This window comes from Mustela putorius, unplaced genomic scaffold, assembly GCF_011764305.1.
Source record: "Mustela putorius furo isolate JIRA1106 unplaced genomic scaffold, ASM1176430v1.1 tig00000585_pilon_pilon_pilon, whole genome shotgun sequence".
In the NCBI taxonomy this organism is placed as follows: domain Eukaryota; kingdom Metazoa; phylum Chordata; class Mammalia; order Carnivora; family Mustelidae; genus Mustela; species Mustela putorius.
In genome coordinates, this window is record NW_025421424.1 from 9,811,564 (window position 1) to 9,883,450 (window position 71,887).

Consider the following 71,887-nt stretch of genomic DNA (forward strand, 5'->3'; position numbering starts at 1 on the left):
GTGAATTTTATATTAATCTGGGAAAGGTGAAGAAATCAGGACCTTCCTTCCCACTGCACACCAGGACCTCAGGCACTTAGAAGAACTTTTTTTTTTTCAAGATTTTATTTATTTACTTCAGAGAGAGAGAAAGCAAGAGCACATGAGACAGACAGCATGAGTCAGACAGCATGAGAGAGACAGAATGAGCAGGGCAGAGGAAGACAGAGAGACAGAAGCAGACTGCCTGGAAAGCCCTGGCCCAGATCTTCACAGGGTGGCTCAGTCTTGTCATTCAGACTTCAAGTCTCATTTCCCTAAAGACCTTTCTGGACATTCTTGCCAAAGTGGCGCCATCCATCCCATCACCACCACCTTGTTCACTGTCTTCACGGTGTATCACCGGGTCACCACACTGTGACAGTCCTAGCTCATGGCTACTGTCTCGCCATAATTAGTAAGCTCTCTCTCAGAAGGGTCACTGTCTGACTGCTAAATTATATGGTAACTGTCCTTATTACCACTGATTTTTTTTTTGAGTGTATTTTCTTCTCATCTGTCCAGACTTGGCAGTATAATTTGCAAGGAATGAGAAGCCTTGTGTGATGGGTTTCATACAAAATCTCTCGACCCCTTGGAAGTGCCTGGCACATTGATAACTATTGATTGACTGAACTACTAGGATTTAGAATTCTATAATGCTAGAGATCTGGAAGGTCAGAGGTTGGCTCTTTAAAGATGGGTGGGTGGTTTCTTATTCAGAGGCATGGTTTGGATGGAACCCCTCCTTTGTGCATCCTTTCCTATCGCTGTTTGATGAAATGCTCCAGAAGAGAGGAGACATACCCAGGATAAGAATTGTCCTTTGACTATGTCTCAAATCAGAGGCAACAAGGCATTGAATGGAGCAAAGTTTTATTTGTGTATTTGCTCCTGAGGATTTGCAGCCTAGTACATGCCTGGGTAAAGCATAATGACCCATTTCCATGAAATAAGTCAACAAATAAGTTAGAGGGTGATTTTACACACACACACACACACACACACACACACACACACACATATGTATATATTCTAAGTAGAGGGGCGCCTGGGTGGCTCAGTGGGTTAAGCATCCGCCTTCGACTCAGGTCATGATCTCAGGGTCCTGGGATAGAGCCCTGAATCTCTGTTCATCAGGGAGCCTGCTTCCCCCCAACCCCCTCCACTTGACTCTCTGACTACTTGTGATCTCTGTCAAATAAATAAATAAAATCTTAATTAAAAAGTTCCAGGTAGAAAAAACAGAATCATCCTCTTTGGGCTGTTGGGAAGGGACAATTTTTTCTCTACCATTCAAAGTCTCCCATCTGGACTAAGAATTAAATTTACATGAAACGAATTAACAGGAATAAAATACCCAACGTTTTATTAAGTTGCAGGGAGGCCCCAAAATAAGATGAAGACCTAAAGAAATGATCAAGGCAGGCACTGTTCAGACAATGAGAAAATAAATTTGTGAGGAATTGATTGGGTAAAGAAAAAAGGTGTTCAGAAGCCTGAATTAGGGAGTTCTAAATAGAATTTAGGCTGAGCTAGTAGATTAGAAAACATAACAAGGTTTGTTTTCACAGCTTTCAAGTCTCTATCTTTGGTGATAAGGATTTTTTTTTTAACTTCCTAGTACAGAGAGATCATTTTCATATGGGAGATTGGTTTCTTGCATTTAGGGGGATGGAGGAGAGTCTGAGTGTCCTTGTACCAGCCATTTCTTAAGTAACTTTTATTTAAAATAATCAACATGTCAAAGTGGCACATTCGGGGACAACATGCCCTTTGCCCCCACAGTGTTCCTGTATCAGCTATGGTTTGACTACGCCAGCTATAGAAATAAGCCTATTGTAAGGAGAAAACCAGGATGAGAGTGGAGTTCAGCTATCTCAAGACACATTTGCTGAGGTTGTATAAAGAGACCTACAGGAGATAAAGAACCAAGGGGACTTATTGCACCTACTGCCCCCATAATTCCACCCAGGGATATTTTATAGCCAGTATCCCTGTCTTTGAGCTCAAGTGTCAGAAAATGTCCAACAAGAGATTAGGATCCTATATTGAAGACTTTCAGACCCAAATCCAATCACACAAAATGGGGAAAAGGCAGGAATTTTTTTCTTAAAAGATTTTATTTATTTATTTGACAGAGAGAGATCACAAGTAGGCAGAGCAGCAGGAAGAGAGAGAAAGGGAGAAGCAGGCTCCCTACTGAGCAGGGAGCCCAATGCGGGGCTCTATCCCAGGACCCTGAGACCGTGACCTGAGCCAAAGACAGAAGCTTAACCCAGGCGCATCAGGAATTAGTTTTTAAGTGACAAGATGATAGGATGCATATAAATAAAGCATCAGTACTTAACGTTAGTTTTGTCAGTCCTGAATCCTGCGTTGGTACCATTTTTTTTGAGAATTATTTCCCACTCTCCTGGTAGATAATTCTGAGTGATGATTCTGGGTGGAAGGCACTGTGCTTAGCACAGAGGGTGAGATTTCAGAACCCAGGCTTCTACAAGACTTTAAACCCAGTGAGAGAGAGAAGACAAGTAGTCCACGATTTGTTTCTGTTAGAAACGAGTGGTTGCTCTATGCTTCACAGGCATGGCATCTCGTGCTGAGGAAGCCGACTCAGAGAGCTTATGTACTAATGTCTTGCTGCAGAGAAGACTTGGTAAGTGCAGTAAGAGAGCCTGCAGTGTTAAGGGATTGACAAGAGGTCAGAGAAGCAGATGTGTGCTGGACATGTCCCAGGAATGGTTGGTAGATTGTAGGTGGGTGGACAAGGGGGCAGGACAGAGGCTCAGTGGGCGTAGCTAATGAGCAGGCACCAGTCATCTCCACACAGGAAAGTGAGCTGTGGACTTGATGTTAGGAGCTTTCGTCACTTTCTCATTAGACTTTTGAAGAGTGCCATGAAAGGTTTCTGTTTCTGCTTCTGTGAAGTTAGGAATGTTGCCACCAGGAGGCAGCAGCATGCAGGGTTACATTGTCTAGGCAGGCAGTGGACAAGTAGGAGTGGAAGAACATGTTAGAATCCCTTTCTACAGAAAACTAAGTTGCATGTAAATCTCTGTCATTATCGTTAAAGCTGATATTTTTGTGCACATTGAGGCAGAGAGAACACGAGGACCCCAGGCTTAGAGGAGGAGGCTATGCTGAGATACAGGTTGAGTTGAGGCAAATGGGACTTGAAGTCCCAGATCTGCCTTTGGTTCACTATGTGATCATGGGGAAGTTAAATCAGCTTCTTGGGTTGTTACAATGGTTAAATGAAATATGTGTCTGGTCCAAGGTCGATATGTGGGAGTTGTGGATATAAGCAGATCTTCTGTAGATTTTCTAGTTTCCCTCTAATAATTTCTTTCTATAAAGAAATATTAGAGCATGCATGTGAAATTGGAAACTCTTTGGGTTTGTGCATAGCTCAAAGGCTTCAAGGTAGATTCATGACAAAGTTCCAGTAACTTCTCTCGTGCCCGCTACAACTTTATTATGTAGGGAGTCATTTTGTAAACTGGCTTCTTTCACCACATGCTTCTAGAAGGCTACAATCTAGAAATTAGTAAAGGATATATAAAAAGCATTAAGTGTTTTATTTCCTTGATTAAAACAAATTAATGGCTCCTTATTGCTTAAGGAATAAAGTCCATGTTACTTAACATGGCATACGAGGTCCACCTCACCATCAAGTCATGCCAGTGTAGACACTTAACATTGTGCTCCAAGAGTTTGATCCAGATGCTCCATTGTGTGCTTCATCAGTATGAGGCTTAACAGTAAATAGTTTGATGGAACAGAAGTTAAATACTGTGGATACTGAGCACATGCTGCTTTAATATACTTTTGTAGAATCAAGAGTATTCCTATTTTAGCATTATAGTCCTTTCCTTTGCAACGAAAGCTTGAGTAGAAAATAATTTCCAGAGCTAAGTGGCATGATGAGGACTGTGCAGACCCAGTGCAGGTCCTTTGGATGGGTCTTGGCTTGTGAAGAGCCATGTTGAGAAGTGCTCTTGTGGCCACACTAGTCACAGTGTTCCATGACACCAACTGCACTTCTGGGTGCTATTGCTCAGGCTTTGCTTCTGCCTCCAGTGGCTTTTCCACTTTCCTTACTTTCTCATCTACCAACCAGGAAGATCCTAACTCAAGTACCTCTTCTCTGAAGGCTTTTCCATGCCCCCACAGGAGCTGTCACTTCCTGCCTCTGCTTGCTTTATGAATACTCTTCTTACTATTCTCATTCATTCAACACACATTTGGATGCTAGAGTGATCACATCACCTCATAATCAGATTCTGTGCCAGTCATTAGGCAGGATGCTGACTTTGCATAGGAGGAACATTTCTGAATTTTCTTTGTACTCCCAGAGCTTAGTGCAGTGGTAAGTGCAGAGTAGACAATCCATATATGTTGGCTAATTGTGAACTAAGAAATTAAAAATGAAGATCGGAGTGTCATGTACCATGAGAATCACATTAGAAGACTACAGAGGAGTCTGATGAGAGGAACAGGAAGGAAAAGGAGAAGAACTGGAGAGTCTTCTGCAAATCTCCAAAAGCACATGGACTTTGGAGCCGAAGAACAAATTATTCCATTGTTCTGGCAGAAGGAGCCAGCACCCATTTTCCAGTAGATGTGGGCACCAGGATCCTTTGTCTCCAGTGTATTTCCCATTTGCTATCACATCCTAATCTTTGGATTCCATCAGCAAAGTCACTAATCACTTCTTAAATTGACCACAGAGTGTATATTAACGGCCATAATTCTTGCCAGGAGGAAAAACAAACAGAATCCATAGATGTGTAGGGGCACAGTTTGGTACAAGGCTAAGAAGATCACGTGCCTACAGCTGAAAAGTGCAGGGAGATCAGAGTATAAAAGAGAGACCCAGTCTCACTCTGTGTGTCCTACTCATTGGGTGTGCTGCTGTGTCTTGTTGTGTGGGGGGGGCCACCAAAATCAGCATCATGAAGATCCTGGTCTTGGTCTTGATTTGTCTACACCTCTCAGAGGGTGTGGAAAGGTATGTATGAGGATTCAGCTGCAGATCTTTTGGAAAGGCCATCATATTGTGTCTTGGTACCATTAACTGAATACCCAGGGAACCATGACTTAAAATGTATGTATGTATGTATGTATGTATGTATGTATGATGTATATATGTATGTATGTATGTATGTATAGATGAATGTGGGGTGTGTGTGTGTGTGTGTGTGTGTGTGTGTGTGAGGGTGGATTGGTGTTGTGTTGGCTAAGAAAGAGGGAAACAGGATTCGTGTCCCAAGTTTATAGGAGGGACTATAGATAAACAGAAATTTATTCTGTGGAAACAATATGTAAGTAGAAAAACCCAAATATATGTTGCAGTGGATTTTCAGAGTTCTAAGGAGATTTGAAAACTCCAGACCAGATCACTGAAGGAATTGCTTTAATGGAGAACGTGAAGATCACTCCTTTTGTTTGTCCTAATCTCTGCAGAATCATTCTGAAGAAAGGCAAGTCCATCCGCCAGGTGATGAAAGAGCGGGGTGTACTAGACACATTCCTGAAGAACCACCCAAAGGTCGACCCAGGTGCCAAGTATCTTTACAATAATGATGCTGTGGCTTATGAGCCCTTCACCAATTACCTGGATGTAAGTGAAGGGGAGGTGGTGTCCATAACCCTTGGCCACAAACCATTCTTGGATATTTATTTAGACTTCTCATTAGCTCTGATTTTGGACTTCTTACTAAACCTAAGTCTCACCTTCCTATGTGTCTGGATAAATAATGAGATGGAACCCCTTAACACTACAGTATTCCCTTTCCTTCCTTCTTTCTTCCCATTACTGGCTCACTCTCTAAAGCTCCCTTTATACAATTATGAGATTCACAGTGACCATATTGAAGTCAGTTGAGAGAGCCAAAGGAAGTCCCAGTGATGGGCTGCAGGGGAAAGAAGGAAAGCACATGCAAAGCTGCCAGGCAAATCTCCAGTGGCTCCAGATGCCATATATCTTCCCATTTGGAAACATACACTGGTAGACCTTAGAGCAAGTATTTGAGTGTTCTTCAAGGCTGCAGTGTCTGCTCAAGGCATCTCAACACACTGGTGTCCTATGGACCACCCTTAGTGATGTCACATGAGTGTCAGCTCTAGAAGCCACCCTAGGTATCTCCTATTTTGACTTTCACTTTCTATAGATGGTGTAAGAAGAGGCAGGTAAGTGACATGACTGGCCTGCATTCACTTAGAACTTAAACCGTGTCTCAGTGAAGTTCTTTTCTTGCTTTCCATGCTACCTCTCATTCTAGACTTTCTGGTGCCTTAGCTACTGTGTGACCAGAGTGAGGAGAATGGTGGAGAAATATTTAACACTGGAAGAGAAAGAAGTGTGTGTGTGTGTGTGTGTGTGTGTGAAGTGGGGAGAGGGGATGGACACTGGAAATGGAGAAAAAGTGATTACTTCTCCAACTTTGCATGTTCTAGCATAGAATGGTAAATCCATAGAGATATCACCTGATAAAAAGTCAAAATGCTTTGGAAGATGAGATTGTCTTGCCAGATTCAGCTAGTCACAGGCTTGTAATTAGGGACAAAAATGGGGAATATTGAGAGGAAACTGGCTGCAGATGAGAAGAAGAACTTTTTGAGGGAGAAGGTACTTAACTCCCCAGGGAAATGATTTCGGCAAGATGTGGTTTCTAGTGAGTCAACTTTTTCCCCATCCTTAGGACAAAACTTGGCTGCTTGAAGAGAGTGAAAAACTTTTCTTTGCAGAACTACTACTTTGGAGAGATCAGCATTGGGACACCACCACAAAATTTCCTGATCCTCTTTGACACAGGCTCCTCCAACCTGTGGGTGCCCTCTACCTACTGCCAGAGTCGGGCCTGCTGTGAGTATACCACCATTATCACTCATCCATGGAGAGGAGCAGAGAGCAGGGCAGAGTCAGGACTGGGCACAATCTCATCACCCAATTCCAGAGTTCTTGGTGCATACCCATGATCTCATCCTCCTTAAATTCAGATCATCTAGAAATCTTGACCTTGGTCTACTTTCGCCGGTGCTACAGTTCTGGAGAGAGACAGCAGAAATAGACCGAGGCTTCCATTCTTTTCTACATTGTTCCCTTTCCTCAGTTTTCTCCTGTAGGCCCCAATTCCTGGCACTTTGAGTTGAGCCATCCCTCAGGAAATGGAGGGAAGGGGCAGCATCTTTTTCCTAAGGGGACAGACTTTTCTGGGGCTACAGATTGTCTTCAGCACAAAGGATCTGAGACTGAGGCCCAATCCCAGGCTTGGTCTGATCATCTCAGGCCATCAAGGATACGTGTCCTCCAAGTATGTTGGAGAGCCATGAATTCTGCTAATATTTCCTTCTGTCTATCTGCAGCTAATCATAACAAGTTCAACCCCAGCAGTTCCTCTACCTACAGAAGCACTGAGCAAACCTATACCCTGGCCTATGGTTTTGGCAGCCTGACTGTGCTCCTGGGATATGACACTGTGGCTGTAAGTGCTGTTCTCAATCCTTCTGTGGGTCTGCTCTTTGGATCCCCTTCTTTGGAGCTTAATGCTCTCAGAGAGACCCACGATTACTAAATAGGTACAAATTCCTGGAAACTGATGTTTGGAAAGTATGCTGATGATGATTTAATTAAACATTTCTCCCAAGACAGGAATTGCTTCCCCAGCAGTCCTGACTGCAGGGAGCTCTTTTTATTGTGCCTCCCCTGACTTTGCTCCCTGGTCTTATGCTGCCCTCCGTAGCCACATGGAGCACATCTGCTTCCTTCTCCACATGGTTTTACTGTAGATATTAAAGACCTTCCTTTCACTATTTTCTTTTCTTTATATCAAGCACCCACAGCTTCTATGTCATTTGTGCACATGGATTGTTCAAAATAAAATCAGCCACTGTCCTTTCACTGTCCATGGAAGTAGAAACTCTAACTCCAGAATACAATGGCCTCTGCTTCCCCAACTCCCACACTCTTCTAAGACATGTACGGTTGGATGATGCTGAATCCCTTCATCTTCCAGAACCCACGCATGACTGAGCTAAGCATGAAATAACCCAACTTCCTCTCTCCACAAAAGGGTCTAGATTCAATTCCCTGGGCACATAAGTCTGGGAAAACTTTGTCCACCTGAGTTGTTAATCTTTTCTTTCTGCTTGTCCCAGGTTCAGAACATCGTCATCAACAACCAGCTCTTTGGCTTGAGTGAGAGTGAGCCCAACTACCCCTTCTACTATTCATACTTTGATGGTATCTTGGGAATGGCCTACTCTGACCTGGCTGCAGGCAATAGCCCAACAGTTCTTCAGAACATGATGCAGCAGGGCCAGCTCACCCAGCCCATCTTCAGCTTCTACTTCTCTCGGTGAGCACCCCTGCCATGGGTAGATCTCAGCAAATGAGGCTATGGGGGCTTTCAGCAAGTCAACATAAGACAGGGCCAAGGTCTTAAAATTTCCTGATACAATGAGTTTAACTAGCTAAATGCAATTCCTCCATCTCTGAAAATTTATTATTTCATTTTGGAGAGAATTTTATTTTAAATGCACTGGAAGTATTTTTTTTAAAGATTTTATTTATTTATTTGAGGCAGACAGACAGACAGAGAGACAGAGACAGAGCATGAGCAAGGGAGAGGGGGAGGAAGAAACAGGTCCTCTGGTTGAGTCTGAAGAGCAGATCAAAGCACAAGACCCCTTGTCCTCTGGTTCCTCTATGTCTGAAAAGAGAAGGATGGTGAGAGGGGAGGAAGGAGATGTCTGATCATGTGTACTGTGGGAATTCATGCTCTTCTCCTTTCTTCCATAGCCAACCAACCTATGAGTATGGTGGGGAACTCATCCTGGGAGGTTCAAACTCCCAATTTTATTCTGGTGAGATCATCTGGACTCCCGTCACCCGAGAATTGTACTGGCAGATTGCTATCGATGAGTAAGTACTAGAGGAAAATTCCTATGGATCATGGACACCCCTAGGATGTTCCTCCAATGTGACATTATTTCCTGTTCTTGCATTGGCACACACTTCTGAAAGAATCAGCAAACCCTCAAGCTGATTGTTCCTGGAGCTCAGTATACTCTGGCATCTAGCTCTTGAATGAACTTTCTGACTTGGTCACTGAACCTTGTCATGTCAGCAGGTTGGTCATTCCTAGGATTCTGTGAATCCATGTCTTTGTTCCTGGAAGCTTCATTATCCCAGGTAGCACAATCTTTACCAAGTTCTTCATCAGTGAAAGTAACAGCTGTCTTTGATGTTTTCTATGTGCCAGATGCTGTGCTAAATATTTTATATGTATTATTGTATATATATATTCCGCTAAACACTATAAAGTGCTCAGTAGTATATTTCATTGTGTAGATAAAGGAATCAAGGCTCAGAGGTTCAGTAACTTATCCAAATTTCACACATTTCACAAATTTCAAAATTTGAGCACAAGCATATCTTCTCCCAGAGCTCAGGACCATGAATCAGTTACTTCTATACTCCAGGCCTTCAGGAAGTCTCCATCACTACCAATTCAAGATGCATTTCTTTGACCTTTACTCAAGACCATACAATAGCTGGGCACTATTTGTCAGTATGGCCTTCTTACCACTTCCTGACGCATAGTGAGGACTTCAACATGTCCTTGCACCTTGCCATGACTTTCTTGCTTCTCTTTTAACTATATCACCTGAAGTGCCTCATGTCCTGTGTGCATCCTTTGGGGCCCAGATTAGCTCCTACTTCCTAGCTCCTCCTCTTTGGAGGAGAGGCCTCTCCAAAGGCCTCTCAGGAGCCCAATCTCTCTTCCAGTCCCCTAGTATTACTGGCTTGTGTCCCAATATCTAGCTCCCCATCTTCAGGTAGACACAGGGTAATAAGCCCAATATGCATGAGTAGAGAGAGAGGTAAGCAGTTGAATGTCTGACAAGTAGTTTTTTGTGCCTGCAATAGAGGCGTCTTTTCACTTGGACCGATTGCACTCACCCCTTAAGCATCTCTTCTCAGAATAACTCTTGTCTGACTGACTCACTCTCACTACCAGAGTAGATCAAGTCCTCTCCTCTCTGGCCTATTGCATTTCTTTCATGGCACTCACCAGAGATGCAATTAAACACCATTTATGTGTTTCTGTTATGTATGTGGTGTTTGTCTTGTTTACCATTACGTTCAAGTAGGTTGATTCACCAACTATACCCAAAATACAAAGGGACTTAAGAGGAAGAGTAGAGCTGCAGAAAAAGCTGGATGAGCGATCGGGGACTGAATCACATAGGACTACATTATGGAGATTGGCAGCTATTGGCTTATGGTGTTGTCTCATGTCTATTAGAATGGGCTGTTTAAAAATAGCAAATACAATTTAGTCCTCTTTATATCACCATAATTTTTGTAAGAGTGTAAGAGTGTGTCCTACATGGTAAGTATCGAATGTGTATTTACAATGTGACTACCAGCTCTAGCTGTTTGGCACTATGTGCTGGGCCTCACGTAGGCAGATTAAAGAGGATAAGACATAGTACTTACTCCCCAGAGCTGAGCTGGAGTAGTCACCAGACCAAGACTGAGGATATTACTCCAATAGTAATTACTATTATTGTTAATTTTCATTACATTATTACATGGATTGCAGTGTCAAGGTATGCCCTGGCTTTTTGGGAGATTAGGGTGGATGTGGCACTTATTTATGGCAAATATGTCTGACTCTCTCCTTCTCTCTCTTTAAAGATTTATTTATTTATTTGAAAGAAAGAAAGAGAGGGAGAGAGAGAACAGGGAGAGAGAGAGTCAGAGGGGGAGAGAATCCCAAGCAGACTCCACGCTGAGTATGGAGCCCAATGCAGGGCTTGGTCTCACAACCATGAGATCATGAATCAAACTAAAAGCAAGAGTCAGAAACTCAACTGACTGGGCCACCCAGCTACCCCAAGAAATGCCTGACTCTCTCTGTATTGGTGTTCCCCTCAGGTTTCTCATCGGTAACCAGGCCACCGGCTTGTGCTCCCAGGGCTGCCAGGGGATCGTGGATACAGGAACCTTCCCACTGACTGTTCCCCAGCAGTACTTAGAATCCTTTGTGAAGGCAACAGGAGCCCAGCAAGATCAGAATGGTGCTGTGAGTAACCAGAAGCCAGGGCTCCTCTGCACATCCAGGCAGCCTCAGCACAGGAGCCTGAGTGCAATGAGTTCATGAGAGACAGAAGAAGGGATTGGTGGAGAACTGAGCTCCTAGTGGGACAGAACAGGTGGGGACACATCATGGCCTTTTAGGCATGAACCTTGAATTCAAGGAGGCATAAGGGGAGGGAATAACATCAACTCCAACTGTGAGAATGGGCTGAATGGTTGTCAGGAGGGGTGGCTGTTCCATTGCAGGCCCTAGGAACACATCTCACCTTGGCGTGGCCACTGTCATTTGACTGTACACAACAGACTCAGGCATATTGTACTTCTCCAGTCCTCTTGGGTTTCCTTCTTCCCTAGGAATACTCCATTGGCTTTTACTCTGAGCAGCCTACTGTACCCAAACCTGTTCTCCTTAAATGTGCTTCTGTAGTTTGCTCCTCCTGCATGCAAGAGTCTAGTTTAGTCAGACTAAATCTTGGTCCTCAGGGTGTGTGTGTGTGTGTGTGTGTGTGTGTGTGTGATTTGAGTACATAGATAGGTGCACACTACTGTGGATATGAATTGTGTGAGAGCATGTTTCACACTGAATGTGCCCAGGCTTCTTCTCTGTAAATGGGACTTCCTGGCAATAGAAATCTGTGTTCTGGAATGAGCCTGACTCCTTATGGCCATATCAGTACAACAAAAATCTCAGAGCTGAGCTGTGTCCAAGGAGGCCCAGGAAAGCAAAAGCTTCTGGTTAGTGTTGTCCCTGGGAATCAGGCTTTGCCTTCCACGCTCTCAACCAGCCTCTGCTGGAAGGTCAGGAAGAGAGTCTCACAGGGAATGGGAGATTCGGGCCCTTTGTCTGGGCCCCCAGGCCCCTGGCACTCTACAGCTCTGCTTTTCCTCTCTCTCAGTTTGTGGTCAACTGCAACTCCATACAGAGCTTGCCCACCATCACCTTCGTCATCAGTGGGACCCCATTACCTCTGCCTCCTTCTACTTATGTCCTCAACGTACGTATGCACCCCAGGCTCCAGGGAAATGGGATTGGATGGGTCCAAACAGCTGTTCCATGTCCCAGCTCACATCTGAGCACCTATGGGGATCCACCAGTGGCAGGGCTGAGGGTGAACAAGAAGCCAGGGACCCCACAGGTGTTGTGGAATACAGGGTGGGATGTACCTGTGGGGAAAGACCTCTCCATGCACCTGGTTATATCCTTATGTCCTTTGTCTCTGCAGAACAATGGCTACTGCACCCTTGGGATTGAGGTCACTTACCTGCCCTCCTCCACTGGGCAGCCCCTGTGGATTCTGGGAGATGTCTTCCTTAGGGAATATTATACTGTCTTCGACTTGGCTGTCAACAGGGTGGGTTTTGCCCTTTCTAAGTAGACTAGCAAGAGGCTAGTTTCCTCCCTCCCAGCAAGACTCTGGGATTGCTCTATTGTTTCTCTGGGCTGACAGCAGCATTTTATTAGACTAGTTTGATCCCTCTGTGCACTAGAATCATACTCCCTCAAGTAATAAACAAAGAATCTCTAAACATCCTTACTGATCCTTCTAGATGTCTTCTTTGTATTCTGCTTGTGTTAAATAATCCAGTCAAAAAATGGGCGGAAGACATGAGCTGACACTTCTCCAAAGAAGACATACAAAGGGATAACAGACACCTGAAAAAACTTCAACATCACTAACCACCAGGGAACTACAAATCAAAACCACAATGAGATATCACCTTACACCAGTGAGATAGAATGGCAAAAATTAACAAGACACAACAAATGTTGGTGAGGATGTGGAGAAAGGGGAACCCTTGTACACCGTTGGTGGGAAAGCAAGCTGGTGCAGCCACTCTGGAAAACAGTGTGGAGGTTCCTCAAGACGTTAAAAAATAGAGCTACCCTATGACCCAGCAGTTGAACTACTGGGTATTTACCCCAAAGATACAGATGTAGTAAAAAGAAGGGGCACATGCACCCCAACATTCATACAGCAAATGTCCACTATAGCCAAACTGTGGAAGGAAGCCGAGGTGCCCTTCCACAGATGAATGGATAAAGACAATATGGCTCATATATACAATGGAATATTCCTCAGCCATCAGAAAGGATGAATCCCCACCCCTTGCATCAGTGTGGATGAATCTGGAGGGGATTATACTAAGGGAAATACATCAACCAGAAAAAGACAATTATCATATGGTTTCACTTATATGTGGAATATAATATCATGGAGGATCATAGGGAAAGGGAGGGAAAATTGAAGGGAGAGAAATCAGAGAGGGAGACAAACTACGAGGCTATGCACTGGAGGAAACAGACTGATGGTTTCAGAGGTGAGGGAGAAAGGATGGGGTGGCCGGGGGATGGGCATTAAGGAGGGCACGTATTGTGATGAGCCCTGGGTGTTATATGCAACTAATTAATCATTGAACACTACATAAAAACTAATGATGTGGCTAAATGGACATTAAAAAAAGGTTTATTCTAAACTGAAAGTTAGCAACAATTCTTTGGGGGAATCTGTGAATTGACCAATGGTGAGAATACAGGGCAGAGCTCCCTAAGTGAGGACCCACAGTGCAGAGATTAAGGACACAGTAGCACCTACTTTCTGGTGGAGGTGACCAGCCCTCCCAGAACTCTCCCTTCTAACACATTCTTCTCTCCATTCTTGAAAGTTAGAGAAGAAAGAGAAATCTTAGAGAATATTTCAGACTGGTGGTCTGAGGCCAGCTCAGATGACAAAATGGTGGTTCTTCTTGAGACAGCATCACAGTTTTAATGAATTTTTTTTCATTAAATGGGGTATTTTTATAGACCCTTTTCCTCCCTACTCACTATGGGTGCTCTCAGCCTGCTCACATATGACTTTATCTGCCTGGCCTGAAAGCTTTTGAGTTTTGAAACCCAATCTCACTTTACAGTGGAAGAAAGTGAGGTGTGGATGGGCAATCACACAGTTACTGTTAAAACCAGATCCAGATCAATGTATTTTTTTTAATCGTGTTTCTATATGATAAAGTCTGCTCTGTGAATGGCACAGAGGCACGAAATGACAAATAAGACATGGCGCTGGCTCACTAGGAATTTTCTATCAGCCCATTGCTTGTGAGCATGTTCCTGTCTGAAGCAAGCCCAGGGCCTGAACTTGCAATCCACAGTAGGTTATGAACAATCATCGGCAGTGCAGTAATGCCACCTTTTAGAAGGTAAAAACGGGTACTGCTCTGGGACCCAAAATTCTTGCAAGAAATGTAATTAGAAGGATGTACCTGGGAAGAAAGATGCAAAGAATTCTCCATCTAGATGTGTGGGAGTGATAGTGGTGAATAGAGGTGTACATTTTCCTACATCATTGCATCATTCCCCCGCACCAACACACAATGGAATTGATCTTATGGAGTTGGATAATGTCTGAACTCTGGCCATTCCTTTCTCTTTCTGTTGTGTTTCTCTCATGGGAAGCACAGCCTTTTCTGTCAAAGGGAAGGGAGCTCAGCTCAGCCCCAATTCACCTGCATCCTCATCCCTTCCCCTTCAGCCACCCTTCCTGCCTCGGTATCACCTCTATTCATGCTCTGGTGGTGGTTGGCCTCAATTATATCTCTATCTTGAGATAGAGATATAATTATATCTTGAGATAGAGATATAATTATATCTCTATCTTGAGATAGAGATATAATTGCTAAAAAGTTCTCAGCACCAAGATACACCAAATTCGGGTTATCGTGAGTGACCTAAAATTCATCAGCAGGGACTAAATGCAGCCATGGGAACAACATACGGTATTGGTAAATCCAGAGCTATCAATTCTGTCTGCTCCTGGATTCTAGAAAATAACACCCAACAGAAGCTGTCCACAGCTTATGGTCTGTTCTGCCTTGTCTATCATTGTAGGACAGGGACAAGATTTATTAATATGGGAGTGTTCCCCACCTTGCAATATGTTACTCTGTCCCCACCACACTAGTAAATATCTTGCCTGTCTGATTCTTGTATATTATGTGGTAGAAACTGAAGGTCTGTGGACAGAAAAACATACAGAGAAAGAGAAAGAGAGAGAGAGAGGACAATGATGCTAGTGGGTCAAAAAATGTAAATGGAACGAGGAGCAAACTAAATTTTAAAAAGTTGGAAGGTAACGGGGAAGAACTATGGATGGGAGAGGTGAAAATAGAGATTTGGAATTTGGAGTTTCTTGGGGGAAATGTTCCACAGCAACGTCTTGGAGGGGAACGTAGGATGAAGATTTTGAGAAATGTTGCCTATGCTTACAAGTCAGAGATTTTTTAATGTTCTGTAAGAGATATAAAGATTGGAATTTCTCTTTGTTTTGGGCAGCTGTAACATGGTTTTTAAACATGAATTCATGCAGAAAGTGGTCACATGGAACCCAGACTATATTTGGGTTCTACTTGTAAAACACATTCTGAGTTTTCTTTCCATTTACTACTTGTGCCATTATCACTGATGAAATATTATTAATTTACTCATAAAGTATTTATTGAAATCTCTTTGTGTAACTAAAATCTTCCCTGATCCCTGAATCTTTCTGTGTGTTCTCTGCCTACCCTCCCACCCACTATCAGAGGTCATTACTCCTCCTTCCCTCCCCCCACAGCACCTTCTACGTCTGACGTTTCACTACACATCACACTGTATTGTACCCATGGCATGTCTCTCTTCCCAACTCATTATGAGCAAGAGGAAGAGATTGTTCATTTTTCTCTTTAAGTCCCCAGATCTGACATGTCTTGTGATAACAAGTCCTTAGCAATGTCTGCTATACAACCAAATTCACAGTAATACAAGTGACAGTGACTGTTACAGGGAAAGGTGCCTGAGAGCAGCAGGCAAGAGGAAGGTATCACAAAGGAAACCCTGTTAGATTTCACCCTGAAGCATGTGTAGGAACTCACTGGGTAGAGAGAGTTAGAAAAGGGATCTCGTGCAGAAACTGGCCTAAGGACAAGCAGAGAGGGTGGAGAGAGTTTGTGTAATTGTAGAGCAGCAGGAAATGCCAGCAGGTGGACACAAGGTACCTGGAGGGGATAGCAGGAGAGGAAGCAACCAAGGTGGGCTGCGGTCAGATGGACAGGACCTTGTGAAATGTCCGGACTTGATTCTTCTGTCAAGGGGACGCATATTGGTTGTTGTGGAGGAGAGACCGATGATCAGATATTTGAGGAAGAGGGCTCTGCTGGCAGGCTCCTCTGCTGTTCCCTAGCCTTCAACTGGGGTCCCCCACATTCTAGCTTCCTTGGAGACTCAATTTCCTTTGTTTCTGGAGGCATATCCTTTGTTCCTGGTAGAGCTTCTGCTCTAGAACTCTGTCCATTCTCCTGGGCTCATAGTCATGGCTGAAAGACCTAAACAGAATGAAAGACCCCTTTGTATCTCAGCCCTAAATCCAGAATTTAGAGCCAACCAGTAGTGGTGAGGTCTTGGCTTCCCCTTTTCTTAGTTCCACTTTGACCCAGCTCTTACTATGCAAATGTCACCAGAAATCTCAAAATCTGCTTTTTGGCCATGATGGTAGGAGTTTTGATTGAGGCCTGCTTCCATGTGTCATTCGCCATCAAAGCCATGTGCAGAAGAATACTATCTTGTTGAGAAGATTTGATGTGTCATGAGTTCTCTGAAGTTGGCCACAGCAAGTGGGGGCTCTGCCAAGAAAATAGGCTGGGAGGTCAGTGGGGGGTGGCGCTCAGGAATGGACAAAGGTAGACCCGGAAGCAGGCTTTAGGCTGGATTTCTGGTACTCTGCCTTCTGCAGCTCTTCCCCTTTCACAGAGACACTGAGGCCCCTCTAGGCTCAGACCTTATGCAGAGGGCCTGGGGCCCCAGGCTTTGTGCTGGACGGCAGCCGAGATGGGATGGTGCTGCTTTGAGCTGCTAAGTCACACAGACCCTAGCTGTTCTGTCTCTCCAGCAAGGAGCAGGGAGCAGAGATCCAGCCCCCAGCTTTAATGGGCCAAGGCTCAGTTTGGATTTTTCCATGCCATTTCTCTCTTGTCCTGGCTTGTCCCCCGACACCTCCCCTCCCCCACACAGGCCTTTAGACCTCTGGTTTTTCACACTGTTGCTTTCTCTCCCTTTTCCATGTGCTCAAGGTCCAGAATATAAAACTGAGGCTCCCTGTGGGTTGCTTGAAAGTGCTAAAGGAACCACATAGAGCATTTCCAGGGCCTAGAGGGTGTGTTCCAGCAAGTCAGACAGTCCCGGAATATGTCTACAGCAGGACATTGCTTCTGTGGCTTTCAGACCGGGAGATGAGGTTATTTTAATTCCTGCTATATTCCCAGTCCTTGCCACTCTTCCTGACAGATGGTAGGAACTCAATTAACATGATGACTGACAAATGACATAGATGAGGTAATGGGAAGTGGGGAGTTTCTGATCCAGTGAGTCTGGGAAAGGGAACAAATTCTTGACCTTCCCATTGTATGCCAGAAACTCAGAAACTCAGAAATCTGGACAGTTTTCTTAAAAATAAAGTTTTCTTAAAAATAAATGTTTACCCTGCCTGTCAGTACCCTCTGAGTGTAGCAAGCCCATGAATAAGTCCAAGGTGGCCATCCAATCCAATCCAAATTGACCATCCAGTCAATGGTGAGGCCAACAGTCCCTGTCCCCAGGTCTCATGGTAGAACACATAAGACTGGGAATTAGAGCGTGAGGACAGAGACCCATGAGTATTTCAGTAAAATGGAGCCACCGCACTGAACATTGGGCAGGACCCCCAGGCCCATCTACATATGTACAAGACAAACCAGCACATGGACACAGAACACTCTGATGTAGTCTCTCTGTTCTTACATAGGAGTTAGGAGCCCCTTCCCTCCCTCGGTCCCATGCTGGCAGACAAGCGAGCACAGCAGTGCAGAGGGGAAGAGCAGCCCTGTCCTCAGTCCTAGATCTGTGGTCAGGAGGGGCACATGAAGGTAGTCACAGCACCTCAATTGTAAAACAGGCTTAGGTAGGCCACACGGTTCCGGTGCTTTCTGAAGTCCTTGTCAGTGGACAACTGCAATGAAGGAATATTGTTTGGGTCAATATTCTGATGCGAACCCTCTGCCTCTGGTCTTCCTGACTTGCAAAATAGAAGTGCACATCACAGCTGAAGCCCACCCCATAGGAACCAAGTCTTAGGATTCTGTCAATGTACAGCTGCTCTCTGTCATCTCCCTGTCTCCAAGAATTCCTGGTAAGCTTCTCAAAAACAAAGATTATGCATTTGATTCCTGAATGTTACTCAGAGGTCTAGCGTGATGATGTTGATACATTAGGCATTTAACAAATAGTTGTGGAATTAACTCAAATTTCCTCTTAAAAAACATCACCTCTGGAATTATGATGGCTCATGTGGGTTGAACATTTATTATATTATAAGTACTATGTTAAATGCTTTTCTACATTAGCTTGATCTTTAAAACCTTATCAAATTGATTCTATTATAATATTCATTTTTTTATTTTTTATTTTCAGCATAACAGTATTCATTTTGCACCACACCCAGTGCTCCATGCAATCCGTGCCCTCTATAATACCCACCACCTGGTACCCCGACCTCCCACCCCCTGCCCCTTCAAAACCCTCAGATTGTTTTTCAGAGTCCATATTTTCTCATGGTTCACCTCCCCTTCTAATTCCCCCAACTCCCTTCTCCTCTCTAACTCCCCATGTCCTCCATGCTATTTGTTATGCTCCACAAATAAGTGAAACCATATGATAATTGACTCTCTCTGCTTTTAAAGAAGAAAAACTGTGGCTTAGAAAACTTGCCTGAGATCACCCAGCCAGCAATATGGGAGCTAGTATTTGAACCCAGGCAATCTGTCCCCTGAATCCATCTTCTTACCAGAATGCTCTATAGCCCCCTCATGATCTGATACTCTAGTGGTATATGGAAAGAGCACTGGCTTAGGAGTCACAAGATCTAGATTCAAGTTGTCAGCTTGCACAGGTCACTTAATCTATAAGAGTCTGATCTCCCTCCTCTGTCACCAAGATAGAATTGTCCTGTTCCTGTACCAGAACATTATTTGAGGATTAAAGAAAATGCGACTTTCATCAGTCATAGCCACCTATAAAAATCTAACGAAACTGGGCAACTCTCCAAAAGGGTTCTCATATGCATATCTGCACAAAACCGCACAAACTACTGTCAGGGGAGCAAGGACTTCCTGCAGCTCTTTCTGGATAAGAATTCCTGATACATATGAAAGTACCAGAGAGAGGGCTCTACATAAATTCAAGTCTTCTTACCTCAGCTTTTAGGGTTCTTTTCTGTAGACATGGAACCTGAGCCCAGTCTGGAGATCCAAATTTCATTGGCCAAGTGATTTTGGGGGGTGGCTTCATCTCCGGGTTGTATGTGCCAGGGCTAGAAATAAAAATTTAAGCATCATGTGTAATGACTTAGTGACCATATACGAACTCCATCAGTACCACAGCTATCCCTGAACTTGGCCTAATTCTTTGAGAAAAGTCAACAGGCCAATTAGCTTTCTAATGTGGGGCAACTGTGGGGTTTCCTTGCCTCTTAATGTATTTCTGATTAGCTGTGAGTATTACAGATAGTCTTGGGACGCCTGGGTGGCTCAGTCACTTAAGCTCTGCCTTTGGCTCACGTCATGATCCCAGGGTCCTGGGACCGAGCTCCACACTGGGTTCCTTGCTCAGAGAGGAACCTGCTTCTCCTTCCCCCTCTCCCATTCTCCCTCTCCTAATTCCCTCCCCTTATTTATCTCTCTCAAATAAATAAAATTAAAAAAATATATATTTAGTCTTGACATCCCAGTTAAGATTAAAATCGATTCTGGTTTGAAAAATATTTCTGCAACCCAGTATCCTTGGCTGAGATCCCAGGAGGGGTAGGTGAGAAAAGAGTCCACCACCATCATAAGTAAGTACTGCCCATGATTTGAAACTGGGAGTAAGAGAGTGATGATTATTCAATCAGCAATCTCAGGATAAGGAGGAAGAACCAGTTAAAGTTTGAGGTGGCATTATATTATAATTGCCATTGTTCATAACACTTGGTCTTTGGTGTAGACTTTTTGCTGTGTTAGAAATAGTACTTAGGGGCACCTAGGTGGCTCAGTTGGTTAAGCGACTGCCTTCAGCTCAGGTCATGATCCCAGGGTCCTGGGATCCAGCCCCGCATCGGGTTCCCTGCTCAGTGGGGAGCCTGCTTCTCCCTCTCCCTCTGCTGCTCTGCCTGCTTGTGTCTCTTGCTCTCTCTCTCTCTGTCAAATAAATAAATAAATAAATCTCTAAAAAAAAGAAAGAAAGAAATTGTACTTAGAATCAACACGGGGGCCAAGATTCAACACTTCCACTTCCTTAATGCAGCCTGGTGAAAGTTACACTCATTCACTGATCCCTGCATTTCTCATGAACCAAAAAAGACCTTGACTCTTTGCCCCGAAGTTCCACCCATGCTGAGTGGCTTCCTGAAACACTGGGTCTACAAGGGCCACGTGCTCAGCCCCCACCCTCCTGCTCTGTCTTCAGTTCCTCTCTGCTCACCACACTCTAGCCACACCAGCCTCCCCCTTACTCCTCCCACCCATTCCTCCCCAGCTTACAGCCTTTGCACTTGTAGCTCCTCCTTCCTAGGAAGCCCTGGCCCAGATCTTCACAGGCTGGCTCAGTGTCGTCATTCAGACTTCAGGTCAAGTGTCATTTCCCCTAAAGACCTTTCTGGACATCCTTGCCAAAGTGGCGCCATCCATCCCATCACCACCACCTTGTTCACTGTCTTCACAGTGCATCACTGGGTCACCACACTGCCCAGTATGCCTGTGACAGTCCTAGCTCATGGCTAATGTCTTGCCATAATTAGTAACCACACTTTCAGAAGGGTCACTGTCTGACTGCTAAATTATTAATAACTAAATTATTAATAACTGTCCTTATTACCACTGATTTTTTTTTAAGTGTACTTGCTTCTCATCTGTCCAGATTTGGCAGTGTAATTTGCAAGGAATGAGGAGCCTTGTGCGATGGGTTTAATACAAAACCTCTGGATCCCTTGGAAGTGCCTGGCACATTGGTAACTATTGATTGACTGAACCACTAGGATTTAGAATTCTATGATGCCGGAGATCTGGAAGGTCAGAGGTTGGCTCTTTAAAGATGGGTGGGTGGTTTCTTATTCAGAGGCATGGTTTGGATGGAACCCCTCCTTTGTGCATCCTTTCCTATCGCTGTTTGATGAAATGCTCCAGAAGAGAGAAGACATACCCAGGATAAGAATTGTCCTTTGAGTATGTCTTAAATCGAGGCAACAAGGCATTGAATGGAGCAAAATTTTGTTTGTGTATTTGCTCCTGAGGATTTGCAGCCTGGTACATGCCTGGGTAAAGCATCGTGTCCTGTTTGTCAGAAAAAGATAAACATGTTAGAGGGTGAGATATATACTTATAGACTCTAATTAAAGAAAACCGACTCATCCTTTTTCTGTTCATGTATCAGCTATAGTTTTACCACCCCAGCTATAGATATAAGGCTACAGTAGGGAGAAAACCAAGATAAACATGGGATTCAGCTATTGAAACACACATACGCTGAGGCTGTAGAAAGAGATCAGCAGGAGGTAAAGGACTAAAGTGACTTGTTGCACCTGCTGCCCCCACCATCCCACTGGGAGACTCTTTAGAGCCAGTACCCCTCTCTTGGAGCTCCAGTGTCAGAAAAATATCCAACAACTGATTAGGATCCTGTACTGAAGACTTTTAGACTTGAGAACCAAAAGGTTCAAAAGTAGCAATTTGTTTTTTAGGTGGCAAGATAAAAGGATATATAGAAACAAAGCTTTGGTACTTAAACTTAAGCTGTGTCAGCCCCAAAGAAATGGTCTTGGTACCATTTCTTTCAAGAATGTAAAATAATGAGGGGCGCCTGGGTGGCTCAGTGGGTTGGGCTGCTGCCTTTGGCTCAGGTCATGATCTCAGAGTCCTGGGATCGAGTCCCATATCGGGCTCTCTGCTCAGCAGAGAGCCTGCTTTCCTCTCTCTCTCTGCCTGCCTCTCTGCCTACTTGTGATCTCTCTCTGTCAAATAAATAAATAAAATCTTTAAAAAAAAAAAGAATGTAAAATAATGAATAAACCTGAACACCAAGGAGATTGTTTGCCCAGAGTTTCAAAGCACATTGTCTACAAATGGAAATTGAAATAATTTATAAAAATATTGACATTACTATGTTTTTTAAAAAGTTCTTTATTTTTTCACTAAAAGGAGGAAACTATTAGTTTTATTGTTAGGTAGATATTAAAATTCCTCTTAGATGACCAGTGATTCCAATTGTCCCAGCTTGAAATAAGTACCCTGTGAGTATGAGATTAATTAGTGACAATCACAACAAGTTTTAGTAACAGATGTTCAAGAGGAAGTTGCTATTGTTGCATTGATTTTAATATTTGTACATAAACACTGATTTTTTTGAGCATTATTTTGTATTTGTTGTACTTTAATACCTGGTGTACAGTTCCAGAAATAAAAATCTGGAAATCTTTAAAAAAAAAAAAAAAGAACTGTTTTTTTTCCATGCGCCCAGGACTCTCATACACGTTTGAGATGCTAACCCCTAAACGTTCCAGATAGATTTCTTCATAGCGTTCGTCTAAATATTTTTCTGGAATTTCAGGGCACATTTTTTGGTAACTTCCCACTCTCCCCGCTTTGCTTCCCAATGCAAATACATGTAGCAACATGGATCACACGAAAATCTAAGCACATTCAAGCCATTTCTAACCTTGTTGATCACCTTAAACCTCTCAGCTGTTCTGGCACCAAAAGTATATCCTTTTTTACTGGTCGGGATCTTAGAGAGGTTGTATGCCAATCCATATACCTTCAGGTAGTATATTAAAAAGAAGAGAGAAAGAAAGAAAGGAAACACACAGAGAATATTACAGTCATCAAAACAGAATGAACTCCAAATGTTCTTATCTAACTCTTTTGCAGAAGTTGCTCTTTCTTTTTTGACTCCTCTGAGTGAAGACCATAGCAACAATTCTATGAGGAAGACCGGTATACCAGTCTGCAAAGAAATGTGGCTGCCTAGGCAGAGTAAATGACATTCCTGTGCATGCCAGTGAATCCCGTCCTGTAAGCCCCACAGAGCTGAATTTGCCATAATCCCACCCTCAGTCTGATGGCCTTTCACAAACTGATCTAGCAGCACAGCAACATTCCCAGTTTGGACTAATGCGAGGCATTGGTTCGGAGGCTTCAGAAGGTGAGGATGGAATGGGGACTATATAGAGGACTATATGAAGAAAGGCTAGAAAGGCTTGCGTTTGGAGGGTGTTGGAAGTGAGGAGCAAGGGTCTTTTAATTTCCTACATTGGCCCTGACAGCTGGCTGCAGAGGACCAGGGCACCTTCTCATGTTGCCAGCCCAAAGATCACAAATCCCATCGAAATTTTCTTCCACGGAACCTGGGTATTCGCAGACAGGACGCTGAGACCCACCCAAGGGAAGGTGTATACTCACATCTTCTGCTATGTAACACCCAGGCCCTCTGTGGGGCGCTCCTCGAAGAGGGAGAAACTTGTTCCCCAACAAGTTTTGGGGGTGGTAGTGAGGAAAGAGCTTCCTCTGTTGACGTGTACCAAAGGGGTAGCTAACCAGCGTCTCTGAGGATCAAAAAGAGCAGAAACTCCACGTGAGGAAGGCCCCTTCGTCTAAGTGAATGCCCTGGGGGCACGTAGGTTGTGGGGAGGCCGAGACAGGACTGGGCCCGATCGAGAACAAAAACCGGACCGAACCCGGTGGAAGGTACGACTGCGTGCCCCCGCCCTCCAGCCTCCCCACTCTTCCTCCTGCCCTCTACCCTTGATTCCTCCACCCCAGACCCGCGCACCCGCTTTGCCGAAACACATTGCGCGCGTGGCCGGGCTAGCAATTGTGTACCGCGTTGCTAAGGGAACGCAGGGGAACCTAAGGGGAGGGGCTCCGCGCGCGCCTGCGCAGTGGGAGGGGTCTCCGACGCCGCTGAGTGCGCGGCGGAGAGCACTGTGCCCTGTGGCTGGGCGCAGGTGGAGGGTTTGCTGGACCTCAGAGATTGAGCAGAAGGGCTTTGGAAGCTGGGCCACCGGGAATCCGCTGCTGAAGCGGGACACTGGGTTCAGAATGCCCCGAAATCTGGATGCCAGGATCAGGGACCTAGGAAAACTGAGCCCCTGCAGTGGTGGCGGGTGGGGTGGGCTCCCAGGACAACGCCTGCAGCAGGGGAAATGGGGACTAAGTGGAGCTTAGCCCAGACAATTCCCCTATAAGGCCCCTCTTAGACCAATTTTTCCGCAGGTTGCCCCCTTCTACTTCTAAACGTGGCACGCACGAGGCTTTTATTTATTTATTTTTAATATTATACTGACGCGGAGGGCAAAAGTGGGGAGAGCAGCAGGGAGAGGGAGAAGCAGGCTCATCGAGGAGCCCGATGGGGGGCTCAATCCCAGGACTCTGAGATCATGACCTGAGCCAACACCTAATGACTTAGCCACCCAGGCGCCCCAGGCTTATTTAAAAGAGTTGGAAGCCTTGAGTAGAGCAGGGACTGCAGAAGTGCTTAATAGTTGTAAAAATCTTGGGTCGTCACTTAAATGTTTAAGTCCCAGTTTCCTTATCTCCAAATTGGGAATAATTCCTCTTTATTGGGTAAGAGCAGGATTGAGAGAACATGATGAGAGCAATCAGGAAGGTGACAATTCCAACTTTGTGTGTGAGTGTGTGTGTGTCTACATAGTTTTTTATTGGTCTATATTTAAAAAATTTTTATTAACATATAATGTATTATTAGCCCCAGGAGGCAAGTAGTTATTATTAAGATGGTACTCAGCCTCCTCAGGAGCACTCCCATCCTAACCCAAGAAGAAAGGTCATGGTGTATGTTGACTTCTTTACCTTCTTTACATTTACCTGTCCTGGATATTAACACCAATCTGTTCTCTCTTGAGTTTTGGATGGCTTTAGGAGTTATCAGAGGTGGGAGACAGCAGGCCTACAGTGTGACTGGTCCATGTTACCCTTTGGGCTCTAAAGATGACCTTGGGATCCACACACACCCTGGCTTAGAACTGTCCACAGGGATGATTTCATACATTTAATGTAGGGTTTCCAAAAAAGGTGATACTGAGTCCTACAGGATATTTTGGAAACTTGAGGAAGCCTTTTGCTTGTTGGAAATTACTAAGTGGGGGATGCCTGGGTGGTTCAGTGGGTTAAGCCTCTCTGCCTTCGGCTTAGGTCATGATCTTGGGGTCCTGGGATTGAGCCCCACATCCGGCTCTCTGCTCAGCAGGAAGCCTGCCCTCCCCAGCCTACTTGTGATCTCCGTCTGTCAAATAAATACATAAAATCTTTTTAAAAACTACCAAGGGAATGCTCCTGGTGACTGCGCCAGGGAGGCCAGACACCTGCAGCTCATTGTCCCATCACACAGTGCACTGTCACGTGTCCTACATAACATTCAGATGTCCTGCTGGACTTTACAAAAATAATTCGTTGTACCTGACTTATAGGTAATGACACCGAGAAAAATTTTTTTACAAGAAATAATGCATAAAGCCTAGTAACATAGGAGAAGATTGTGTGAGAAACAAAGCTTATAAATAGAATAAGGATACGGTCTCAAAAGTATTGTATAATTTGCTCTAAGCATTCTGTCTACTCAAAATACTCAAAATATAATTGCAGTAAAACTGATGATAAAGAAAATATTAAAATACTGATATTGATTTGACAATTTCCTCTTTCATTAATATTTCAGGTAATAGTAATATTTCTAGATACCCACTGTGCATTTTGAAATTACTGTTTACATTATCAGTGACATGAAACACATCTTGCAAAATACTTTGATATCATGGCACCTAATTTCCTCCATTGATGGGCTAGATTGCTTCAGACTAATCCTCCAGCTGAGAAGAGCTAGAAAAGCTGGACAAAATAAAATACGTATGTTTGGAGACATCAGAGATTTACCACGGAAGAAAGAATAGACAGGGCCAAGAATGCAGAGAGAGGGGAAGCCCAAAATTGTGAGCCACAGTGGGTGCTCCTGTTCTCTTTGAACATCTAATCAAAGAGTGGCTGAGAAGTAGAGAATTTGCGTGGAACTTTGGACATGTGTGTCGCTGAAATCTGGGGACCAAAAATTAAGTTGGCCATGGAGGATGGGAGATTGGAAAACACCCTGGGTTTTTAATTGGGGCCCAAAAGGGATAAACTCTAGGAATAAGAGTAAATAAGAAATAAACTGACTCTCAAAAAAGAAAAAAAAATCCTGAAATCTACCTTTGTATCTACATAGTCTCCAACTGTATTAAGGTGATCTGCTTCTACCCTTACTATACACCAGAAAAAAAAAAAAGTAAATAGTCTCTGAATATAACATCATCTAAAGCTTCAACTAATTTTTACAGTTTTTCATGAAAAATGTTTGGCATTTAATATAAAACAGATAAAACAGCACTCACACCAAAAAAAAAAAAAAAAAAGAATGGAAATAAACCCAAAGGAAAATCTAGATATTAGAGTTATTAAACATGAACTTTAAAGTAACTGTACTTGGCTCCGATTTTGGAGGAAGCTTCCAGACTGCAGGGTAAACATGGGAAGCAAGAGAAAGCAAGGAATTTGTGGCCATCAAGCAAATACTTGGCTTCTGAGGTAAGAGGCTAAAAGAAAAGGTAATCACACCCTAAAGACAAAGTCAATAAAGGTCCCAGTGTATTAAAGAAAGAGAAAATTTCCCCATCAATCTTCCTGTTCATGTTACTAATATAACACACCTCTGGGTCCACCAACATCCCAATTGATGCAAATTATAAACTTCTCATTAAAGCCAATCCAAACATACTACAAAGATGGACTGTCCATATGCTACATGTATCTCTTGTATAAGCATTGTGTAATGGTGAAATTGAAGAGTTAAGGCAGAACCTTAGGCAGCTCTAAGGATTATCAAGGATTCAATGTCTGAATGATGCTCACACACAAAGGAAACTATGCAGGTGATGGTCTAGTACCAGAGAATGTTTAGACCAAGTTTTATATTGGGGCCACTATTGATGAAGACTTGAAGAATTTTGCAGTTCCTATCATGTACATTTCTAACCATAGTTGTAACATCAGAAGGATGCCTGATATTTATGGAGATTGTTTTAGTTTTATGAGACAGTTTATCAGCTCTCCTCATTTGACTACATATGGGCCCATTATAAGAATTATTCTTCTGGGGTCCCCTGGGTGGATCAGTTGGTTAAGTGTCTGTCTTTGGCTCAGGTCGAGATCCCAGGGTCTGGCTCCCTGTTCAGTGGGGAGTCTGCTTCTCCCTCTCCCTCTGTACAAACCCCCTCCCACCTGTCTTGTGCTCTCTTCCTCATGCTCCCTCTCCAATAAATAAATAAAATCTTATAAAAAATAAAAAGAATTATTCTGGAAAACCACCCTCTCTGTTGTAGCGGTCTAATGGAATGGGATAAACAGATTTTATTTTTGACATCAAGTTTTATATAGATTTTTGTCTCATTTAAAAATTTATTGAATTAAGTAATAAATCATTTCAGCAAAGGGGACAATGCTGGTAAGTCAAGAAATTAAATTATAAGTTGGAAAACTTTAGAAACAATAAAAAGGAACCAAATAAAAATTGTGCAAATAAAAAGTGCCATCTCTGAAAGTAAGAACACAAGGTATGAGTTTGCCAGCAGATTGTAAAATCTGAAAAAAAGAGAAGGAATTGGGAATCGAATCAGAAGAAAATATTCAGACTTGAATCTTGGAGATGCAAAAAGAGAATACAGGGTAAAAAGCATGAGAGACAGATGAAAAACAATGAAAAGTTCCAATTACGTGCAGATTTTTTTATAGTACAGCATTGTAAATATTTTCTCTTATGATTTTCTTAATAACATTTTATTTTCTCTAGCTTACCTTATGGTAAGAATACATTGTATAATACATATAACATACAAAATACATGTTAATCAGCACTTTCGGTTATTTGCAGGGCTTCTTATCAATAGTAGACTATTAAGCTTTGGGGGAATCAAAAGTTATAGGTAGATTTTTAACCACACAGGGAGTAATCACTCTTCAGTGTTCAAAGTTCAGCTGGATGTGTGTGTGTGTGTATGTGTGTGGAGAGAGGACAGAGAGAGAAGTAACATCTAACAAAGAATTAGGGTAAATAGGTAAGAGAATTCTTTGTACTGTCTTTACAACTTTTCTTTAGGTTTGAAAATATTTCAAAGTAATAATTATAAAAATAGATACCATTAGAAAAGTGAGAAAGTAAGCCAAGATGTTGAGGAAGACATAAGCACAAAAGCATCAAGACTTGCAGTGTCCATCCAATGCATAAGTCACTACCCATATTAACTCTTGGGCACTTGAAATGTGGTTAATCTATTATTTATTTATTTATTTATTTATTTATTTGACAGAGAGGGAGAGATCACAAGCAAGGGCAGCAGTAGTCAGAGGGAAAAGCAGGCTCCCCAGTGAGCAGGGAGCCTGATGTTGGACTCCCTCCCAGGGGCCTGGGATCATTCCCTGAATTGAAGGCAGACGCTTAATCTACTGAGCCACACAGGGACCCAGAAATGTGGTTAATTTAAATTGAGATTTGTATGAATGTAAAGTACACATCAGAATTTAAAGACTTAGAATGAAAAAAAAGAGTACAAAATATTGCATTAATTAATTTTATATTGGTTTCATGTTGAAATGATAATATTTTGGATATATCAGGTTAAATAAAACAGTAGTATAATTAACTTTGCATGTTTCTTTTTACCTTTTTAATGTGGTTATTAGAAATTTAAAATTAAACACATTGCTCACATTATATTGCTATTGGATAGTGTTGATCAAGGCTATATAAAGCAACAATTACAGATCAATAAGAAAAAACAACTTAATAAAAAAAATGGTAAAATACTTGAAAGGGAAACTCAAAAAGAAGAATATACAAATAACCAGTAAGTGTATAACAAGTGATGAACTTCAGTAGTTATAAAAGAGTTAGAAATTTAAACCACAATGAGCTACCCACAAGATGGTTAAAATAATAAAGACAGTTAACACTTGGGGCTGCTAGATGGAAACTGATGGATTCACCTCAGAAAACTGTTTTGCAGTATTTACCAAAGCTGAAGTAGACATCCCTAGGATCTAATAATTCCAGCTCCTTGGTATTTAGTCAGCAGGAACGCATACAACTGTGCACAAAAAGGCATATATAAGAACATTAAATACAATGTGATCCATAACTGTCCCAAACTGGAACAACTAGATGCCCATTAATGGTAGAATGGAAAAACAAGTTGTGGAATACTCATATGAAGGAATATTATATAGCAATGAATAGGAAAAAATCCTGCACATGTAACAATTTAGCTCAATCTCACAGTGTTGAATGAAATAATTTAGACATTTACATACTGCATGAGTACATTTACATATATCCAAAAATGGGCAAAACTAATTTATGTATTAGAAGTTGAATGGGGATACTTTTTAAGGAGGGTGGAAACAGTAAAAGGGAAGGGACAGGAGAAGAACTTTTGGAGAGATAGTAGTGTTCCATTTCTTGGACTGGGTATACTGCTTACCCTGAGGAGTTCGCTTTGCATATTTCCTTAATCTGTTCAGTTATGATTTGGGCCTTTTTTGGTATGCATGATAGACCAATAAAATATTTTAAAAAATCTGACAATCCTAGAGGAAGAACATTAACATTTGAAAAATAACATAGGCATACAACTTTTCCTTTTTTTTTTTTTTTCCTACTTCACTGGTTTATAATTAGTTGTGTATTATCCCTACTTTACCTAAAACTATTCACCTCTTTTTGTTATCAGGAAACAGTAAGTCTGGAGTGTTATTAATTTTCTGAAACTGGTCTTTGTTCTGATGTCCACTTATAAGTCTGCTTTTTTTATTTTCCTAAACCACTTGTATGAGATGACATTTAGCCTTCTTAATGCTAGGTTTATTCATTGTTTATTATATGGTGCAAAAGCCTGACTATTTCATTGTCTTATAAAGTAGTCATATCTGGGTATTTATATGTTGAAATGCATGTTTTTTTATTAGAAATTTCTTTTATCCTTTACAATTATGGCATTATTTATGAAATTATGCATGACAGGGTATGTTATCCATGAATTTAATTAGGATAATAAAAGGGACATTACCAAATAATGTGTTACTCAAAGTAGGACTTGGGTTTGGATTATTTTAGGATTCAGAATCTCTGATCTAGAGAATAGGGGTTCTGCTGGAGAATGGGTGTGTCTTCAGAAGGTGGACGAAGGAGAGGAACATAGACTTTCTAAATCCCACTTTCCAGACTTAAGTACCAGCCTCTCTCATCTGGTCGTAGAGGAATGAACACAGCCTTTGAAGGCCCTCAGGACGGGTTTCCAACAGGTACTGGTGTGTCATTTACTAGCTACATGACTTTGTGGAAGCTACTTAGCCTTGATTCATCTATAGAAAGGCACTAATTATTTCCTGCCTCCTTAGGGCTGCCATGGGAATTGAAAGAGGTAACACCAGACAAATCTTACACAGCAAATGACGAGCCTATATTGGCATTTAACAAAAGTTAATGCACTTCTGGTCTACCACCTCCTTGCCCAGAGCCACGGGTAAATCCCAGAGCACCTCTGTGGAAAAAAAAAAAAATTGCCCTTTCATCTGTATGGGTGCTGTGCCACATCTTATCAAGGCTCAGGATTTGGTAAGAAGAGCACTTCCCCCTGCCCTGCCTGGATCAGGGCTTTTATGAAATCCTGAGCATACCCCCTCTCTTTCCAGTTAGACTCCCATGTCGAAGGAATGCGTTTTCATAGATGTACTAGAGTTTAAGAACATGATTACCTTCAACAAGCTTCCAAAGATCTGGATGGGTGATCCATGGCAGGATTTTGTCATTCATGTACTCAAATGGATCAGATGGCTTGGACTTTGAAGATCTCCAAGAAGCTTTGTACCCAATGTCCCCATTGGAGGGCCTTTGAACCAAGCTGTTTCCCTCATTTAACAATGGCTCCATGAGTCACCACTCTCATAAGATGAAGTGAGTAACCAAGAAGATGAAGGGTGTAACTCGGACTGGCTGCTAAGCAAGTAGCCCCACCCTTAAAGTCCTCCAGGTCATTGTGACATTGCTCTCTGAAGGGCAGCATTAGGGTGAGAAGGAAGCCAGAAAGCTCCCTCTTTGAAAATCAGTTCTAATTATCGACTGCATAATTTAGGGCAACGTTTTCTCAAAAGATCTCAATTCCCTCACCTGTAATGTGGGGACCGTAGTCACCACACAAGAGATACCTATATAAAATACCTAGTTTCATGCTTGGAATTCTCTCCTTGTTAGTTCCTGTCTCCCTTCCTGAGCTCACTGATTTATTTATTCAACAAGTACGTATGAAACTCTTGGAATACGCCGGGCACAAATCTAGGCAAAGGGAACATAGCAGTAAACGGAAATCCTTATCCTCACAGAGGTTAATTCTACTGAAGGAAGCAGACAATAAAAATGGCAAATATGTAAATTGCATAATATGGCAGGTACCAAGAGAAAAGAAGCACAGGAAGGGCAGAAAGAATAAGGTTTCAATTTTAGGCTGTGCAGCCAGGAAGTTAGCTTTGAGGAAGGACCTGAAGAAAGTGAGGTCAAAAGTCAAATGGAAATCTGAGGAGAGTGTTTGTTGTAGCTTGTACAAAGGCCCTGAGGCAGTAACATGCCTGGACTATTTGAAAAACAGAAAAGAGGCTAACATAGTTGAAGTGGAGGGAGTGAGAAGCGTCAAAGGAGGTGACACGAGAGCCTTCATGGATCTAGAGCTGGGTGGTGCCTGTTCACTTCTTGCATGTAGTAGATGTGTAGTAAACATTCATTTGATTGGCTCATTAATATGGAAAAGTGGCTGGAAAAATGAGGGATACCATTTTTTTAGGCTACAATAATTTCTGTATTCTAGAAATGGTGACAGAATCAATTTTTATGAGAAAATAATGATAACAGAAGAAGGTGTTAGTCTGGGAAACCACTTTGATTCAGAAGCTGGCCACTGTGTTGTTCAAAGATGCTTTTCCTCAGAGTCAATGGCCTCTTTGATGGCCTTCACCAAGTCCAGTTCCCCGCATCCTCATGTCCCCTCCTCAGTGTTATTTGCCATAGTAGTGACCTAAACAGAAACTTCTTCCAAAGAGTAAGCCCAAATTTCTATGCTCTTCTTACTCTACGCTTTCTTGTTCTTTGGTTAGAAATGTAATTATATTAATAATAATACTGAATTTTAAAGACTTTTGCTTTTACCTGCTTATTGAGGACACTCCCATATCTGTTTCTGATCTCCAAGGTATGTCATGTGAGCTCTCAAAAGTCAGTACATCAGCTACAATCATGTGTGCAATTTTCCCATGTTCTGTAACTCTGTTCCAGCCCTGTCTTCTCCATGGTGAATGTCACCACCTCTCCATCCCTGCTATAAACTTCTAATGGCTCCATAGCTCAGTTGCAATAAAATACAAACTTGTAACCATGTTTCAACACCTTGCATCATCTGACCCCTGCCTATTTCTTTCCTGTGTCCACTACCTCAGTGCAGCCCTGTTCTTCTATGTTCTAATCTGCCATATTCATTTCCAGCTCAAGGACTCTGTAGTTGCTGCACCTGTGCCCGAAATGCCCTCTTCCCAAATCTCAAAATGACTGGTTCTTCTCGAATGTCAAGGCTCATCTCATTTGGGACCTCCCCACAGAGGATTTCCTTTTTTTAAAAAAATTATTTATTTGCGGGGGTGGGGTGGCCGAGGAGGGGCAGGGGGAGAGGTTGAGAGGATCTCAAGTAGACTCCAAGCCTGAAACAGGGCTTGATCTCACGACCTGAGCCAGAACCTAGAGTCAGACACTCGTCCAACTGCACAGAGGCCTTCCTGGGCTGCCCAAGCTAAAGTACATTCATGTCCTTGTCACTTGCTATTGCTGTTATTCATTTTTTTATTTCTTTGTTCGCCTAACACTCTCACCATCAAAATATAACCACCAGAAGGGTGGAGTCTTTATCTTATCTACCACTATGCCTTTAGTACCAAGAATATTATCTGGCACATAATAATCACTAAGTGCTGTGAATTCATGAATATGTCACCATTACCCAGAAAGCAGCCTGTGTCTTATCATTATCCCCAAGTGGCCATCTGCTGTGTGAACACGGACGTCTGTATCAAGGGAGGTGACGAAACATTGTAGTTAGGACTGTGAACTCTGGAGCCAGCCTACCTGGCTTGGGATCTGGCTCTGCCACTTATTAGCTGAGTGATCTTGGGCAGGTGACCTAATTCCTCTGTGCCTCAGTTTCCTGGAATCAATGTTATCTTCCTTACAAGGTTGCCGGGAGAATTAAATAATAAAATACATGTAAAACACCTAGAACAGAGTTTTACATACACGAAGCCTGCCAGTTTTTAGGAGCCATTATATTAGTTAGGATTCTGCTAGTTGCAATAAAAGCAAATTTAAGCCAGCTGAAGCAGCAAAGAGGAATGTATTGTATAGGTATAGGTGTGTTTCACAGAGCCCAAATGCATAAATGCATCTGGGTCTCAGGAAGGAGCTGGAATCTAAAGGTGGACAGCTGTCAGTAAGTGTCCTCCGTCTCTTGTGGTAGCTTTTCTCTGTAGCTCCCCTTTGGTCTTCTTGCTCTGGATCCAGAGCAACTGCCCTTCTCCACAGTCTCACTACAGCTCTTGAGTTTAAATATCCCAGGGCAAGCCACTCTGGGGCATGACAGCCACTCCGTGTTGTCTGTTGCAGATTTCATGGCTTGATGATCTGATTAGCGCTCTTGTGTCTGACGTTCATCCTAGTCAGTCAGCCAAGCTAGGGGAGGAGAAGATGCAGTAAAGCACGGCAGCCAGGGACCACAGCCTTGGATTCAAAGAAGAGAGCAATCTCCTGATAGAGGAACACTGCTGGTCCACAGGCTGGGCAGACATCCCCAAAAGGGGTCCATGGCACAGATCTTCACAGCACCTGGTCTAGGAGGCGCCGGACCAGCTTTGGGATCTCAGCAGATAGGGACAGAATGCCCTGGGCTGTTTCTTTTTGAGGAAGCCACACAGGCCTGTAGCCACGCGTGCCACGGAATCACTCTGGCTCTTTCCTGAGGACAGTCACCAGGCTACAGACCTATCTTCTTCATGTCTTCACCCCATCCCAGCACCAAACATTCAGGCATCTCCTCCTGACAGCCTCCATCCCTCATGCAGAAGGCAAATGGATGCAACCTAGGCAAACAGAAGATGGCAGGCTTGCTGGCTCCCCCACTTCCTCACACACTCCCTTTGGCCACCCTCTGCCCCTGAGCAACTTGTATTTTCACATCTAGAAAGCTTCCCCCCCAACCCCTGCAATCACTTACAACCAAAAAGACTCATGTTTAGACTGACTGCTTTTATTGTAGAACTGTAGGTAGGAGCAAGATGTACTAAGTGAGGAGACCCGGGAATGGAGACAGGTCAGGTTCACCCCCAGTTGCAGCAATCACAGCTGGTGTCAAAGATGAGCCCGGCCTCGAAATTCTGCTGGTACGTGACTCCATTCAGGCAGTGCCGGAAGACATTTTTGTTATTCGCCATAGGGTAGAGGCTGTTGGCCTTTCCTGCACAGAATCCCCTGCCCCCAGAACTGCCCCTAGAGCTGCTGCTCCTGCTCCCACTTTCGCTCCTGGGAGGAGTTATGGGCTCCACGGGCTGAGCAGGAGCAGTGCAACCTGAAATAGCACAGAACAGCAGAACAGACTCGTGGACCTGGAAGAGGTTCCCACCGTCGCCTAGAGGCGAGGAGACTAGTGGTCCTGAGGAGAACGTCTGGAGGTGAGGTGTTGTTAGCACTGGTCCCTACAAGTGAGGGGATACAAGATTACTTCATATTCAGGAAAAGTTACAATTTTAAGCCATTCTAGTTTTAAATCTGAAAAGTTCTTTCTTCCCTTAAGATGTTAGCATCATTAGAAAAAAATTACTGAGCACTGGTATGTGCATAATACTTGCCGAGGATCTGGGTATAAGTGGCAAGCCAATAAGCTTAGAGATTATTCCAGAGAAAAGTCTGGAAAAAAATTAGGGATGTGGTATTTCCCCTAAATTACAGATTGGAAACATGTGAGCAGTTCTGAGGGTTTCTTGTTCAGTCTCCAGGTGGCCAGAAAAGACTTTTAATGAGGGAGGAGTCCATAGAAAAGTAAATGCTTATATATTGAAGGTCAACTGAATTTCTTGGGGCTTTTCCACAGACTTTGAGACATAGCTCACATGGAAAACTCATCCAGGTAGGCATGGTTTCTCATAAACTCACAACAAGCCTGACCTGGAAGTTCAAGGGTAGAGGAAGAATGGAGCCCATGTGTCTCCGCTGGGCAAGAGCAGGGAGGTGAAATGGGAAGTGACTCCCTGGCCAGTGGGGGTGAACAGATATTAGATCTGCCTTTTAAGCTGGAGAAGCAACAATTGTATACCCCTGGCATCCTCTTTCACTTACCTGCACTCTGCAGCCCAAGTGCTTTCTTCAGGGTGTTGACAAGGGGGAGCTTGCCCTAGTTACAAAATGTGTCTGTGAAGTCATCCAGGTCAATGGCACAGACCATGGCACCTCCAAAATTGTTCTCCTGAAGCCACTGAGCCTATTCAAAGATAGAGGATACCAGAGGTCATTTTACTTCCCCAGACTCACGGCTGGGCCTGCAGCAGGTCAGAGGGGCTGACCTTACCTTGACACTGAGGCTCTTGATGTCATCATAGCCAACCCACTCATTGCCCTGATAGGCCTAGGGCACAGCCTGAGGGGCATCCCATACCTCAGTAGTTCCATTGTTCAAGAAGGTACAGATCTTTAAAAAGTCAAGAGATACAAATCTTGTAAATAAGATTCCCATGAAAGGAGAAACAAACACTTGCCTCTTTTTTTTTTTTTTTTCTTTTATGTCTCCAATTGGGATTTTCCTGTTTTCTAATTATGGGTTGTTATTTGAAGTAAATAATACGAAGTTGCTTTTGAAATATTCCTGTTATCCTTATCCTTAATGCTCGATTTTGGGAGACTACATTAATTTGAGAAATATCATTCTCTTATTTCCTTACATGCTCATATAAATCACCTTAAATATGTAGTCTGTTGCTTGAAGGGATATGACACATTATAGGTGGCCTTCCTACTGGATTAGGTAAATGAATAGGTTACTTCAACTCTTGAAACATTTAGAACGATAGCTGTATTTTAAATAGATGATTAGTGGACAGGATGAGCATTCATTCTGTTCAGCACAAGACATGAAATTCACAGATTTGTCCAGCCTCATCTCCCTACCTCATAGTAGGCCCAGAACCCAGCCTGCCTTGCGTAGGGCCCAGCAGGACCAGCGCCAGAGGTGGGGACACTGATGCCAGTGTTGGAGGAGTCATTCAGGATGAAGGTGTGGCCATAGGTGGGGAAGCCAGCGATGAGCTTCTCAGCTGGGGCCCCATTGTCCTTCCAGTAGTTCATGACATAATCCTGCAATGGCTGCCTGTTAGCTAGGGGCTCCACCTCGCTGATGACCCCGTGCTTAGTTGTGTTAGTCCACTGTTCTAACAGACACAATTGTATGATGTTAATGACAGATAGAAAGTAGTTTTTCAAAGCATTTTGGCGAAATTATAGTTAATGAGATAGGCCCAGCCGCTAGAAAGGGTAGTTATCCACATGAGACATTTGCAAAATTTTCATTCATTTTGTCCGTGAATTTCCATGTGATGTATAGCCTTATCTCTGCTCTGCATCTGCATGTGTCCAGGGACTCACCACATTGAGGTCGGCATTGCTGCCCATTTCAGTTGGGTATTTGTACAGGGGGATGTTCTTTCTAGGGTAGCCTTCCCAGGAGCCGTGAAGGTCATAGGTCATGACATGGATGTTGTCCAGGTACCTGAGCTGGGGTAAGGGATTTAAAAAGATTTGTGATAGTCATTTCCCACACCTATGTAGGTGAAAGGTACCACTTCCAAAGCCTCCTAAAGGTGGTCCCTGAATAGCAAGACAGACTGAGGACAAGTCTACCTTGCAAAAGCGATAACTACAGGAGTTTGAGGATAGGGTGAATCACTCACTGGGCCAGCTGGGGGATCTCATAGCTGGACTGGATGTTGGAGATGCCAGCCACTACCATAGCAGTGATCATCAGCCTGGGTTTGTTGATCTTCTCGGTCTCCTGCTCAAAAGCTTCACGCATTTCCTATAGAATAATCAAGTACTGTAGGGCATCTGTGCCTCTGATTTCAGCTCCTTAAATAAGTAGGTTTGTATTATCCTTTTCTTTTTCAAAATGCTTTCATATATTTCATCTTCAGTCTCTCAATATCACTATAAAGTAGATAGGACTGATGGTATCAGTCAATGTTATAGCTATCTAATATGAACAGAAGCTAGACAATTTCACCAAAGTCCCACAGCAAATTAGTAGCCAGGTCATGCCCAGAATGCAGGTCCCAGATGACCTGTCAGAGCTCCAGTTATATCCCTATACTCTGAACTTAGAGTTGCTGTAGTAATCTATACTCCGGTTTTGACAATATATATGTTGCTTCCCTTCATCCAGTAAGTGAATTACTTTACAGGACTGACATCTCATCAAATGAAATGCTGATTTGGTCAAAAAGGGAAGTGGTTACAGCCGGGGGATGGGTTCCCATTCAGCACGGGCACCTTTATTCTGGGTGACTCTAATCCCATTTGGAGGACTGGGTTCAGGGTTCAGGGTGGGCGGGGGTGTGTTCCAGTGAAGGGTCTGAAAACTGTCACGGGACATTGGCCAAACTAACTAGGGTGTTTAAACTGGAAGAAGAGGAATTATAGGCAGGATGTTATAACAGTCTGCAAATATTGAATGATAGATTACAAAAGGTGTTTTGTCCTTTGTTATTTTGGTGAGCAGAGCTAGCCCCCATGACCAGAAGTTATAATTATGACTGGAGGTATGTTTCAGCTAAGGACAGAGATGTTCTTTCTTTTTTTTTTTTTTAACTTTTATTTATTTTTAATTTCTTTTCAGTGTTCCAGAATTCATTGTTTATGCACCACACCCAGTGCTCTATGCAATACAAGATGTTCTTTCTGATCTCCAGAGCTGTTCAATAAGTAGATTGACTTTCAACTGATTAGTTATTTAATATTGAAACCATTCGGAGGCTGGCTGATGATCTGGTATATGGGATGGTGGAGAAAGAGTCTCTGTCTTGGGAGAGGGTAAATCTAAAAACCATTCTTGGCTTTTCTTACTCTATTCACTTTTTCTTGGTAATCTCTTAATTATCAGCCTTTCCTGATAACTTCAATATGTCTTGAACTCTAGATTGGTACTCATTCAGGGACTACTGGCCATTCCTATAGGAGGTCCTACAGATTCCTCTCACTCTTGATGTTCAAAGGCACATAAATGAGCCCTTCTTATTTCAAATCTACTCTTCTCCTTGTATATATATTTTAGTTATAGGACCACTACCAAACCAGTTCTCAAAGTCAGAAAACTGGAAGTCCTGTAGTTTTCACTTCCATTTGGTGTCCAAATCCTATTGATTGTATCCCCCTATTGTCCCTTGCTTACTTGCCCTTTCTGTCCTCCCTGTTAGGACATTTGTTTGGGCTATCAGCTCTTTATCCCTGCCTTCCTACCTCCTTGTAATTTATCCTTTATGGTTAAGCCAGAGTTATCTTTCTAATGCGCAAGTTTTGTCATATCTCTCCACTACTTTCAAAGCTACCCATAACCTTGAGAGAAAAAATCCAAATTCCTTAACATCATCTACAAGTCCCACATGATCTGATTTTTGCCACGTATGTAGACTCACAGTCATCCACATGGCTTCATTTGTGTGGTTCCTATCTTCATTGCTAACACCAGTTGCTTTGAAGACTGAGCTCAAGTGTCACTTTCTCTAGAAAACTCTTCTAGATCCTTCCCCAGAGTAGAATTAGTTACCCTCTGTACCCACTACAGCATGCTCAAAGCATATTTTAAATGTCAGTTATTTTTCAACCTGCCACCTCATATTGTATTCCCTAGAGCCAAGGATTATCTTATTCTTATCTTCAACCTGACACCTAACCCAGTGACTGGGACAGAGTAAGTGTTCAGTAATAATAGGCCTTGTGTAATGGTTAGAAGCAGTGGGCTCTTTAGCCAGACTGCATGGGTAGTTCTGACATCTACTAGTTGTGTAACATTAAGCAAGATACTTAAACCTTACTTTCTTCTATAAAATAAAGATTATGATTTGTATAGTACCTAGATCATAGAATAGGTGTACAGGTGAAATGAGTTACAGTTTTAAAATACAGTAGTAGAATAAGGTAGAATAGTGCATGGCACATAGAGCACATGTGTTCTTGTTGTTCTGTTATGAAATGCTGTTGACTGAAGGCATGAATCTTTGTGATGGGAAGATTCCATAATTCTAAATTCCATTTTAGTTGGGCTTGGGAAACACCAGATTCTCCTTGGAAAGAATAGGCTTTGGATTTTCTTGGGTTAGAGATTGCCACATCCTCCCTCACCTGGAGTAGGACAGTGAAGAGATGCTTGTCCTGAGGAGGGCTCCCATAAGAGCCAGTGTACTCCCACTCAAAGTCCAGCCCATCAAACTCATACTGGTGCAGGAATTTGATGACCGAGGCAATGAAAGTCTGGTGGTTTTCAAGAGTGGAAACCATGGCAGTGAAGCTAAAGGAGACCCAAAGAAGGCAATGTGAGGGAACACCTTGGTGGTCCCAACACCCTGTGGTAAAATCAAACTTTTATATTTCTGCCTCAGAGCTCTTCATGGGGACCCACAACCCAGAAATAAGTATGGTTCCGGTTTTCTCTAGTCCTTACTTTGTAATCAGTACGTACTCAGCCAGCCATGGGATTTCAGTGTTCCCTTTATTTGTTATTCACCCAGCTCTGATTTTTTTTCCCCCTAGGTTGCACTTGTTGCTTTGAATACTACCCCACCTCACAGTTCTCTCTCCAAATAGCCCCCAAAGTTCATATGCCCTTAAAGAAGTCTTCTTGTTTATTTGCATGACTTTGTCTTCTCTTCCCCCAGAAGGTATAAAGAAGTGCTATGTAGCACTCTCACAGGGACTGTGCTTGTGAAATACTTTAAGAAGAGGTTGTTTTGCAATCTCAGTAACTAAACCTCTGTGAATGGAATCCCAGAATATCCATCTAAATGCAAACATGTAAAATAAATTGTGTTCTGCTTTAATATTGAGGTCTTGATCGAGTAATTTATTCCAGTTCTCTATTTTTTAATGTGCATCCTTCACAACCTGTCTTAGATTGTGAAGTGTAAAGGAACATAACTTGTTTTTAGTTGCAAATGAACACCAGGCTCTCCCACAGAGGATTTATGGGACAGTTCCAAATTTCCAGCCTCCAATGGCCAGGAGAATTTTAAGCTGGCTGTTCCTATAAAGCAAAGAATAGAAAAGAGAAACTTCAAAATCCATGAGTCCTTTTATTAAAAATAACATTGCTGTGGTATTGAGCCTGGTCATATACTTTGATGTTGCCTTGATAAGACATTCTGTAGGATAATTTTCCTTCACTACCGAAGACTTTCTTTTTTTTTAAAGATTTTATTTATTTGACAGAGAGAGACACAGTGAGAGAAGGAACACAAGCAGGGGGAGTGGGAGATGGAGAAGCAGGCTTCCAGCTGAGCAGGGAGCCCAATGCAGAGCTTGATCCCCTGGGATCATGACTGAGTCGAAGGCAGACACCTAATGACTGAGCCACCCAGGTTCCTTTGAAGACTATCTTTATAAAAATTGTGTTGTTAGCCAATACGTAGTATAATACTAAGTAAAATAAGTCAGTCCGAGAAAGACAAATGCCATATGACTTCAATCAGATGTGGAATTTAATAAACAAACAAAGAAAAAAGATAAACAAAAAACAAGACTCTTAAATATAGAGAACAAACTGATAGTTGTCAAAGAGGAGGTAGGTGGGGGGATGAGGTGATTTATTGAGATGAAGGAGATTAACAGTACACTTACCATGATGAACACTGAGTAATGTACAGAATTGTTGAATCATTATATTGTACACCTGAAACTAATATAATGTTTTATGTTAATTATACTTCAACAACAACAAAAAATTGTGTTGTTATCATAAAGGCACTCAAAGTTCTTTGAGGAAATCCAAATTATGGGACCAGATTTTGTAAAAATAGCTGTATATTGGCAATAAGATATATAAAACTTAAAAACATAATTAAATCATATTCTGTTATAATCAGATGAAATAATAAATGTTGCTTGAGAATAATTACTTTCTCAGGCTCCAAGATAAATGAATAGAGATCAATTGCTTAAAATTATGCACATTTTTCTTAAATAGTGGTTCTCAAGAATGGAGTGCAACAGAGTGGCAAAACATTAAAATTCTGGGTTTATAGCCCCTTTCTCAGAAATTCTGGTTGGGCTGTGGGAAGGATTGACATTTTTATCAGGTGCCTCCATGTGGTTTTGACTCATAGTCAGTGGGTCACACTTCAAGAAATACCACTCTGCAAGCGTTTACTTCCTCTATGTATCATAACTTAAATTCTGACAGCTACATTCAGGATAGTACCCCTACTGATGGTAGCAATGGTCTGTAGCCTTATTTCTCCTAGAAATAGCTTGACTGAGTAAATCAGAAATTAAAAGATACCAAGGTTGTTGTTTCTTTGTTATGCTTCATTGTTACTCTTAAAATACAGCAGACATTTCTGATTTGGGGGGCTCAGTGCTGTCTAATCTTCATTATCTTCCACCTCCTGCTCTCTGATGTTAGCGGCTAAAGTGGCTTGCAGTTTCTTGGGTCATTAAAAAAAAGAAATTGATAGGGAAAAGGAGAAATAGAACTGATATATTTTGAATACTTGCTAGAGCAGACAGTGTGCTATGTTGTCCATATCATTGCTACTTGAAGTATAGCTTCCTGGACCAGAAGCATCAACATCAGAGGGGAGATTTTTGGAAATGTAGAATCTTCATCCTCACCTCAGACTCACTGAACCTGAACTCATTTTAAGAAGATCCCAGGTGATCTGTTTGCACATTAACATTTGGAGAGCACCACCCTAGGAGATACCAAATGAGATATCTCCACCATCTTACTTGTTTTTCAGGCCATTGAAAGCTTGGTAGAAAGCCACATCATCCCATTCAATGGTGGTGATCTCATTGTTCCTCATCCCAGCAAAGGCATAGATCAGGTGAGTACATAGGCAGGGGTCAATGTCATTAGTCATGAAGTGCCCCAGGCCTGGCCAGTACTGGGCCCAGTTAGTGAAGTAGCATGTCAGCTGGTAAGCGGAACCTGAGAGCAGTAAGAAGTGAGAATAATGACTTGATTAAGGTGCCACCGAAATGTGCTGTGGGTTTTGGCTCTGTCTCTGTTTCCCTCTCTTTGCCTCAATGCCTGATCTCTGTGTGGGGATGTTTAATATAAATATTCTTGCAGATAAGTTCAAAGATCTAACTTGGGAACTAGTCACTGACTTGGAGTTAGTTATTTTTGGCTCCAGCAGACTCATCTGTGATGTTAAGCCTAAGAACCGCTTAAGAAAAGATCTCCAGTAGTCCTGTAAAGCCCAGTGAATACCAATTTATAAATCCCAGTGGTCATGCTAAAGAAGTTAGTAGTGACAGCCAATCCAAAATAATAGGTTCTCTTAATATCAAACCTGTCTGTGAAGTAGACAGTAGCTCTTTCCCTCAGATGGCTTATCTCTTGCTATATTTTTTTAAAAATACACTAATCAGACAATTGCATGATGAATAATTTATAGAGATTAGTGGTTTATGGTAGGAAAAGATTGCATCAAAGATAAAAGACAGAGTTCATGACTTACCTAGATGAGCATTCAGCAGAAGGGCCAGACCTAGAGGGAAAGAAAACACATGTATCCTGAATTAATTGTCTATACCCTGTGCAATTTGATTCTGAGGCCTTGAGCACCATCCTATTTGTCATATGTCGTTCCAGCCCAGTGGCATGTAGGGATTATGCCCAAGAGTAGGCTTGCCAATGAAGGCCCCAAGAGATCTACACTTTTCTCCTCTTATTAAAAAATGGCCATGGCACTCTCTTCTTCCACTTTCATGTCAGTAATAAATGTTACTGAATGCAGAGTTCACAGGTTACTATTTTGGAAGATCTACTGCATTTCTACTGAAATTACCCAGAATGGACTCTACTTAATGAGTACACATCCATCAGTGCTTCACCTCCCTGAACCGGGATGTGTAGAGCCTTCCACAGACAAGGCATCCTCCAAAAACAGTGAATTCAATATTTCCTGGAGCCTGAGAATTTTCTTGGAGCCACTGTTTTGGAGCTCTTACAGTAGAAGAGAAGTACCAGGAGCTGTGAGGCAAGACTTCAGATGTCTCTCCCTTGTTCTACCAGAGCACATCTGACTTGAGTATTTTATAAATTGAGCTAGAGGTTTCATTTAGAAAATGTTCTGAAACTATAAAAACTTTGTAAACAACAGCTCTAGAACAACTAATAAACTGAGAATATAGCTTGGTTATAAATAATTTACTGGCTTAACCCCTTTAAATTATTAATTTCTAGCTGAGATCTTTATGATACATCAGCAACTCTGTAGGATAGAAGGAGATAAAAAAAGGAGTAATGCTGAAAACAGTAGAACCAAGATAACTCACATCATTCTCTCTCAGTTCCTACTGATTTTCATCCCTGGAAAAGCTAGACCAAGGATTCAAGCATGTAAATAAAAATGATACCGATTAAAATAAGGTGGTGCAGGAAGATGAATGCAGAACAAGAAACAATTGTTAAGGGATTGGAGAATAAGACAAGCATTGGAAGAAAATAAGTCCTTTCTTTTAGCACCATGCCCATGGGATCAATGAAGGTAGAAATGTTATTAGAGTGAGGCTGAGAGTATAGGAATAAGAGACAGACTGATCATATACGTCAAGATTCTCTTGGAAATTTGATATGATGGAAGAAAAGTGGAAGAGCCGGGAGGTATAATATGAAGACTGCTTCATGGCTCTCAGATCCAGAGAGAAAAAGGAGTCAGGTGAGAGTAAGGCTCTGTCTCTGTCTGCAGACTCACCTGCAAGGAGAGTAAGCTCTTCCATGGCTGTCATTGGTACTGGTCTAGCAGAGCCTGGATTTGCTTTTTTTTTTTTTAAAGATTTTATTTATTTATTGGACAGACAGAGATCACAAGTAGGCAGAGAGGCAGGCAGGGGGTTGTTGGGGAGGGGGAAGCAGGCTCCCTGCTGAGCAGAGAGCCCAATGCGGGGCTCCATCCTAGGACCCCGAGATCATGACCTGAGCCAAAGGCAGAGGCTTAACCCACTGAGCCACCCAGGCACCCCTGGATTTGCTTTTTATACCATCTGAATCCCAGGTTATTGTAAGGGCTTCCAAGTGGAGAACAATGAATTCAGATGTGCATGTAGCTAATCAATAAATCAATAGATCTGCTCCCCTACAAACACCTCACCTTAGACCTGCAACCTATAGAACAAAGCAATGCTATGACCCCTAACAAGGTGGTAGAGACTATCACAATGGAAATCACTAGCTTAATAGCTTTTATGGCAGTTCCCATGGTTGATAAGCATCTGTTTAAACATTCTGGTTAGGTTTTTATGTTGTGGACATTTTGTCCCTGACATCAAAGCATATCTTTATTGGAAAGCAAATAATAAAAACCCTTAGAAGTTATTAGCTGTTTTTTTTTTTTTAATGGATGGCTGTTGGTTAAGCATCCAACTCTTTTATTTATTTATTTATTTATTTAGATTTTTTTTTTTTAATTTACTTTATTTGACAGGCAGAGATTACAAGTAGGCAGAGAGGCAGGCAGAGAGAGAGAGAGAGGAAGAAGCAGGCTCCCTCCTGAGCAGAGAGCCCGATGTGGAGCTCGATCCCAGGACTCCGGGTCATGACCTAAGCTGAAGGCAGTGGCTTTAACCCACTGAGCCACCCAGGCGTCCCTTATCTGCTGTTTTTAAACCCTTTTTCTTTATGGAATTCTTCATGTTTAATTTGTACAATCAGTACAAACTTTCCATCTTTAGGTGCTACTTTCTGAACATTTTACCCACACCTGCTCTTTGGAATGACCGTAAGTCATGGTTATATGATAATTTTTTCTAAGAAAGTATGGTTTCAAAAATGTCCTCTCTGAAGGTCAGCAAGAACTCTCTAGTGTCCCATAGTTCCAAATTACATTCAGTTGATACTTTTGTGTTGCTGCTGGGTAGAGATGATGGTGATGATACTGAAAGGAGTCTCTTTTAATAGAAATATTTGCAACTTGACTGTGTCTAGATTTTTATATTTAAAATTAATTCCAATCTACCTTTCTAAACATTATCTACTACCATTATCCTATAATAAATTTCTGCTTTGGCCAAATGGTCCATTTGTTGTCCCCAAACATGTACTTCATGCCTTTGCTTACACTATCTTTCCACCCTTTGCCTGTAACATCTTCTTCTCCTCAGTCCTTACTTGCTTTCTCCTCACTGCCAATGTTACAGTTCTTCAAAGCACAGCTTAGACCCTCTCTATGAAGCTTGCTGATCTCTTCTTCCTCTGAAATACCTTATATACTCTAGTACCTATTGTCCGTATTGCTTATCTGTTACTCCTGTACAATACCTAAAAGGTAGTTGGTGGGTAGATGCGCACCCCTTGTGGGACATCAGCACCTTTTCCAACTTCTATAGATGCAGACTGACTTCTGTATTACATTTAGAAACTAAATTATATCCATTCACCCCCTGATAATTAGGTCCTGAGTGTTTAGTTCTCACTTGCAGGACCAGAGAGTCTGGTAGAAGTGCTGTCAGGGAGGATTTCAGTTGTGAAAGCAGTAATATCAACAAACACTATGTGCCAGAGATTGTTCTTGGTGTTTTATATCACTAAGAACTTATTTTTGCAAGTGACTAATACCAACTATAACAAGCACAGATTGGTATTTTGGAAAAATATGAGGACGTTCACAGAATCAAAGATAAGATAGTACTGTCTGTGATAAGACAGAAATCAAGCATTTTAGGAGGTAGTGCAGTGGGATGAGGTCTTAGAATAAACCTTAATTTTGTTTTTTTAACCATGCTTCATTCCACATAAGAATCAAAACCCCAGGAGAAATAATCTGAGATTTCATCAGACACTTGATTAGTGACAAAAACAGAGCACTTGGATTCAAATTTCCATCAGGACTGATCACAAAATGAAATTCCAGGAGAGTGGAGGGCGAATACTGAGTGACTGAAAAACAATGAATGTTCATCTGAGGGTCTATTAATTATTTCATTTAACCTATGAAAATTATTATTACTCTTACCCCAATTTTGCAGATGAGAAACTTGATCAAACAAATCTTAAGCACCAGATCCAGGATTCAGTGCCAGGACAGCTGCCTCCAGAATGGAATTCTCTTAATCTTTACACAGCACTGCCTCTTCATGTTTAGTTGGTGGTCCAGGTTGAACTGGGAAAAGCATTTTCCTGAGGCACACAGGAGAATATGGTTGGGACAAAAAGCCAGAATTGTGTCAAATCAAGGTTAAGTCAAGGATTTGCAAAAATAGCAAAGTCTCAGGGTTATCCTCTTTGGCACTATTAGGTCTAGTTGCTGTTTAGATTTAGTAAGATATTTTCTCTTGAATTTGGTGCCTCTTACCCTATATGAATGACCTGCGGGTAAACTATCCTTTCTTAATGGTTCCTTAAGGGCTCCGGGTGTGTCCCTATCAAGCCTGCCTTCCATCTGAGCACCTAAGTATTGAAAAGAATTATCAGCATAAGCTTTATAGAATAATAAAGATTTAAAAGTGTGGCATTGTGTATCCTTTGATATTGCTAGATTTTTTTCAATAAGCCCTCATTATTTTTGAATTCTCAAATTTATGGTACAATGTACTACACACATGAGTTTAGATATGCATTTAAAGAAAAATTTTAAAATGAAAACCCATGTTCTACCACCCAGCTTAAACATGATAATACTTTCTTTGAGTATTTTTCTGTGTGTCTCTACCCAGCTTGATGTTTCTCACTCCCCTGGAATAAGCAGCTACATGAATTTTGTGGTAATCATTTCTTTGCTTTATTTATAATTTTAATCACATATGCCTGTATCCCTAAATAATATATTCATTAGTTTTATAATTGTTTATTATAATAAGAATATCTTTATCACTTTTATTATGTTCCTTAATTTTAACTTTAAGTGAAATAATGTCAAATGTATTCTTCTTTCTTCATTTTTTAGCTCAGCATTAAGTCTTTGGATTCACTCTGGATTCATCCAAATTGTTACAGGTAGCAACTGTTCACCTATTTTCTTTTTTTAAAAAAATATTTTATTTATTTATTTGAGAGAGAGAAAACAAGAGTTAGGTGGGACGGGCAGAGGGAGAGGGAGAAGCAAACTCCCCACTGAGCAGGTAGCTCAGGACCCTGGAATCATTACCTGAGCTGAAGGCAGACACCTAAATGACTAAGCCACCCACGTGCTCCTGTTCACTCATTTTCATATATGTATGGTATTCTATTATATGAGTATGCTACAATTTACTTATCCTTTCTACATAGAGCAACAAGTGGGTTGTTTCCAGCTTTTTCCCTTATATGCTGTTATAAGCATTTCTTAACATATCTCCAAAGGCAAGGGAAATAAAAGCAAAAATCAACATTTGGGACTTCACCAAAATAAAATGCTTCTGCACAGCAAAGGAAACAGTCAACAAAACAAAGAGACAACTCACAGAATGGGAGAAGATATTTGACACTACAGATAAAGGGCTGTTAATCTAAGATCTATAAAGAATTTCTCAAACTCAACACATGAAAAACAAATAATCAAGTCAAAAAATGGTCAGAAGACATGAACAGACACTTCTCCAAAGAAGATATACAAATAGCTAACAGACACATGAAAAAATGTTCAACTTTATGAGTCATCAGAGAAATTCAAATTAAAACCACAATGAGATACCAACTTACATCAGTTAGAATGGCAAAAATTGACAAGGCAAGAAACAAGAATTGGAGAGGTTGTAGAAAAAGGGGAACCCTCTTACACTGTTGGTGAGAATGCAAGTTGGTACAGTCACTTCAGAAAACCGTGTGGAGGTTTCTCAAAAAGTTAAAAATAGAGCTACCCTATGACCCAGCAATTGCAACTACTGGGTATTTACCCCAAAGATTTAGATGTAGTAAAAAGAAGGGGTACATGCACCCCAACGTTCATAGCAGAAATATCCACAAAAGCCAAACTGTGGAAGGAGCGAAGATGTCCTTCAAGAGATGATGGATAAAGAAGATGTGGTCCATATACACAATGGAATATTATTCAGCCATCAGAAAGGATGAAAACCCAACATTTGCATCAACATGGATGTAACTGGAGGAGATTATGCTAAGTGAAATAAGTCAAACAGAGAAAGATAACTATTATATGGTTTGATTTATTTGTGGAACATAAGGAATAGCATTAATTAACTAATAACATTAGGAGAAGGAAGGGCAAAATGAAAGGGGGCAATCAGAGGGGGAGAAGAACCATGAGAGGCTGTGGACTCCAGGAATCAAAATGAGGGTTTTGAGGGTAGGGAGATGGATGATCCCAGTGATGGTTATTAAGGAGGGCACATATTGCATGGAGCGCTGGGTGTTATATGCAATCATGGAACACTACATCAAAAACTGATGATGTACTATATGGTGACTAACATAATAAAAGATTATATATAAAAATAGACTCTTCTAACCCATTTGATTCTTACTTGTCCCCAAAGAGGGAGGCAAGCTAGACTTTATCGTTCATATATACAGATGAGGAAAATGGAGAACAAGAATTTCATGAAATTACACAGCCAGATGTATAGCCTGAACTGAAACACAGAGCTGCTAACTCCTAGTCCAGTGTTTATCTTTCTTTTTGATGAATTCTATATTTCCACTAATGAAGCCTAAGATTGCCTTATCTCTTACAACAACTTTATGATGTTGTTGCTTCATATGGAGTTTCTTACATGAAATAGACTCAACTCTCACACATCACATGTGCTTGAGAAATTGATTTTTTATAACCTTATGCATATTTTCATTATATACACCATTGTGTTTTGTGTCACTTGTTTACAGCCCATGTCTCCTACTAATAAGTTAGCTCTTTGGAGGCAGGTACTATTTTTTATGCATCTTCAAATCTCTAGTGAATTGGATAGTTCTTGGCATTTCAAAGATGAGACTACAATGAAGTTGAGGAGTGCTATGACTCCTACTCCACAGCAAGATGACTTCTTTGTATCCAGAATAAATGATGGGCACATAGTCCTGGAAGGGAATACCAGAAAGCTAAAAATGGTGGGATGAACCTGCAGGGTGCAGATCTTATTTGCTTGAGGCTGACCAAGGGAGATGCTCATTCATAAAGGAGAAGACCCCCTCTTGGGCACAGTATACAGACCAGAAAGTATCATGTATAACCAGGGTCAACCAGTCATTGATTGTTCTCCTTACTGATGAACATAAGCATTCTGTGGAGTTGAACAAGGCCCTTATTGGGAGATGCAATACAAAGGTCAAGATGTAACTGAGTAATGACTACAACATTGGTCCCAAGTCAGTTCAAATGGCTATGAAGCCAGTAACATCCCAGAGGGAAGGAAATCTCTCCTGCATGGACTACTAGGCCTAGGACCCATAATCTTTCATTGACAGTGAGTTATACTGGGAGATACTGGGTGGTATAACTCAATAGAATATTCTAAAAGGGCAATGACATTATAAGATACCAAAATGACCTCTTGTCTCTCCCTAGCTGCACCTAGTTCTGGATATAGATTTAATCAGAAAGACAAATACCATATGATTTCACTCAAATGTGAATTTTAAAAATCAAATGAACATGGGGTGGGAAGGAAGAGGCAAATCAAGAAGCAGACTCTTGACCATAGAGAACAAATTGATGGTTACCAGAGGGAAGGTGGGTGAGGGGATGAGTGAAATAGGTGATGGGTATTAAGGAGGGCACTTGTTGCGATGAGCACAAGGTGTTATATGTAAGGGTTGAGTCACTAAATTCTACACTTGAAACTAATATTATACTGTATGCTAACTGGGATTTAAATAAAAACTTGGGGGAAGAAATGGAATCACTAGCATGAAGATTAACAGAAGAGTCCACTACCTGTGAGAGTTGCATCAAAGAACTTGGGACAACCTGATTGAGAGTTCTCCTAGGAGGATCAAATGCAGGGCAGTCAGAATGCATCATTATCCCATATCTTGTGATTTCAGAGGTTTCCTTCCTACCTAGCAAGGGACTTCTTCTACTTCCATAAATATCCATGGCATTTTGCCCATACCTGGGACCATCACCTTAGTGGGAATCCTGCACCAATGTTTTCCCATTCTTGTGGTCATGCAGTAGTTGGACCACTTTATTTGCAACAGCACCAGAATAAGAATGGCTTCTCAGTGCCCACATGGCAGAGTATTGGGACCATAGCAGGTGTTCAGTCAAAGGTAACAGGCAAAGCTGCAATTGGGGAAACCATCAACAACCAGGTAGAGACAGCAGTGACCCATAGTGTTCTCCACCCGTCCCTCAGTGCAGCAGTCCTGATTTCACAGTTGCTCAGACAAGGTTGGGGGAATAAAAAGAAAAAGGTGTGGGAAGGGATATCTGGATTGGGTTCCCAAATCACAGTTGTTCAGCACCAGAAAACTTCCTGTCCTCAGAATCCTGGGTTTGTAACAGATGGCTAAGAACAGATGGACTGTTGCTGGGAATGGCTCTGTTTGGGATATTTATAGCATTGGGCAAGCAATCCAGTTAGCATACCAGTTTGGGTGCATTGTCTTTGTGTATTCTCCTGCTTTCATCCTCTGTGGGTAATAAGAGAAATAGCCATCAGATTAGGTTTGGACATTGTCTTAGCTTGCTCTGGCTGCCATAACAAAATGCCATAGACTGGGTGACTTAAACAACAGATATTTATTTTCTTATAGTTCTGAAGGTTGGAAAGTCCAAGATCAAGGTTCTGACAAGATTCAGCCTCTGGTGAGAGCTCTCTTCCTGGCTTGCAGACAGTCAGCTTCTGTCTATATTCTCACATAGAAGAGAGATAGAGACAGAGACAGAGAAAGATCTAGTGTCTCTTTTTTATAAGGGTGCAGTTTCATTGGATCAGGGCTCCATACTTGCAACCTCATTTAACTTTAATTACCTCCTCAAAGGCATAATATCTCTAGTACATGTGAATGATCCTTTCATGACCATCTTATTCTCAGGAAGTCTACAACAATCTAGCAGACAGTGAATCTAGGTCTGAGAGAGAGAGATCCTGGACCTTAGATGTTGGGGTCTTTAAATTTCTTAATTATTAAAGAACCAAACCTTTCCTAGTGAAATTAGGACATAAGCTCTAACAGCAGAACCCTGGCTTTCAGTTCTACCTACTATCTCAGCATTCATCAACTGGGAGAACTCTTGGCTTTCCCCAGGTGTGGTCTTAACCCTTGTGATTACAGCACTACTACTAGATGGGAACTTGGCTGAGGTCCTGATCCACATGTCAGCTCTCTGCCAGATGGATTGCATTAAACCCTAGGTGGCTAACACTGGTGTCCAGAGGCAGTGAGCTGACTTCCTCTCTAGGAGGCCAGCCTACAAGGCATCAGTTAAGTTAATCATCACCTCTAGCTCTCTTCCATGAAAAATTGATAAAGAACTATCAAAGCCAAGACATAGCTTAGTTAAGTTATTGAGTTCTTCAGGCACCAGGAAAAAAAATATGAAATAACTTGAAATGTATAGATTGATGAAGGGATAGTGGGTACCCAATGGCCTCAAATATCCCCACAACAATATTCAGTGGCAGAGCAAAATGAAGCATCTACTATCTAAGGTTAGTAGTTCTATCCTGGAAGTAGTTCATGTGAAAGTATTTCATTTGGGAGTAGAATCTGGGAAGCAGATTGTTTTTCAGAGTCCATAGTCTCTCATGGTTCACCTCCCCTTCCAATTTCCCCCAACTCCCTTCAACAATCTGAGGGGTTTGAAGTGGCAGGAGGTGGGAGGTTGGGGGAACCAGGTTGTGGGTATTAGAGAGGGCATGGATTGCATGGAGCACTGGGTGTGGTGCAAAAATAATGAATACTGTTATGCTGAAAATAAATAAAAGAAAGAAAAACATATTTCTAACAAGTGCTGAATGTAAATGGAGATAAAGCACAGATATTCAGAGAGTTCAAACATTTGGCAGCTTGATGTTACAATGGTGAGAGGGGTTCATTTTTTCCACATTATGTTCAGTTAGCCAACATACAGTACATCATAAGTTTTTGTTGTAGTGTTCAGCAATTCATTAGTTGCATGTAACACCCAGTACTCATCCCAACACATGCCCTCCTTACTACCCATCACCCAGTCACTCGATCTATCCACCCCCTCCATTCTGTAAGTAAACACATTCAGGGGAAAATTAAAAATAAAAAAGAATCTGGAAAGCAGGAATAAAAGATAAAAAAATGACATGGGAAAAAGGGAAGACCAATACAAAAATATATTATTAAGTTGGTTTTTGTTAGAGGCAACTGGATGCCCAGTCCCTTGGGACTATCTTAGAAGTCTTATGAAAAGTGTTTCTAGACCATCCAGAGAAGAAAAGTGGAAAGAACATGGTCTCTTGACCTCCCAGGGATGACATTAACTCCTCTACGTGAGTAGGTTGTCCATGCTTTAGTGGAAGCCTCTATCTAAGGAGCCTCACATGAGAAGCCAGAAGTGTAGGACACATGTCTGAACAAAGGACAACAACTCCATGAAGGTGGCTCAAACTTATGCAGAGCTGGTTGCTGCAGTTGTGGCTGAAGTTAAAAGTTAAGGCCAACATGACCTTCAACGGACAAATGGATAAGGAAGATGTGGTCCATATACACTATGGAATACTATGCCTCCATCAGAAAGGATGAATACCCAACTTTTGTATCAACATGACATGGATGGGACTGGAAGAGATTATGCTGAGTGAAATAAGTCAAGCAGAGAAAGTAAATTATCATATGGTTTCACTTATTTGTGGAGCATAACAAATAACATGGAAGACATGGGGAGTTGGAGAGGAGAAGGAAGTTGGGGGAAATTGGAAGGGGAGACAAACCATGAGAGACTATGGACTCTGAAAAACAATCTGAGGGGCGGAGGGTGGGAGGTTGGGCGAGCATGGTGGTGGTATTATGGAGGGCACATATTGCATGGAGCACTGGGTGTGGTGCATAAACAATGAATTCTGGTACACTGAAAAGAAATTTAAAAAATTAAAAATTAAAAAAAAAGTTAAGGCAGTGAGAATTTGAAATAGTGCTAAGAGGTTTTGTCTACACCTATAGAGTTCTAATGAAAACAATATATTAGCCTGTTATATAATACTCCACCAAGGAATTTTGCAAGTATCAAAGGAACAGGCAGACATTCTCACTTGTGAAAGGACTCAAGGTCTGCAGCAGCCACAGCACTACTTTAAAAAACTGTTCAGCTGCAAAATCAGCCAACGACAGCAATAACAAAAAGTAAATGAAAAGCCACAGCAACAGAAGTAGCTCAATACACAATGCCAGAAAAAAAGGACTAATATGATATTTTGAGAAAAAGAAAGAGCCAAGAATTTTATGTTTAACAAGCTATTAATCAAGTATAAAGGCAACAGTCAGGCATTTTCATGACTGTGAGAACATGGAAGAGCACAGCTTCAGGCCCTTCCTGTCAAACAAAAACAGAACAAAGGAGGAAATGACCTGGAGAATCCAGTATTAGAGACGCTGTAGTAAGAGCACTGGTTATGAACATTGCATTAATTTAAATATAAGAGTTTAGTTCTATTATAAAATGAAGTGATATTAAAATTTTTGAGTAGATGAAAATTTTAATAACATAAAATCTGGAGGTGGCAAGTACTGGAAGAGTGTTAAATGTTTTTCATACCTCTAGCATTGAAGCACAAGTTTAAACATACAAAGCCAGCTCCTAGTTTCCATCATTTTTTTTCTTAACCTATTTCTTTGCTTTCCTTTGAGGCACATCAGATAGGTTTGTGTATTCTGTCCTCAATTCTTTTCCTTCCATTCTTTCTTAAACCCTGTCCACTCGGGCTTTTGTCATGAAGTGGAGTTCCACCTCTGCCCTTGGTGATGACCCACATGTTGTTGAACCTAATGGTCAGCTCATAGACCACACCTTACTTGACTTATTGGACACAGTATCAGACACAGTTGATCACTTTCTCTTCTTTTCATACTCTTGACTCTCTTGGTGTTCTCCCTTGATGCATCCTTCCTTCTTTGGTCTTCATTACCCATTGCTAGTACTCTCTGGACTACTCATTGCAGCTTCTGGATATTGGAATGGCCAGGGTTTAGTCCTTGGACTCCTTTCTCTTTCCGTATTCATTCCCTTAAAGATTTCACCAAATCTATTGACTTTAAGTACCAACTACATTCCAACCTCCAAAACTTTCATGTCCAACTGCCTTCTCAACATTTCCCACTAGAAATCCAATAGGAATCTTAATTCAACAAGTCCCAAACTGAATTCATGACCTTCTTCCAGAGCTCTCTCTAACTTCAGCCTTTCTCATTCCCGTCAATGGCAGCTCCATATTTGCAGTTTCTCAGGTCAAAATGCAGGGATCATCCTTGAAACCTTTCCTCCCCCAGCCATACTCTACATATAATCCATAAAGAAATCTGTTTAGGGGCACCTGGGTGGCTAAGTGGGTTAAAGTCTCTGGCTTTGGCTCAGATCAAGATCCCAGGGTCTTGGGATTGAGCCCCGATTGGGCTCCCTGCTCAGCAGGGAGCCTATTTCCTCTTCTCTCTCTGCTTGCCTCTCTGCCTACTTGTGACCTCTGTCTGTCAAATAAAAAAGAAAAATCTTAAAAAAAAAACCTGTTTAAAAAAATAGCTTTAAAAAACAGCCTAAATTCAATCACTTCTGACCACCCTCTACTGCTGCTACCCTGTTCTGAGCCATTATCTCTCTCCTGGATCACTGCAGTAGCCTCCAAACTACATTCTCAGCAAAGCAGCCAAATTATTTAAAAATAGAAGTCAAATGATTTGTCCATTTAAAAGCCTTCAAAGATCCTCTTTGTTTCAGAGTAAAGGCAGAAGACTTTATAATGCTCTATAAAGACTTAAATGGGTCTGAAAGCAATTGTCTAAGGGCCACATATGACCTATTGCTTATTTCTGTACAGTAGCCTGGGCACTAAGAATGGTTTTTACAATTTTAAATGGGTGAAAAAAAAACCCAAAAGGACATTTAGTGACACATGAAAATTATACAAAATTCAAATTTCAGCATCCATAAATAACATTTTATTGGAATACAGCCATGCATATTCATTTATGCATTATCTCTGGCTGCTTTCACCACTACTACAACAGCAGGGTTGAGTGGTTGCAGTGAGACCATATGGCCGACAAAGCCTAAAATATTTACTAACTGGCCCTTTACAGAAAAAGTTTGCCAACTGCTGCTTCAAACAATCTGCTCTCTCCTGACCACATCTCTTACAACTTCCCCCACAACTCTCTGTCTTTGCTCCCTTTTCTCCATTTAATATGTCTCCTTCATTTAATATGTCAGGAATTTTTCTTTAGGGACTTTGTACCGATCTTTCCCTCCACAACACTGTCCCCAAGTTAGCCACAAGACTAACATCTTCATTCCTTTACATACCTGTTCAGGTGATTTGTGAGCCCCATATAATTAGAAACAGAAGACACCATGTTAAAAAATGATTAAGAATCCAACATGTTAACAACAGAGCATTAAAGCAAGCACATAGTTCATATGCCTAAGAAACTGGCTTAACACCCCATTTCAAACAGCCACCCTGGAAGCCTCCAGCTCCTCTTCTCTCCATTTTTTATAACATGCTTTAGCATCCAACATACTCTACAGTTTATGTATTTATTATATTTATTATTTAATATCTGTCTTCCTGGCTAAAACACAAGCTATATGCAGACAGGGATCTTTCTCCCTTTCCTTCATTTACGTATTCAATGCATAGAATTGTGACAGGACTATAGTAGGTACTCAGTAAGTAAGCATAATAAATTTTATTGAAAAAATTGTATGAAATTCAGCAATTATCCTGTTCTTATTTTATTCTTATTTTAAACTCAAATAAAATAAAATACACTATTTTATTAAAAAGAACATTTCTGCCTATGATTTACAAAATTATTCCTGTCTGGCCATCTCTTCTCTCACATGTGCAAATAATGACTACTAGGTACATAATATAATATATATAATATTATATTATTAATATATTATAATATATATATTATTAATTTATATTATATTATATATATAATATATAATATAATATAAATTAATAATATATATAATATAATATATTATTTATAATAATATAAATAGATACTAAGAAATATAGTGGATAGAATTAACCTTCTAGGGAACTGCTATTTTTATTATGTAATAGTGTGGTATTTTTGACTGATTCATGTACGTGTATTATTATTATTATTATTTTTTATAAACATATATTTTTATCCCCAGGGGTACAGGTCTGTGAATCACCACGTTTACACACTTCACAGCACTCACCAAAGCACATACCCTCCCCAATGTCCATAACCCCACCCCCTTCTCCCAAACCCCCTCCCCCCAGCAACCCTCAGTTTGTTTTGTGAGATTAAGAGTCACTTATGGTTTGTCTCCCTCCCAATTCCATCTTGTTTCATTGATTCTTCTTCTACCCACTTAAGCCCCCATGTTGCATCACCACTTCCTCATATCAGGGAGATCATATGATAGTTGTCTTTCTCTGCTTGACTTATTTCGCTAAGCATGATACGCTCTAGTTCCATCCATGTTGTCGCAAATGGCAAGATTTCATTTCTTTTGATGGCTGCATAGTATTCCATTGTGTATATATACCACATCTTCTTGATCCATTCATCTGTTGATGGACATCTAGGTTCTTTCCATAGTTTGGCTATTGTGGACATTGCTGCTATAAACATTCGGGTGCACGTGCCCCTTTGGATCACTACGTTTGTATCTTTAGGGTAAATACCCAGTAGTGCAATTGCTGGGTCATAGGGCAGTTCTATTTTCAACATTTTGAGGAACCTCCATGCTGTTTTCCAGAGTGGTTGCACCAGCTTGCATTCCCACCAACAGTGTAGGAGGGTTCCCCTTTCTCCGCATCCTCGCCAGCATCTGTCATTTCCTGACTTGTTAATTTTAGCCATTCTGACTGGTGTGAGGTGATATCTCATTGTGGTTTTGATTTGTATTTCCCTGATGCCAAGTGATATGGAGCACTTTTTCATGTGTCTGTTGGCCATCTGGATGTCTTCTTTGAAGAAATGTTCATGTCTTCTGCCCATTTCTTGATTGGATTATTTGTTCTTTGGGTGTTGAGTTTGCTAAGTTCTTTATAGATTCTGGACACTAGTCCTTTATCTGATATGTCGTTTGCAAATATCTTCTCCCATTCTGTCAGTTGTCTTTTGATTTTGTTAACTGTTTCCTTTGCTGTGCAAAAGCTTTTGATCTTGATGAAATCCCAATAGTTCATTTTTGCCCTTGCTTCCCTTGCCTTTGGCGTTGTTCCTAGGAAGATGTTGCTGTGGCTGAGGTTGAAGAGGTTGCTGCCTGTGTTCTCCTCAAGGATTTTGATGGATTCCTTTCTCACATTGAGGTCCTTCATCCATTTTGAGTCTATTTTTGTGTGTGGTGTAAGGAAATGGTTCAATTTCATTTTTCTGCATGTGGCTGTCCAATTTTCCCAGCACCATTTATTGAAGAGGCTGTCTTTTTTCCATTGGACATTCTTTCCTGCTTTGTCGAAGATCAGTTGACCATAGAGTTGAGGGTCTATTTCTGGGCTCTCTATTCTGTTCCATTGATCTATGTGTCTGTTTTTGTGCCAGTACCATGCTGTCTTGATGATGACAGCTTTGTAATAGAGCTTGAAGTCCGGAATTGTGATGCCACCAACTTTGGCTTTCTTTTTCAATATCCCTTTGGCTATTCGAGGTCTTTTCTGGTTCCATATAAATTTTAGAATTATTTGTTCCATTTCTTTGAAAAAGATGGATGGTACTTTGATAGGAATTGCATTAAATGTGTAGATTGCTTTAGGTAGCATAGACATTTTCACAATATTTATTCTTCCAATCCAGGAGCATGGAACATTTTTCCATTTCTTTGTGTCTTCTTCAATTTCTTTCATGAGTACTTTATAGTTTTCTGAGTATAGATTCTGTGCCTCTTTGGTTAGGTTTATTCCTAGGTATCTTATGGTTTTGGGTGCAATTGTTACATGTATTATTTTGACAAAAACAAAAAGTTAGATTAAAAACAGATAAAATATGATAATTGAAAAAAGTAATGTGTCCTCATATTGAAAGTTAGCATTCAGGGAGGAGAAAGATGGTGGAGGAGTAGGAGACCTAAATTTCATCAGGTCTCAGGCATTCATCTAGATATTTATCAAGCCATTCTGAACACCTACAAACCCAACAGGAGATCCAAGAGAAGAAAAGCAACAATTCTAGGAACAGAAAAGCAACCACTTTCTGGAAGGTAGGATGTGTGGAGAAGTAAATCCAAGGCGGGAGGATAGACTTCAGTGGGGGAGGGGCTGGCTCCCAGCAAGCAGTGGAGCAGCAGAGCACAAAATCCGAACTTATGGAAGTCTGCTCCACTGAGGGAGGTCACTCCAGAGGCTAATTAGGGGATGGAGCCCTTGTGGGGACAGTGTAGTCTCAGGACCCACAGGGTCATAAAAAGACCAGGGGTGTCTGAGGGTGGTAGAGCTCCCAGGTACTGGAGCAGGGAAGCGGGCTCCAGAGATGGGGCCAAGGAGTTGGTTCTCAGCTCGAGCTTACCTTAAACCATGATCCCAGACACAGTCAGGCCACTGTTCTTCAAGCAGGGTCCCCACAAGTGGCGAATCCAGGGAGACCCCCTCCTTCCTCTTCCAGGAGGAGTGGCACAGAAGAGTGTGGCAGGAGTCTGCTGGATTTGGAGACTCCAGGCAGGGCTGTGTGCCAGAGATAGAGATGCTTGGTCACAGACTGGGTGAGCTCAGAGTGTGGCCAGAGACCAGGGAGATGGGAGGGATTGACTGCTTTTCTCTGAGAGCACACTGAAGAGTGGGGCCCCAAGCTCTTGGATCCTATGGGGCCAGAGATTGGGAGGCCACCATTTTCATTCCTATCCTCTAAAGCTGTATGGAAAGAGTTCAGGGAACAAAAGCTCCCGACATCAAAAACCATGCAGATTACTTAGCCTGGCCCCCAGCAAAGGTGGTGCAATTCTGCCTCAGGCAAAGACATTTGAGAATCACAGCAAAATGTCCCTTCCCCAGAAGATCAGCAAAAACATCTGGCTAAGACCAAGTTCACCAATCAATGAGAACTGTGGAACTCCAGAACTAGGGGAATGCAACACATGGAATTCCAGGCTTTTTCTCCATGATTCCTTAGTTGTTCCAAGTTAAATTTTTTAAATGTTATTTTTTTCTTACTCTACTTTTTAAATTTTTCCTCTTTCTTATTTTAACCCTTTTAAACAATTTTATCTTATCAATACCTTTAAAAAAATCTTTAAAAATTTTCATTGTTATAGTCATGTTGTATCCCTTCATTGTATTTAATTTTATTTTTTGTATACATATAGATTTTACTTTCTTTAAAATTTTGGGATACAGATTCCTCTAACAGATCAAAATATACCCTAAATCTAATGTGTGGCTTGTTCTAGTCTCCAGCCTGATCACATTCTTTACTCTTTTTTTTTTCTTTTTTCAACCACCTTCTTTTTTTTTTTTTTAAAGATTTTTATTTATTTATTTGACAGAGATGACAAGTAGGCAGAGAGGCAGGCAGAGAGAGAGGAGGAAGCAGGCTGCCTCCAAGCAGAGAGCCTGATGCAGGGCTTGATCCCAGGACCCTGGGACCATGAATTGAGCCGAAGGCAGAGGCTTTAACTAACTGAGCCACCAGGTGCCCCTCAACCAACTTATTATCTTACAAATTCCTTTTTAAGAATCTTTTTAAAAATTTTTATCTTTATAGCCATGGCCCATCCCTTCATCATGTTTACTCTTATTTTGTATATATACAATTTTTCTTTCTTTTAAAATTTTGATATATATACTATATATAGTATATATAGTATTTTATTTATATAGTTCTCTCTCTCTCTCTCTCTCTATATATATATATATATATATATATAGTTTTTTCCCTCTCTTTTCTTCTTTTCCCAGTTTCAGGGCTCTTCTGGTTTGGTTAGTGTTTATTTTTCTGGGATCGTTGCTACCATTTTGGTGTTTTGTTCTCTCATCTGGATAAAATGACATGGCAGAAAACTCACCTAAAACAAAACAAAACAAAAGAATAAGAGGCAGTACCAATGGCTAGGGACCTATTCAATATAGACTTTAGTAAGATGTCAGAACTAGAGTTCAGAATGACAATTATCAAGGTGGTAGCTAGGCTCACAAATAAGCATGGAAATTACTAGAGAATCCCTCTCTGGAGAAATAAAAGAACTAATAATATATATATATATATATATATATATATATTTATTTATATATATATATATATATATATATATTTATTTATTTATTTATTTTACTTCTTTTATATATAAAAGAACTAAAATATAACCAAGTTGAAATCATAAAAGCTATTAATGAGGTGCAATAAAAAATAGAGGCTCTTATTGCTAGGATACATGAGGCAGAAGAGAGAATTATTGATATAGAAGACCAAAAATGGAGAATAAAGAAGCTGAGAAAAAGAGAGATAAACAACTGGACCACGAGGGGAGAATTCAAGAGATAAGTGATACCATAAGACAAAACAATATTAGAATAATTGTTATCCCAGAAGAAGAAGAAAGAGAGAGGGGACAGAAGGTATATGGGAGCAAATTATAGTAGAGAATTTCCCTAATATGGCAAAGGAAACAAACATCAAAATCCAGGGGGCACAGAGAACCCCCCTCAAAATCAATAAAAAATAGGTTCACAACCCATCATCTAATAGTAAAACTTAAAAGTCTTAGTGACAAAGAGAAAATCCTGAAAGCAGCTTGGGACAAGTGTTCTATAACATACAATGGTAGAAATATTATCTTGGCAGCACACCTCTTACAGAGACCTGGCAGGCCAGAAAGGACTGGCATGATATATTCAGAGCAATAAATGAGAAAAACATGCATCCAAGAGTACTATATCCTGCTAGGCTGTCATTGAAAATAGAGGGAGAGATAAAAACAAACAAACAAACAAACAAACAAAACAAAACAAAAAAACTTCCAGGGCAAACAAAAACTAAAAGAATTTGAAAACATCAAACCAGCCCTCCAGGAAATATTGAAAGGGATCTTCTAAGCAAAGAGAGAGCCTAAAAGTAACAGACCAGAAAGGAACAGAGAGAATATACAGTAGAAGTCACCTTACAGGCAATCCAATGGCACTAAATTCATATACTTCAATGTTGACCTGAATATAAATTGGCTAAATGCCCCAATCAAAAGACACAGGGGATCAGAATGGAAAAAACAAAACAAAACAAAACAAAACAAAAAAAACAAGACCCATCAATATGTTGTCTACAAGAAATTCATTTTAGACCCAAAGACACCTCCAGTTTGAAAGTGAGGGAGGGAACACAATTTACTATGCTAATGGACATCAAAAGAAAACTGGGGTGGCAATCCTTATGTCAGACAAATTAGATTTTAAGTAAAAGACTATAATGAGAGATGAGGAAGGACACTATATCATATGTAAGGGGTCTGTCCAACAAGAAGATCTAGCAGTTTTAAATATCTATGGCCCTAACATGGGAGCAGCCTACTATATAAAAATTAATAACAAAATCAAAGAAACACATTAACAATAATACAATAATAGTAGGGGACTTTAACAACCCCCTCACTGAAATGGACGGATCATCCAAGCAAAAGGTCAACAAGGAAATAAAGGCTTTAAATGACACACTGGACCATCACAGATATATTCAGAACATTCCACCCCAAAGCAACAGAATACACATTCTTCTTGAGGGCACATAGAACATTCTCCAGAATAGATCACATCCTGGGTCACAAATCATGTCTCAACTGGTACCAAAAGACAGGGATCATTCCCTGCATATTTTCAGACCACAATACTCTGAAGATAGAACTCAATCACAAGAGGAAAGTTGGAAAGAACTCAAATACATGGAGGCTAAAGAGCATTTTACTAAAGAATGAACAGGCCAATTAGGAAATTAAAGAAGAATTTTTAAAATTCATGGAAACAAATGAAAATGAAAATACAACTGTTCAAAACCTTTGGGACATGACAAAGGTGGTTCTGAGAGGAAAGTATATAGCAATACAAGCCTTTCTCAAGAAAGGTCTCAAGTACAGAGAACAAACAGAAAAGAAATTCTAAACCCAGCAGGAGAAGAGAAATAATAAAGATTAGAGCAGAAATCAATGAAATAGAAACCAAAAGAACAGTAGAACAAATCAACAAAACTAGCAGCTGGTTCTTTGAAAGAATTAATAAGATTGATAAACCCCTAGCCAGACTTATCAAAAAGAAAAGAGAAAGGACCCAAATTAATGAAATCATGAATGAAAGAGAAGAGATCACAACCAACACCAAATACAAATGATTATAAAAACACATTATGAGCAACCATACACCAGCAAATTTGACAATCTGGAAGAAATGGATACATTCCTAGAGACATATAAACTACCACAACTGAACCAGGAAGAAATAGAAAACCTGAACAGCCCCATAACCAGTAAGGAGACTGAAGCAGTCATCAAAAATCTCCCAAGAAACAAGAGCCAAGGGCCAGATGGCTACCCATGAGAATTCTACCAAACATTTAAAGAAGAATTAATACCTATTCTCCTGAAACTGTTCCAAAAAATAGAAATGGAAGGAAAACTTCCAAACTCATTTTATGAGGCCAACATTACCTTGATCCCAAAACCAGACAAAGACCCCCATCAAGGGGTGCCTGGGTGGCTCAGTGGGTTAAAGCCTCTGCTTTCAGCTCAGGTCATGATCCCAGAGTCCTGGGATCCATCCCCACATTGGGCTCGCTGTTCAGCAGGGAGCCTGCTTCCCCCCCCCCCACCTGCCTCTCTGCCTAATTGTGATCTCTCTCTGTCAAATAAATAAATAAATTTTTTTAAAGACCCCATCAAAAAGGAGAATTACAGACCAATGTCCTTGATGAACACAGATGCAAAAATTCTCACCTAAATACTAGCCAATAGGATCCAACAGTACATTAAAAGGATTATTCACCAGAAACAAGTGGGATTTATTCCTGGGCTGCAAGGTTGGTTCAACATCTGCAAATCAATCAATGTGATACAAAGCATTAATAAAATAAATAAGAACCATATGGTAATCTCAGTAGAGCATTTGACAAAGTACAGCATCCTTTCTTAATTAAAACTCTTCACACTGTATGGATAGAGGGCACATATCTCAATATCATCAAAGCCATCAAAGAAAAACCCACAGTGAATATCATTCTCAATGGGGAAAAACTGAGAGCTTTTCCCCTAAGGTCAGAAACATAGCAGGGTGGTCCACTATCACCACTGCTATTCAACATAGTACTAGAACTCCTGGCCTCAGCAATCAGACAACAAAAAGAAAGTAAAGGCATCCAAATTGGCAAAGAAAAAGTCAAATTCTCACTCTTTGTAGATGATATGATACTTTATGTGGAAAACCCAAAAGACTCTACTTCAAAACTGCTAGAACTCATACCGGAATTCAAGTGTCAGGATATAAAATCAATACATAGAAATCAGTTGCATTTCTATACAACAACAATATGACAGAAGAAAGAGTAATTAAGGAGTCGATCCCATTTACAACTGCACCAAAACCATAAAATACCTAGGAATAAACCTAACCAAAGAGGCAAAAAATCTGTACTCAGAAAACTCATGAAAAGTAAAGTAAAGTACTCATGAAAGAAATTGAGGAAGACACAAAGAAATGGAAAAGCATTCCATGCCCATGGATTGGAAGAAAAAAAAATATTATGAAAATGTCTATGCTACCTAAAGCAATCTACACATTTAATGCAATCCCTATCAAAATACCATCAATTTTTTTCAAGGAAATGGAACAAATAATCCTAAAATTTATATGGAACCAGAAAAGACCCCGAATAGCCAGAGGAATGTTGAAAAAGAAAGCCAAAGTTTGTGGCATCACAATTCCAGACTTCAAACTTTATTACAAAGCTGTCATCATCAAGAGAGTATGGTACACAAATAGTTACATAGATCAGTGGAACAGAACACAGAGCCCAGAAATGGACCCTTAACTATATGGTAAATTAATCTTTGACAAAGCAGGAAAGAATGTCTAATGGAAAAAAAGACAGTCTTTTCAACAAATGGTGTTGGGAAAATTTTACAGCCACATGCAGAAAAATGAAAATGGACCATTTCCTTACACCACGCAGAAAAATAGACTCAAATAGACAAACAATAAGAGACTCTTAATCTCATAAAACAAACTGACGTTTGCTGGGGGGTGGAGTGGTAGGGATAGGGTGGCTGGGTGATGGACATTGGGGAGGGTATGTGCTGTGGTGAGTGCTGTGAAATGTGTAAGCCTGATGATTCACAGATCTGCACCCCTGGGGCAAACAATACATTATATGTTAATAAAAGAAAAGAAAGAAAGGGAAAATTATGATTATGATTAAATTGACTTAGACTTCAATGAATTCTCTTCTTATCTTCAAAACCACTAATGTAAAGCTCTTTGGAGAAAGCAGAACATTCTTCATTATTAGAGATGTGGTTTGGGTGGTAAGCATGGGCAAAATTAGAAAAGCAGCCTTCATCTATGATTCTGTCCTATTGATTTGTATTCCAGTCTGGGATGCTTATTTATGTAAAACTTTGTAAGTGCCGAGGGATCTCTGTCTAGCCAGGTCAAAACAGAATTTTCTTGACTTCTGCTAGAATAAAAAGGTGTGATGTTTATCTGTAATATGCCTGCTAACTAACTTCAATCCTTTTATTTCTGGAGTTGGTATTTCTCATTTTTTGTCATCCAATATCTTTGTACACTATATCTACTATTTGATAATTTCTTCCTTACAAATCCCACTTTTCCAAGTGGAAGTCAGAAACTCACATTTCCTGTCTCACTCAGTGCTAGTGAACAGGCCTGTGACCTAGAATCTACCAATAAGTGTGAGTCTTGGACTTCAACATGAGAGGTGGCCATATGTGAGAGAATCTACCTTCTAAGAAGTGCAGTGATGAAAGTGACTTCTTCCTGGGGAGCAATGGTAACCTGCTGGCACAGCCCTGAGTGTTATTGGTTGTAGACAATTGGACACTGTGCTATCTCAACTAAAGCCACTTCCACAGGAGACAGGCACTGTCTCCATCTCTTTCAGTCTTCCAGAGATTCTGTGTACCAAAACATACTTTAATAAGTTCAATTATTGCTTAGATTAATCAGAGTACAATTTGTTACTAAAAACTAAGAACTCTGACCACGTATAAAAAAATCTATGGCTAGGGAACCTGCATGGCTCAGTTGGTTAAGCATCTAACTTGGTCTTAGGTCATGATCCCAGGGTTCTGGGATCAAGTCCTGCATCAGACTTCCTGTTCTTTGGGTATTCTGTTTCTCCCTCTGCCTCTCACCTTGCTCATGCTCACTCTCTCTTGCACATGCTCTCTCTCTCAAATAAATTAATAAAATCTTTAAAAAAAACCCTGTAGCTAACATCATACTCAATGGTGAAAAGCTGAAAGCTTTCCCTGTAAGATCAGGAATAAGGCAAGGATTCTTCCTTTTGCCCTTCTATTCAGCATACAACTGGAAGTCCTAGCTAGAGATTTTAGGCAAGACAAAAAGTGAAATTCTTCACAGAAGATAAACAAAGGTCACCAGAATGAAAAGGCAGCCTATGGAATGAGAAAAAAAAAAATTGTAAACCATAAATTTGGGTTAATATCCAACATATATAAAGAATTCCTATAACTCAATAACAAAAAAATCCAAACAATCTTAACTAAAAATAGGCAAAACTGTTCAAAGATGACATCTAAAGGGCCAAAAGGAACATCAAAAGATGCTTAACATCACTAATCATCAGGGAAATGCAAATCAAAACTGTAATGAGAAATCAAACCTGTTAGAATGGCTATCATCAAGAAGATAAAAGATAGCAAGTGTTGGCGAGGATCAGAAGAAAAGGAAACCCTTGTGCACTGTTGGTGGGAATGTAAATTGGCTCAGCCACAATGGAAAACAATAAGGGGATTCCTCAAAGAATTAAAATTAGAACCACTAGCAATGCCACTTCTGGGTCTGTATCCAAAGTAAATTAAAATGAGATATTGAAAAGATATCTGCACTCCCATGTTATTGCAGCATTATTCACAATAGCCAAGATAAGGGAAACAACCTAAGTGTCTATTAACAGATGAATGGATGAAGATTTTTATATGTATGTACACAAATACACACACACAAATACACACACAAAGTGGAAAATTATTCAGCTACGAGAAAGAAGGAAATCCTGCCATTTGTGACAACATGGATGGAGCTTGAGGACATTATGCTAAGTGAAATAAGTCACAAAAAAACCAAAACAAATACTGCATGATTTCACTTAAACAAGGTACCTAAAGTAGTCAAACTCTTTGAAACAGAAATTAGAATGGTGGTTGCCAGGGGTTGGGGGTGAGGGAAAATGGGTAATGGATGTTCAATGAGTATAGACTTTCAGTCATTCAAGATGGAAGTTCTAGAGATCTGTTGCACAATAATGTGATTATAGTACTGAACTGAACTATATACTGAACTACATACTTAAAAATGATTAAGATGGTAAATTTTATGTTATATGCTTTTTAAAAATTAAGAATGGATTCCCTGGGGAATTCTACCAAACTTTCAAAGAAGAAATAACACCTATTCTCCTAAAGCTGTTTCAAAAAATTGAAGCAGAAGGAAAACTTCCAGACTCTTTCTATGAAGCCAGCATTACCCTGATCCCCAAACCAGGCAGAGACCCTACCAAAAAGGAGAATTTCAGACCAATATCACTGATGAATATGGATGCTAAGATTCTCAACAAGATCCTAGCAAACAGGATCCAACAGCACATTAAAAAGATTATCCACCATGACCAGGTGGGATTCATCCCTGGGCTACAAGGATGGTTCAACATTCGCAAATCAATCAATGTGATAGAACAAATTAATAAGAGAAGAGGGAAGAACCACATGGTCCTCTCAATTGATGCAGAAATAGCATTTGACAAAATCCTGATTAAAATGCTTCAAAGTATAGGGGTAGAGAGAACATTCCTGAACTTCATAAAATCTATCTATGAAAGACCCACAGCAAATATCATCCTCAATGGGAAAAAGCTTGCAGCCTTCCCGTTGAGATCAGGAACACGACAAGGATGCCCACTCTCACCACCCCTGTTCAACATAGCATTAAAAGTCCTAGCAACAGTCTCACAAAACAAACTGAGGGTTGCTGGGGGGAGGGGGTTTGGGAGAAGGGGGTGATATTATGGACATTGGGGAGGGTATGTGCTTTGGTGAGTGCTGTGAAGTGTGTAAACCTGGTGATTCACAGACCTGTACCCCTGGGGATAAAAATATATGTTTATAAAAAAAAAAGTCCTAGCAACAGCAATCAGGCAACAAAAAGAAATAAAATGTATCCAAATTAGCAAGGAAGAAGTCAAACTCTCTCTCTTCTTTAGAAGTTATTTAAGTTCATATTTCAACTTTATTTTGGATATTAAACTTTATTTGTTTGGGTTAAGTTCAAGAAAGCCTTCTAAACAAGTCCTCTGAAAAGTAGGCAGACTAAAGATGAGTGTCTCTTGAACAAGTGACACATAGAGGATATGGGGACAAGTCTTCATTCACCGGAACAGCTGGGAGATCTCATAGCCAGACTAGATGTTGGAGATGCCAACAATTACTATGACCAAAGCAATGAGCCTGGGCTTGTTGATCTACTTGGCCTCCTGTTGGTAAGCTTCACATATTTCCTATACACAAGTAGAAGAAAGTCTATGAATATCAACTTAGAGTTGACTTCCATGACAACTCTTTGAATTAAATTAATCTTTCCCATTTTTCATTCTCCAGCATTCTCACTGGAATAGGGTCCTTAATCTCCAACTGAGGTCATAAGGAGCTAGGTTTTCTGCATACCTCAGTGATTTTTCACAGGAGACATGTTGTAGGCTTTCCAGTCAAAATGATATGGAACATGGCTCAGGTGCCCCAGGATCCTAGAGAAATGCTTATCCTGAGGAAGACTCCCTCAAGGACAAGTGTACTCCCAGTCAAAGTCCAGCCTGTTAAACTCAGACCAAAGCAGGAATTTGATGACTAAGGCAGTGAAGGTCTGGTGGCTCTCAGTAGTGGAAACCATGGCAGTGAAGCTGAGGGAGACCCAAGAAAGGCGGGGTGAGGGGAATCCTTGGTTTGCCGAACACCTTGTCATAAAATCAGTGAGGGAAGTCATCTCAAAAAAGAGTTCTAAAATTCTAGCCACCAAAAGCCAGAAGAGTTTGCAGCTGACTGTTTTGAGGTGGGGGGGGGGAAGCAAAGATTTGTTAGTACAAATGGAAAGACCATTCATTTCAACTTTAGCTGTTATCGGGATTGAGAAGCCGGGAGAAGTCTGATGCAGCCTCTCATACTAGTTTTCTTCATTCTCAACCATATTCCTAAATTGTGAGAGTGGTTGGAGTAGGTGGCCTGAGGTTGATATGTTTCAATGTCTCTACAGTTCTAATTACACCCCTTGGAGTGGAGCCCCTGACTGAGGACACTGAGTGCTTCATCAGTGCCAGCTTTTGTTGGATTCCAAGTGGAAGATTGTTTTCATCTGAGTCCACAAGTACTTGGACTTTGCTAAATTTCCTTGGCAACTGAGCTGGACTTTAATCGACAACCACGTCTTGTGAGCCAGCCTTTCCTCTTAATGTTAGAGTCACCACTGCACTGGAAATAGTAAGAAAGCTTGGAACTTAACTGTGTGCTGCTTGCTGGCTTATTTAGGATGGCTGCCTAGAGCCTGCTCTGGAAGGTTTTGCTCAAACTGTGCTTGAAGGTTAAAAGATTTTGATCCTTGGTCTTTTTACTATTTACTCGTTTTCAGGTCATTGAAAGCTCGGTAGGGTCACACACTGCATTCACAGCTAGTGATCTCATCCTACATCTCAGCAAAGGCTTAGATCAGGGGAGTACAGTAACAGGGGTTGATACCCCTGATGCTTGAAGTGGACCAACTTGAAGCGGCCCAGACGTGGCTGGTACTGGGCCCAGTTGGTAAAGTAGTGTCAGCTGTTAGGCAGAATCTATTATCTGAGGGGTGAGAAACTATTGCATAAAAGCTCCCCAGAGAGTCATAGGTATCTTCAGAAACTACAGATTCCCAGATAACTTTCCTGTTAACTCTCAGATGGAAGCGGAAATTCTGCATGAGAACCTTGTGTATTGCGACAAACCCATAATTAGCAGGCAGTTCAGGAAGATATCTCTTAGAAGTAGTGCTGTCCCTCCAAGAGAGAATTAAAGAACCTTAGAAATCAGTGCCTTAAGCCTGGAATGAAATCTTACAGCTAGTAAGCTTTGATTTAGATGTATTCTAGCCTCTTCTACATGTTAATAATAGCAATTATTAATGCTGACTTGGCACTTGTTATATACCAAGAATTTTTATGAGTAATTTACTTAAATTCATTCATTAATCCTCACCAAAACCCTATGAGGTGGGTCCTATTATTACTTCCATCTTATTCATTTGGAAACTAAAACACAGAAAGAATAAAGGTAGAAGTCTATTTAGCACTTAAAGCTGTCTCCTGAGGGCGCCTGGGTGGCTCAGTTGGTTAAGGGATGGCCTTCAGCTCAGGTCATGATCCGGGAGTCCCAGGATCGAGTCCCACATCGGGCTCCCTTACTAGTCTTACTAGAAGCTCACTAGTCTGCTTCTCCCTCTGACCTTCTTCCCTTTCATGCTCTCTCTCTATCTCTCAAATAAATAAAGGAAATCTTAAAAAAAAAGAAAAAGAAAAAGAAAAAGCTGTCTCCCTGAGTAATAATTTCACCCAGAGGGAAATGAACCATCTGCTAGTAGTAAAGAATCCTGGCTCCTGGTTTGGATTCTGCCATGAACTCTTTATATTTCTTAGGACAAGTCATACAACTCACCTCTGTCTTAGTTAACTGGTCTGTGAGATAGGGTATGAATGCTTTTCCTGTTCCCCTCTCAGAGAAGAGCTGTTTCAAATATCCAGTAAGATGAAGATTTGAAAATGCTTTAACAGAGCCAAGGACACCATGTGCATGATTTCTCCATATTATTTTTTATTGTTAACATTAATTTTCAAGACCAGTGTCAGTTCATTTCAGCTTTGGGATTTTTAGGTCCATGATCCCAATCCTTCAAATTTGGTTAAAGAATTTCAAACTCCCTAAAAAATTTTTTCTTCTGGGGGTATGGGTGGCTAGGTTGGTTGGGCAACTGCCTTTGGCTCAGGTCATGATTCCAGAGTGTCAGGATCGTGTCCAACATCAGGCTCCCAACTTCCCATGACTTCTCCCTTCTCATGCTCTCTCACTCTGTCTCTCTTAAATAAATAAATAAAATATTTTTAAAAACTTAATGTTCGAAGTAGAAAGAAAAAGGGCCATGCTGAATTTCCAAATTATGAAGACAGAAACAAACAATATGGTAACCCATCCCAAGAATGCATACCTATGCCAGCAGTAAGCACAAGAAGCACATCCTGAAACAACAGAGAGAATAATGAGCTAGATGAAGAGCAGCATTTGTAAACTCGTGCTTCACTTGTAAGAAACTTTTCCTATTTTTCTCTTTGAGTCTCTTTATTTTAATATTTTATTTTTATTAACATACAATGTATTATTTGTTTTGGGGTAGAGGTCTGTGAATCATCAGTCTTACACAATTCACAGCACTCACCATAGCACATACCTTCCCCAATATCCATGACCCAGCTACCCATCCCTCCAACCCCCCTCCCCTCCTGCAACCCTCAGTTTGTTTCCTAAGATTAAGAGCTCTTTGACTATTTTTTAAAAGATTTATTTATTTATTTATTCATGAGAGATAGAGAGAGAGAGAGGCAGAGGGAGAAGCAGACTCCCCACTGAGCAAGGAGACTGATAAGGGGCTTGATCTCAGGACTTGGGATCATGACCTGAGCTAAAGGCAGACGCTTAACCAACTGAGCCACCCAGGAGCCCCTCTTTGAGTCTTTTTAATACTCTCTGTAGACTCTCAACCTACTGAGGCTGATAAACTTCAGGGTTTCTCCTGAAAGCCCACTCCTCTCTGCTCCTACTCACAAGACCATTAAGATGCCATAGCCTTGAGGCTTGTGAAGGGAGGGAGACTGCAGGGTTGACCCTATCACTGGGGATGGGACTATGTCCCTGTACTTTTGCCAAAGGTGACCATCTCAGGAAATTTGTTTGAAAGTTTTAAAGGGGCAAAAAAACAAGAGGGAG

The 71,887-nt window shown here is 41.1% G+C and overlaps 3 protein-coding genes across 5 annotated transcripts; 1 reads left to right on the forward strand and 2 right to left on the reverse strand.

Annotated features, from left to right (window-relative positions):
- Positions 1-5,440: 5,440 nt before the first annotated feature.
- Positions 5,441-12,653, forward strand: PGB1 (pepsinogen B1). The gene is made up of 8 exons (XM_045081986.1): positions 5,441-5,644; positions 6,772-6,889; positions 7,390-7,508; positions 8,182-8,381; positions 8,825-8,947; positions 10,970-11,117; positions 12,028-12,126; positions 12,355-12,653. Exons 1-8 carry the CDS (start codon positions 5,441-5,443, stop codon positions 12,505-12,507), a joined length of 1,164 nt encoding a protein of 387 aa, XP_044937921.1. The 3' UTR covers positions 12,508-12,653.
- A 5,258-nt stretch (positions 12,654-17,911) lies between these two features.
- PIFO (primary cilia formation) lies at positions 17,912-31,236 on the reverse strand. Of its 3 annotated transcripts, none has more exons than XM_045081914.1 (6): positions 31,022-31,236; positions 23,624-23,766; positions 22,881-22,979; positions 21,369-21,499; positions 19,386-19,503; positions 17,912-18,144 (listed from the first exon to the last, which is right to left on the reverse strand). In XM_045081914.1, exons 1-6 carry the CDS (start codon positions 31,194-31,196, stop codon positions 18,076-18,078), a joined length of 735 nt encoding a protein of 244 aa, XP_044937849.1. In that variant the 5' UTR covers positions 31,197-31,236; the 3' UTR covers positions 17,912-18,075. The 3 variants fall into 3 exon arrangements, with proteins under 3 accessions (XP_044937849.1, XP_044937851.1, XP_044937850.1); XM_045081916.1 differs by lacking the exon at positions 31,022-31,236 and adding an exon at positions 23,994-24,058; XM_045081915.1 differs by lacking the exon at positions 22,881-22,979.
- A 3,377-nt stretch (positions 31,237-34,613) lies between these two features.
- CHIA (chitinase acidic) lies at positions 34,614-40,127 on the reverse strand. Its single transcript, XM_004769889.2, is given in 7 exon segments — positions 34,614-34,920; positions 35,688-35,829; positions 35,917-36,036; positions 36,513-36,698; positions 36,987-37,110; positions 37,292-37,416; positions 39,735-40,127. Coding segments are annotated over 7 exon segments (1,101 nt in total). The 5' UTR covers positions 39,891-40,127; the 3' UTR covers positions 34,614-34,672.
- Positions 40,128-71,887: the final 31,760 nt, after the last annotated feature.

What these genes read in the sequence shown, in the direction of transcription:
- PIFO (XM_045081914.1), bottom strand. Translation starts at nt 31,196, where the DNA reads ATGGAGCCATTGTTAAATGAGGGAAACAGCTTGGTTCAAAGGCCCTCC. An exon ending in GGTTTAAGGTGATCAACAAG is followed by an intron (nt 21,500 to 22,880) that starts GTTAGAAATGGC and finishes TCTGACAAACAG; the next exon opens with GACACGATGCTTTACCCAGG. An exon ending in AAAGAACCCTAAAAGCTGAG is followed by an intron (nt 18,145 to 19,385) that starts GTAAGAAGACTT and finishes CCTTCATTGCAG; the next exon opens with TTGTCCACTGACAAGGACTT.
- PGB1 (XM_045081986.1), top strand. Translation starts at nt 5,441, where the DNA reads ATGGAGAACGTGAAGATCACTCCTTTTGTTTGTCCTAATCTCTGCAGA. An exon ending in AGCAAGATCAGAATGGTGCT is followed by an intron (nt 11,118 to 12,027) that starts GTGAGTAACCAG and finishes CCTCTCTCTCAG; the next exon opens with TTTGTGGTCAACTGCAACTC. An exon ending in CTTCTACTTATGTCCTCAAC is followed by an intron (nt 12,127 to 12,354) that starts GTACGTATGCAC and finishes TTGTCTCTGCAG; the next exon opens with AACAATGGCTACTGCACCCT.